General features: G+C 38.9%; 5 protein-coding genes and 1 pseudogene across 5 annotated transcripts; all 6 read right to left on the reverse strand.

Moving 5' to 3' along the window:
* Positions 1–7,692: 7,692 nt before the first annotated feature.
* Positions 7,693–8,637, reverse strand: LOC113838703 (vomeronasal type-1 receptor 4-like). The gene has a single exon (XM_027434265.1). It carries the CDS (start codon positions 8,635–8,637, stop codon positions 7,693–7,695), a length of 945 nt encoding a protein of 314 aa, XP_027290066.1.
* Positions 8,638–18,291: 9,654 nt separating this feature from the next.
* Positions 18,292–19,236, reverse strand: LOC100752586 (vomeronasal type-1 receptor 4-like). Its single transcript, XM_027434264.1, has one exon. It carries the CDS (start codon positions 19,234–19,236, stop codon positions 18,292–18,294), a length of 945 nt encoding a protein of 314 aa, XP_027290065.1.
* A 9,423-nt stretch (positions 19,237–28,659) lies between these two features.
* LOC113838701 (vomeronasal type-1 receptor 4-like) lies at positions 28,660–29,589 on the reverse strand. Its single transcript, XM_027434263.1, has one exon. The coding sequence runs from the start codon at positions 29,587–29,589 to the stop codon at positions 28,660–28,662; it is 930 nt and encodes a 309-aa protein (XP_027290064.1).
* Positions 29,590–35,554: 5,965 nt separating this feature from the next.
* LOC100752288 (vomeronasal type-1 receptor 4-like) lies at positions 35,555–36,571 on the reverse strand. The gene has a single exon (XM_027434262.1). It carries the CDS (start codon positions 36,569–36,571, stop codon positions 35,555–35,557), a length of 1,017 nt encoding a protein of 338 aa, XP_027290063.1.
* Positions 36,572–48,253: 11,682 nt separating this feature from the next.
* On the reverse strand, positions 48,254–49,197 carry LOC113838700 (annotated as a pseudogene).
* Positions 49,198–60,848: 11,651 nt separating this feature from the next.
* LOC113838704 (vomeronasal type-1 receptor 4-like) lies at positions 60,849–61,793 on the reverse strand. The gene has a single exon (XM_027434266.1). The coding sequence runs from the start codon at positions 61,791–61,793 to the stop codon at positions 60,849–60,851; it is 945 nt and encodes a 314-aa protein (XP_027290067.1).
* Between the last annotated feature and the right edge of the window lie 9,772 nt (positions 61,794–71,565).

Consider the following 71,565-nt stretch of genomic DNA (forward strand, 5'->3'; position numbering starts at 1 on the left):
CACTTGCCTTGTTAAGGAGTTGGACCATCTTTCTGGAGTGCAGGGATCAGATATAACACACTTTAATAAGTCAGTGATCAACACAGGACAAATGAAAACCCAGCATCCCTGGAAACTGCTACAAGTTCCACCTACCTAGGATCATTACCTTGTTGAGAGGCCAGGAACATTCTAGGGAAGTCATGCCTCTTCACCTACCCTGCCACATATGTGTGGAAGGTAATTAAATTATTGACGACATGGCTCATTGTAAGAGCTATTGTGGTGCTGGAAACTCCATGGATGATAATGAACAAGAGGAATCTATTCCACTCGCTTGCCAAATATTTGGAAATCCTACTGCATCTGTTGTAGGGAAGTAAGAGCAATGTGAAACAAAGGAAACAGATGGAAGCATCAACTACAGCGTGAAACTACTTTCATGCTTCATCAGTGAGTTCACTAAGAAAAATCTTTTAATGGACATGGACCTTTGTCTTTAGAATTGTAGGATTCTGCACAGAAGGTAGAGTGTGATCACACTGGTTATAGATTCTGCACAGAAGGTAGAGTGTGATCACACTGGTTAGATCCATGGACATCTTGAATTCTCACATGAAAACATTCACTTTCGAAGGTTGTATAAAGTGGTAATTGAATAATGGAAAGCACAATTTTGTGAGTTAAATATAGCTGGTGTAAGTGTATTACACAGCAATGACAATTTATGAGTCACTGCCATGAGCTCTGGTTTTCACCTTCTTCAAACTGGATTTTCTAGGCAATACCAGAATTTCCACGGTAATGGACTAAAGTAAGAATCCCAAGGGCATGGGACTCTATAAATCTAAAAATGGCTTAGAGTCACAGTGAACAGTGCAAAGACTTGTACAAGGAAAGTGTTACAGAACCACAGTCACCTGAATCTGTGCTTACAAAACCATGCTGAGATCTGAAATATTCTGCACCCTTCTTGTAGTTTGTGTTCCTCACTTGATTTTAGTTCATATTTTTGGTAATATATGGTAAGCCTTGTGCTGTAAAATGTTTTCAGGCGGGATGAATAGAGAGGTGGTTCAGCTAAAGAAAAATGTCCTGGTGCTGCAGTGGATCCCTTTTTGCTACCCAGCACCCATTGGGTGACTTACATCTGCCTGTCATTCCAATTTCAGGGGGTTTGTCATCACTATTGGCCTCTGAGGGCTCTGAATTCTCACAGTGCTCATATTTACCTGCAGGGAAAACAGTCATGAATGCAAAATAAAGAAAAATATGTAACAAATATGTTTTCACATATGCATAAAGGATTACCTCTTAGGCAAATGTCAAATTCCAGTCCTTCTGAGAGAATTGTTCTCAGTAATGTCTGACCTGACATAAAACTGTTCTATCTCCAACTTTGGTAGCAGAAGTAGAGAATGGACCTGATATATATGATACCACCAAAAATATGAATTGCTAACATTTCAGGGATAAAGATTATACTAGGTATACAGAAGAAATACTAACACAATTAATCTGAACAACATATAAAGGAAACACTAATATGAAATTAATAGCTAATACTACAAGACATATAGTATGTTGCTAAAACATTTCTGTTAAAATTCAGCATTTATTCACTCTTCTTTATTGTTATGTTACAAAACTGGACATCAGTATCTACCTCCTACTGTCTCAAATCTCACTGTGTAGGTCATGTTGAGCTCAAGTTTACAGAGATCAACCTATTCTTCCAGAAACGTTCTGTGATGAAAGGATTTTAAACACATCTGACATATTTGCTAACTCTTACATTAACAAGTCTATTACAATGAAATGTATAATGAACTTACACCGAGAATAGGATGTAAGATGATGGTGCAATCAGAAGAATGTAAAACCTATAATCTTGTACTGTGTGAGCATTAAATGCTGCCCAGTGTTAGTAGTGTCCATGCTAAGTGTTAAGGCAGGCTTAGCCAAGGGATAGAACCCTGACAGACCATGCACAAGGCTCTGTCTTCCAATATCAATAAAGATATACAGTGAGTGTTGTCAGCTATCAGGTTCTGATAAATATTACAGTATGCTGAAACCAGCTGAATTAACTCCATACATTTGACCCTGGATAAAATAGCCTGACACTCATACTGAAACTTTCCTTCCATTTTCCCTACCCAAGTTCAAGAAGGAGAGGCTTCAAACCAGTCATTGTATCAAATGACACTCTCTAGAGATTCATTTACTGCTTCTATAAACAAAACATAAACGTACTGACACATATGAATACTTTTTACTCCAGAATCATAATCACATCCTGCTCTTCTCTGGAATATGTGCAAATTATACTTTCATTCTACTGTTTTCTATGAAATGAAACCATAGTAAAATAAATCCAAATACTTATTACTGAAGATATAATCTACACAACATGTAAGCTGAAGTGAATTATCACATTGACTTATTATCAACAACTTAAACAGATAATGACTTGGGCTGAATTAACATTCTCTTACTCATAGTCATAAACAGTGTGGAAAATATATGATACTAAGAAACAAAATGGATACAAAGTTAAGAATACTTGGATCTGTCTAGCTCATCTCCTAGCTATACAATTTATTCTTGTGCATTTTGTAAAGTCCATGGATCTGTTTCCACACCAGATCCCATTACAAGACATGAACACTTCCTCAGGCCTTTCTTCTTTGCTAACTCTACCACTCAGACTGAAATACACAGTACTCACCTGGCTTCTTGTCCCCGCAGGTTGGTGGGTTCAATGAGCAGATCCAGAGTCATTAATAAGCATCAGTGTGGGAGAGTTAGAACAAGGGTGATGTAGAGGTCTGTGACTCTGTGACCTCACCTCCCTCCAGAACTGCAATTTTCATTTCACACCAGCGACAAGGACAGCACTAGCTGTGGGAGACTAATCAATAAATAAAGATTTCCAGCTGTTAATTAGCAAAGATATTTTAGAGTTCCTTGTGTATTTACCCAGTGGCATAAGGTGATAGGGAGAGGCATTGAGTTTTCATGATCCCTGAATGATGACTGGGTCTCCTGTGGAAGGTGCTAGAATCTTTCATAGATTCGTGTGATAGTGAGAAAATTCCCTCTGCCCCTTTGGATTCCACACTTCAATTACTTCTTCCAACACAAACCAACATACTTCACATTTAGAAGTTTATTTTCACCTTTATTACTTAAAATATCTGAGTGTTTTATATGTGCATATGTATTTCAATCAATTCTAGAATTGATTATCTGCTCTCATTTCCTTTTTATTGACCCAATCCACATGACATGTGTTCATAAAATCACTTAAATTTTAATTTTCTTTTTTAATTTTAATTTCTTGATTTCATTTTACATTCTAACCACAGTTCTTCCTTTCACCACTGCTCCCAACACTACCTGCCTCTTCCCACCCCTGTCACCTGCCCCAGCCCAGCCCCAGTCCTCTCCCCCTCATTGCTAAGGGCTCCCATGTGGAGACATCCTAGTCTGGAACAATTGTTGGGTCAGGACCAGGCCCTCCCCCTATTGTTGTCTTATTGCTCCAGCTAGAACTCTGAGTACTGTATGGAATAGATAAGCCGAGAGTGGACAGCCTAGACCTGTTCCTGATTTTACTGGAATCAATATGAGTTTTTCTCCATTTAGTTTAGTGTTGGTTGTTGGCTCTGTATATTGGCATTATTATGTTTAGGTTTGATCCCTCCATCCCAGATCTGTCTGAGACCTTTATTATGAAGGTGTATTGGATTATGTTGAAGGCTTCTACAGCATCTAACAAGATAATCGCGTGGTTATTTTTCTTTCATTTTGTTTATATAGTAGATTATATTGACCATTTTCCATACATTGACCCAACCTGGCATCTCTGGGTTTAACCAACTTGGTCAGGGCGAGTGATATTTTTGATGTGTGCTTGGTTTCAACTTTCCAGTATTTTATTAAATATTTTCATTTTCGTGACAAGGATCGTGTAAAGTACATTTTAAATGTTTATTGGTGCCAGGTATTGGTGGCACATGTCTTTAACCCCAGCACTTGTCAGGCAGAGGCTGGCAGCTCTATGTGAGTTCCAGGCCAGCCTGGTCTCCAGAGCGAGTGTCAGAGTCGGCTCCAAAGAAACACAGAGACACCTTGTCTCGAAAAATCAAATAAATATAAAATAAAATAAAAGTTTGTTGGCCATTTGTGTTTCTTGTTTAAAAAAATCATTTCATTAACTCCCTTATATTTGGCAAATTTCTTTCCTTGTTATTTAGTTTCTACAATGCTTAGTAAATACTGACTATCAGCTCTTTATCTGAAGTAAAGCTGAGAAAGTTGTTCTCAAATTTCAGGGGGCTCTCTGAGCACTCCACTGGTAGAGTGCAGTGTTGAGCAGGAACTTTGTAATTTCATGGAGTGTCATCTGTTGATATATGGCATAATTCCTGTTTTGTGTTCTTTCCGGAATATTCTACTCTAATCTAATTCTTAGAGTATATACCCTCTATTACTCTTTAATTGTTTCACTTTCATTTTATTTTACAGCTTTGTTTTATGTATAATTTATTTAGTGTGGATCAGTCTAACTATGTGTGTAATCTTCAACTCCATCAACGGCCTCAGAATAATAATGAATAAACTCAAAACTGACAGAGACATCTCACTGCCTGGACAGTCACCGGAAGTTCCTCTCTAATGCTAGTGCATCCATCTTCAGCCAAAGACCACACTGTGTTTTACAGACTTTCAGGGAAGCAAAAATTGAAAACTGTCTGCCTGTGTTGGCAGAATGTCTGTGATTTTTCTCTGTCCTGCAGATTGTCTGGCAGACACTCCCATAAGCAAGAACTTTTCAGGACTGTCCTATCAAGTTCTGCAGTCACTTTCCTGTGGCTCCTGCAAGTCCAGTTTATATAGCACACTGTCAAACAATCCAGGAAAGAGCAGTTTCTTGCCCAAATGGTTCATCTTGCCAAGTTGAAGGCAAAATTCATAACGAGTTTCTTCCATGCCCACCTTCCTCTCAGAAGTAATTGGTGTTGCCAGGCGTAGTTGTGTCTGTTGTGAAAAACCCTAAAACATTTTAAGTGCCATATTCTGAAGGTCTTTGAAAGGTTTGAAAACTATGCATCTCAAATATATCTCTGTATATCTAGGAAACCTAACTAACCCAACTGGAATATTTGACTATTATAGGTGACTACAATCTATTTAATGATACATTACATTTTTAAAAGCCATATGAAAACCATACCTAAATAAGAGAAGAAATATATATATTTCTCATTTGCCTTTGCTGTACTCAGCAAATTTTACTGGGTAAAACACCACAGCTGGCTAGGAAGCTAGGAAACAAGGAGAACCCTAAGAGAGACACACATGGTCCCCTGGGAAGGGGAAAGGGACAAGACATCCTGAGCAAATTGGAACCATGTGGGAAGGATGATGGATCCAGGAGAATGAGAAGGGGAGAAGAGCAGGGGTGAGGAAGACATGAAGGAGCAGGAAGGTTGAGTTAGGGGAAGAATAGAGGAGAGCAAGTTAAGAGATACCGTGATAGAGGGAGAAACTAAAGTTTAAAGAGAAATCAAGCACTAAGGAAATGTCTGGAGTGCTCCAAGGATGACACCAACTAACAATCTAAGCAACAGAGGAGAGGCTACCTTAAATGCCCTCCCCTGATAATGAGATTGATGACTGACTTATATCCCATCCTAGAGCCATCATCCAGCAGCTGATGGAAGTAGAAGCAGACACCCACAGCTAAACACTGAACTGAACTGGAATCCAGTTGTAGACAAGAAGTGATGAGCAAAGGATTCAAGAAAGGCTGGTTAAATCCAAAGAAAATGTTGACTTGAAAAAGGGGGAGTTCTTGGTCCCCAGACAGATAGCTGGGAAACCAGCATGGGATTGATCCAGGCCCCAGGAATATGGGTGTCAGTGAGGAGGCCTCAGAAATCTATGGGGGCTCTTGTAGTAGCTCAGTACTTATCCATTGCACATTAATGGACTTTGGGAGCCCATTCCACAGAGAGTGATACCCCTGAGAGCAGCCACATGGGGAAGGGCTTAGATGCTATGCAAAAGGATATGACAGACTATGAAAAACCTCCTTATAGAAGGCCTCACCCTCCCTAGAGAGCAGAAATTGTATGGGATGTGTAGGGATTTAGGGGGTTGCATGGGAGACGGGAGGGAGAGGGAACTGGGATTGACATGTAAAATAATTTTGTTCTAATTGAACTAAAAAATGGAGAAAAGAAAAGAAAACTTGGGCAGCTCCAAATTCAGTTTATTTCAATTTAGATCTATATACTTAAGAGAGCTAAGATGCAGCCATGGAGCATTCTTCATGTTTTCATAATGTTTCTACCAATTACATTTTCATGCCCTTATTCACCACAGCATGAAAATAATGGCTGAGTTGAAAATAGAAAAAATAATTTTTTTGATATATCCTTCCATAACTCATGAATTAATTTGCCTACTATTACCTAACATTAATTTTCCTTGTCTCGTTTGGAAACCTGATAGTAAAGTTGCACTCACCTATACACATATGGAGAGTCACAACTTATAGGAAGAGAACATGTGATTTGTTTTCTGAGTTTGTAATACCTGGATTAATCTTATTCATTATAAGACCATCAATTTTTCTACAATTTTGTGATTTAATGTCTAACAATATTTTAATAGTATACCATTTCATATGTAAGCACATTCAATTATAGATTTCTATATTCATGGATATAAATGTGGGCTCAATTTGCATGTAACTAGGGCAGCAATAAACATGGATGGGCAGAAATATCTATGGAAATAAATGGAGGTTTCTGGATATATTCCCTTGTGTGTAAAAGTTAGGAAATATATCAGCTCTATTTATTGTTTTGAGGACTCTTAAAACTGATTTCCATAATGTATATGCCAAATATGTTCCAAACTTTATTAATGAAGTCCACATTACACTGCTCCCAAACAGATAACAACACAAAATTAAAAACAGTAATTTACATTCTAATTTCCATGATGAACAAATACTCAAAATTTCTCAGAAATATTGGCAAAGAAAAATAAAGATGACATTGAAACCACCATTTATTTGCACTCAATTTCTGCATGAGGTAAAAGGTATGGATAATAGTTTTTCAATACGTGGTCTCGGGAGGTGCTCTGTTTGGAGATGGTGAAGACTGCTGGTACCAGCTTCAGAGCAAGCTGATATGATTGTCTCTATAGCATCTGAAAGTGGGGTATGTAGGAAGTTAAGACTGAAGAAATTTTCTGGTACTGCTGAAGACTAGAACAGTTGGAAATAGACAGGGGACTCCTGAAGCACAACTTCCAGGCCAGCCACTGAATTAGTTTTCTTTGCAGATGGATTTTATGACCAATATGATTTCTGTGAAGTAAGCAACACTCAGCATGCCTTGGACAAATGAAAGCGAGAAGAAGGGTAGCTTGATGGAGAACATTTTTGCTAACTCTTTGTACATCATTTGGACAAAGGGAACCCTTGATGCTGAAAGTTGGAGAGTGAAATCTTCCTCATACATTGGGAAAGGCTAATGTGGACAGCTAAGTCAACCAGCTTACAAAACTCTGAGATGTAACATTTGCATTACTAGTAAAAGGACAGGGCACTACCTACTTCACATTCTGTTCTGACTTTGTGAGGGAGATGGGTGACTAGACAAGTGGATAGCACAGAAACTCTACCATTTATTTAAGAATAAGTGAGTTTATATTCCTCATCCAGACCAAACTGAGTCTCGAAACCATGGAGTAATGATTAATAAGAATAAAGGGTCCAAAACAAGGAAAACACAGAGAAGTGACACGATTGATGTTCACCAGCCACCAACTAGGCTTATACAAAAGAGCCACACAGCCTTGTAAGATAGTAGAGACAGTATAAAAAGCCAGAAAGGTAGACACCAGCGCCATAATGTTTTGGGTGGCTTTGGACTCAGGGGAGGTCCTGCTGGAACCATGGGTGCTACGGATGTGCTGAACCCTCTGCTTGTGTCTGTACAGAATGACAATCATAGAGCCGCTAGACCTGGCCATGAGCAAAGACAAGCAGATTTCAGGGCACACCACCAATGCTGCATAGAGTGAGTCACTGATTCCGTCCCGACCTGCAATTGAGCAGTGTCCAAAATCTTGTTTTCCTGTCACATTATTACTATACCTTTTGAAGAGTGGATTCACAAAGAAAATGAAATGTATCAATATGTACAAGACCCAGAGAAGGGAAATGGAGCAGCCAATGTACTTAGCAGCTTTGACTTTTTGATCCTTACAACAGTATTCCTTCTGACTGATGGTGACAGCCTGGAAGACACTCAAGAGGCAGGTGGAGCCAATGGACACACTGCGGCCAATTCTTTCAATGTACAAAAGTAATCTGCATTGAATATCATTTAAAAACTGCTTCAAACCAAAAGCTGCCATCGTGTTGGGCACTCCTCTAGAGAGAATGATCAGGGTGTTGGCTGCCATCAGGTGCACGTGAATCAAATCTACAGTCTTTAATTTGCAGTGTCCATAACAGACCAGATAGTAGTGAAACACAGAGAAATTTCCAAGAATTCCTATTGTAGTTAGTGATAAGAAAATTATTTTGATGATTAGAGTCCAGAAATACATTCTGTTATTAGGCATGATTCTCTTTGATAAGGGGCAAAGACATTTCTCTGGTCAAAATGAATGAAAATGTCAATAACCCAAAATCTAAAGAGAGGCAAAATCGCCAAACCAGACTAGACTACATAACAAAAAATTCTCCAAGTTTATGATATTATCAATTATAACTTACAATGAAATGGACATTAAGAAGGCTAAAGGCCTGATCATGACTATGTGAATGGCTGATTTGCCTTCATCAGATCATAGAGTGTGTCAACTTGTGGGATATTTTATTTGGCCTGTTAGAGGCAATTAGTACTAGAGGCAATACCAGGAAGCATAGTCCAAGACTGTGGTAATAAACCAGCATTTTCTAACCATGCTGTATATGAAGAAAATTTCAATGATTTGTACCAAACTAAAGAATTACCAATTCTTATTGTATATCTCATTTACATTAATATCTGATAAATGAAAAACTTATAATACTGTTCATGGTATTTCTACAGTTACATATGAAAATTTTATAAAAGGCATAAAATGCCTTCAAATGATGGTTTAAGTAACAGCATGTATCTTATGTTAAGATCTATCTTTTATGCAAGTCACATTACAGACAGAAACACAGATATGTACATACTTAGGTTACAACTGTTAGAGCACTGTGGACATTCAATGGGAAGATAGCCCACAGAAATATGTCAGCTGAAATCGTAAGGTTAATGTCACCATCTGAAGAATGATATCTAATGCAGGAATGTTCACGATCTCTGTTGAAACTATGTTTGGGACATTGTGTCACCAATCAGAATTCTAACTTGTAAATGGGAGAAGAAAGTGGCCCTGGATTAGACAGCCCATCAGTCACTCGGAGAAGACTCTCAAGACAGAATATTCTATTCTATTTCCTCAGGAGAATATGTTTAAACCCTCTTAAGAATGGTGAGATTCCACTGAAAATGTAGGGAGAAGCATCTGTGAATTAGTACCAGGCTGAACCAAGAAGCCTCAGGAAGGGTGCGATTGCTCCACTCACTATTCGGCCATGTAAAGACAGTCAGCTTGCATAATTATGCTGGAATATGAAGAATTAAAAACAAACTGATGAACTTGAGAAGTACCAGATAATAGCAGTTTCCCTTATTTTTGCACTGGAGAAACACCCTGGAGAATGGATATATCAGAAAATTGAAAGTATTCTATTATGTGAGGAAATACAAACTGAGAAGGATCACAGTAAACCTTGTGTCATTGTTGTTTCTTAGCTTTTAAATTTTAATGTGGGAGTTAGTGTGTGGCAAGCCCAGAAAACTAGAATGGGACCCATAAGAGGATTAAAACGATCCCCTATGAGAAGATATTTTAAGCAAATATTCATTGTCTTGAGCCACTGGTCTGGTTAAAGCCTCTGGTTTCTGGTAAACCATCATCGCTGGATCCTCACTGGAATTCCGCTGTGGTATTCTGTGGCAGGCCCACAAGTCTTGGAGATACTCTAAGTATTGTTGCAGAGGACAAGTCCCTTCAGAAGCTCAAGCATGAGGTTCTAGATGCCGTAGATGTTGGGTTGGACCAACTCCAGGACTGAATCTGGGTTTGAGTGGTAGCAGGTTATTCTGAGTGAATCTAGCCACCTACCTCAGGTGCGGCAGTATCAACTCCCCTTGTCCCTGCCTTCAAGATTGGTTTATACGTGGCTTGTTAAGGGGTTGGTCCATCTTTCTGGAGTGCAGCGATCAGCTACAACACTTTTTAAGATTGTCAGTGTTCAACAGGAGACAAATGAAAACTCACTGTCTCTGGAAAGTGTTAAAAGTTCCACCTACCTAGGATCATTACCTTGTTGAGAGGCCAGGAACATTCTAGGAAATTCATGCCAGTTCACCTACCCTGACACTTATGTGTAGAAGGAAATTAAATTAATGACAAGATGGTTCATTGTAAGAGCTGTTGTGGTGTTGGAGACTCCTTGAATGACAATGAAGAAGAGGAATTTATTCTACTCCCTTGCCAAATATTTGGGATCCTACTGCATCCGTTGTAGGGAAGTAAGAGCAATGTGAAACAAAGGAAACAGGTAGCAGCATCAACTACAGCCTGAAACTACTTTCATGCTTCATCAGTGAGGTCACTAAGAAAAATCTGATATTGCACATGGACCTTTGTTATTAGAATTGTAGGATTCTGCACAGAAGGTAGAGTGTGATCACACTGGTTACAGGATTCTGCACAGAAGTTAGAGTGTGATCACACTGGTTATAGGATTCTGCACAGAAGGTAGAGTGTGATCACACTGGTTACAGGATTCTGCACAGAAGGTAGAGTGTGATCACACTGGTTATAGGATTCTGCACAGAAGGTAGAGTGTGATCACACTGGTTACAGGATTCTGCACAGAAGGTAGAGTGTGATCACACTGCTAGGATCCATGGACATCTTGCATTCTCACATGAAAATATTCATTTCCTAAAATTCTATAAAGTGGTAAGTGAATAATGGAAAGCACAATTTTGTGATTTAAATATCGCTGGTGTAAGTGTAAAACAGCCATGAAAATTTATGAGTCACTGCCATGAGCTCAGGTTTTCACCTTCTTAAAACTGTAGGGTCTAGTCAATACCAGTATTTTCAGTGTAATGGACTAAAGCAAGAATACAAGGGCATGGGACTCTTTAAAGCAAAATTTGGTTAGAGTCTCAGTGAACAGTGCAAAGAATTGTACAAGGAAAGTGTTACAGAAACACGGTCACCTCAGGCTGTGCTTATAAAACCATGATGGGAGATCTGCAGCATACTACACCCTTCTTTGTAGTTTGTGTTCCTCACTTGATTTCTGCTCATGTTTTTGGTAATCTATTGTATGCCTTGTGCAGTAAAAAGTTTTCTTTTGTGGTGAATAGAGAGGACGCTCAGTTATGAGGAAAAATGTGCTGGTGTTGCAGAGGATCCCATTTTGGTCCCCAGAACCCATAGGGTGCCTTATATCTGCCTGCAATTCCAGTTTCAGGGGCTTTCGTCATCATCTATTGGCCTCTGAAAGCACTGAATTCTCACGGTGCTCATATTTACATGCAGGGAAAACAGACATTAACACAAAGTAAAGAAATATATGAAACAAGTAAGTTTTAACATTTACATGATGGATTATCTCTTAGGTAAATCAAAATACCAGTGCATCTGGATGCATTGTTTTCAGTATGGTCTGACCTGACATAAAAAATATTTCTTCTTTCAGTTTGGTTTCAGAATTACAGAATGGATCTGATATATATATATATAATATATAATATATATGTATGTATGTATATATATATATATATATATAATGCCACCAAAAATATGAATTGCTAACATTTCGGGGATGAAGAATATGCTAGGTACACAGAGGAATTACTAACACCATTAAATCTGTTCAACTTATAAAAGGAAACACTAATATGTGATTAATAGCCAATACCTTGTGATGTATACTAAGTTGCTAAAATATTTCTTTTAAAATTCAGCATTTATGCACTCTTCTTTACTATTTTTCTTTTTTTTTTTTGTTTTTTGAGACAGGATTTTTCCGTGTAGCTATGGAGCCTTTCCTGACAGTCACTCTGGAGACCAGGCTGCACTCAAACTCACAGAGACCTGACTGCCTTTGTCTCCTGATATTATGGTTTCACAAAACTGGACACCAGTATCTAGCTCTGACTGTCAAAATACTCACTATATAGACCATGTTGAATTCAAGTTTACCGAGATATGCCTTCTTTTCCAGGAAAGTTCTGTGATTAAAGGATTTTTAAAACACATCTGTCATATTTGCTAATTCTTACATTAAGAACCACATGGGAATGAAATGTATAATGAATTCAAACAGAAATAGGCATGTAAAATGATATAATGCAATGAGAAGAATGTAAAATCTCAAAACTTGTCCGCTGTGAGCATTAAATGCCGCCCAGTGTTAGTATTGATCATGCTAAGTGTTAAAGCATATTTAGCCAAGGGATAGAACCCTGGTGGACCATGAACAAGGCTCTGCCTTCCAATATCAATAAATGCCATTCACTAGATATTCAGGTACTGCTTCTATACTCCACAATCACAGTCACAGCCTGCTCTTCTCTGGGATGTGTGTGACTTATATTTTCAGTCTACTGTTTTCTATGACATGAAACCATGGTGAAATAAGCTCAAAATAATTATTAATGAAGATATAGTCTACACAATATGAAAGGTATTGTGAATTATCACATTGACTTATTAATAAAAACCTTAAACTGATAGTGATTTGGGCTGAATTATCCTTGTCTTACTCACACTCACAATCCATGGAAAACATATATTATACTAAGAAATAAAATGAATACAAGGTAGGAAAACTTGGATCTGTCTAGCTCATCTCTTAGCTGTGCCATTTATTCTTGTGCATTTTGTCTAGTCCATTGATTTGTTTCTACACAAGAACCCATACAAGACAGTTGCTCAGGCCTCTCTTTTTCCAATTTTACCTCCCAGACTGAAATACACAGTACTCACCTGGCTTCTTGTCTCCGCAGGTTGGTGGGTTCAAGGTGCAGATCCAGAGTCATTAATAAGCCTCAGTGTGGGAGAGTTAGAACAAGGGTGATGTAGAGGTCTGTGACTCTGTGACCTCACCTCCCTCCCGAACTGCAATTTTCATTTCACCTTCAGTGACAAGGACAGCACCAGGTGTGAGAGGCTAGACAATAAATAAAGTTTTTAGTTGTTAATTAGCAAAGATATTTTAGAGTTCCTTGTATCCATTGGCATAAGGTGATAGGGAGAGGCGTTGAGTTTTCATGATCCCTGAATGGTGACTGGGTCTCCTGTGGAAGGTGATAGAATCTTAGAGGTCAGATTCCTCTGAAAGTGAGAGAAGTCCCTCTGCCCTTTTGGATTCCACACTTCACTGACTTCTTCCAACACAAACCAACATTCTTTTTTTATTTTTCGAGACAGTGTTTCTCTTTGTAGATTTGGAGCCTATTCTGGCACTTGTTCTGGAGACCAGTCTGGCCTCGAACTCACAGAGATCAGCCTGCCTCTGCTTCCCGAGTGCTGGGATTAAAGGCATGTGCCACCAATGCCCGGCACAAACCAACATTCTGAATTATAGAATTTTTTTAACATTTATTACTTAAAATATCTGAGTGTTTTATACATGCATATATGTTTTAATCAAGTCAAGAATTGATTATCTGCTCTCATTTCCTTTCTTACTGACCCACTCCTTATGATATGTGTTCATAAAATCACCTAAATTTTAATTTTCTGTTTTTTATTTTTATTTTTTGATTTCAGTTTACATTCCAATCAGAGTTCTCCATCTCAACCCTCCTCTTAACACCACTTTCCTCATCCCACCCCTGTCACCTGTCCCCCAGCCCAGCCCAGTCCACTCCCCCTCATTGCTAAGGGCTCCCATGTGGAGTCAACATAGTCTGGCCAACATATGTTCGGCCAGGACCAGGCCCTCCTCCTACTGTTGTCTTATTGCTCCAGCTAGAACTCTGAGTACTGTGTGGAATAGATAAGCCGAGAGTGGACAGCCTAGACCTGTTCCTGATTTTATTGGAATCAATATGAGTTTTTCTCCATTTAGTTTCATGTTGGTTGTTGGCTCTATATATTGGCTTTATTATGTTTAGGTCTGATCCCTCCATCCCAGATCTGTCTGAGACCTTTATTATGAAGGTGTATTGGATTATGTTTAAGGCTTCTGCAGCATCTAACAAGATAATCGTGTGGTTATTTTTCTTTCATTTTGTTTATATAGTAGATTATATTGACCATTTTCCATACATTGAACCAACCTGGCATCTCTGGGGTTAAACCAGCTTTGTCGGGGCAAGTGATATTTTTGATGTGTGCTTGGTTTCAACTATCCAGTATTTTATTGAATATTTTCATTTTCATGACAAGGATCATGTAAAGTACATTTTAAATGTTTATTGGTGCCAGGGATTGGTGGCACATGCCTTTAACTCCAGCACTTGTCAGACAGAGGCTGGCAGATCTATGTGAGTTCCAGGCCAGCCTGGTCTCCAGAGTGAGTGTCAGAATCGGCTCCAAAGCTACACAGAGACACCTTGTCTCAAAAAATCAAATAAATATAAAATAAAATAAAAATTTGTTGGCTTTTGTATTTCTTGTTTAAAAAATTCATTTCATTAACTCCTTTATATTTGGCAAATATCTTTCCTTTTTATTTAGTTTCTAGAATGCTTAGTAAATACTGACTATCAGCTCTTTATCTGAAGTAAAGCTGAGAAAGTTGTTCTCAAATTTCAGGGGGCTCTCTGAGCACTCTACTGGTAGAATGCTGTCTGAGCAGAAACTACTTTCATGGAGTGTCATCTGTTGATATATAGCATAATTCCTGGTTATGTGTTCTTTCCGGAATGTTCTACTCTAATCTAAATCTTAGAGTATATACCCTCTATTACTCTTTAATAGTTTCAGGTTTCATTTTATTTTGCAGTTTTATTTTATGTATTATTCATTTAGTGAGGATCAGTCTAACTCTGTACATAATCTGCAACTCCATCAAAGGCCTCAGAATAATAATGAATAAACTCAAAACTGACAGAGACATCTCACTGCCTGGAAAGTCACCGGAAGTTCCTCTCTAATGCTAGTGCATCCATCTTCAGGCAGAGGCCATTTGTGTTTTACAGACTTTCAAGGAATCAGGAAATTGAAAACTGTCTGCCTGTATTGGCGGCAGATTGTCTGTGATTTTTCTCTGTACTGCAGATTGTGTGGCAGATGCTCCCATGAAGCAGGAACTGTTCAGGACTGTCCCATCAAGTTCTGCAGTCACTTTTCTGTGGGTCCTGAAGTTCAGTTTATACAGCACACTGTCAAACAATCCAGGCAAGATCAGTTTCTTGCCCAAATGGCTCATCTTGCCATGTTGAAGGCAAAATTCATAACGAGTTTCTTCCATGCCCACTTCTTCTCAGAAGTAATTGGTGTTGCCAAGCGCAGTTGTGTCTGTCGTGAAAAACCCTAAAACATTTTAAGTGCCATATTCTGACGGTCTTTGAAAGGTTTGACAACTATACATCTCAAATATATCTCTGTATATCTAGGAAACCTAACTAACCCAACTATAAGTTTTGACTATTATAGGTAACTACAATCCATTTAATGATACATTACATTTTTACAACCCATATGAACACCATACATAAATAAGAGAAGAAATACATATATATTTCTTATTTGCCTCTGCTTCCTTCAGCAAATTTTACTGGATAAACCACCACAGCTGGCTAGGAAGCTAGGAAACAAGGAGAACCCTAAGAGAGACATACATGATCCCCTGACAAGGGGAAAGGGAAAAGACATCCTGAGCAAATTGAACCATGTGGGAGGGATGATGGATCCAGGAGAATGAGAAGGGGAGAAGAGCAGGGGTGAGGAAGACATGAGGGAGCAGGAAGGTTGAGTTGGATGAAGAATAGAGAAAGAGCAAGATAAGAGATACCATGATAGAGGGAGACACTATAGGTTTAAAGAGAAATCAGGTGCTAGGGAAATGTCTAGAGATCTACAAGGATGCCACCAACTAACAATCTAAGCAACAGAAGAGAGGCAACCTTAAATGCCCTCCCCTGATAATGAGATTCATGACTGACTTATATCATCCGAGAGCCTTCATCCAGCAGCTGATGGAAGTAGAAGCAGACACCCACACCTAAATAATGAACTGAACTGGAATCCAGTTGTAGACAAGAAGTGATGAGCAAAGGGGTCAAGAACAGGCTGGTTAAATCCAAAGAAAATGCTGACTTGAAAAAGGGGAATGAAAAGGGGGGAGTTCTTGGTCCCCAGACTAATAGCTGGGAAACCAGCATGGGATTGATCCAGGCACCATGAATGTGGGTGTCAATGAGGAAGCCTCAGAAATCTATGGGGCATCTTGTAGTAGCTCAGTACTTATCCATTGCACAGGAATGGACTTTGGGAGCCCATTGCACAGAGAGGGATATCCCCGAGACTAGATACAAGGGGGCAGGCTTAGGCACTATGCAAAATGATGTGACAGACTCTGAAGAACCTCCTTATAGAAGGCCTCACCCTCCCTAGTGAGCAGAAAGTGTATGGGATGGGTAGGGATTTAGTGGGTTCCATGGGAGGAGGGAGGGAGAGGGAACTGGGATTGACATATAAAATAATTTTGTTTCTAATTGAACTAAAAAATGGAGAAAGAAAAGAAAACTTGGCCAGCTCCAAATTCAGTTTATTTCAATTTAGTTCTATATACTTCAGAGAGCTAAGATGACGCCATGGAGCATTCTTCATGTTTTCATAATGTTTCTACCTATTACATTTCGTGCCCTTATCTACCACAGGTCGAAAAAATGGATGAGTTAAAAATAGAAACAATAATTATCTTGATATCTTCTTCCATAGATCATGAATTAATTTGCCTACTATTACCTACCATTATTTTTTCTTGTCTCATTTGGAAACCTGATAGTAAAGTTACACTCACCTACACACATATGTAGGTTCACACCATACACGAAGAGAACATGTGATTTGTTTTCTGAGTTTGTAATACCTGGTTTAATCTTATTCATTATAAGACCATCAATTATTCTACAATTTTGTGATTTCATGTCTAACAATATTTTAATAGTATACAATTTCATATGTAAGCACAAATTCGATTATAGATTTCTATATTCATGGATATAAATGTGGGCTCAATTTGTATGTAACTAGAGTAGCAATAAACATGGATGGGCAGAAATATCTATGGAAATAAATGGAGGTTTCTGAATATATTCCCTTGAGTGTAAAAGTTAGGAAATATATAAGCTCTATTTATTGTTTTGAGGACCCTGAAAACTGATTTCCATAATGTATATGCCAAATATGTTCCAAACATTATTAATGAAATCCACATTACACTGCTGCCAAACCAGATAACAACACAAAATTAAAAACAGTAATTTACATTCTAATCTCCATGATGAACATAGATTCAAAATTTCTCAGAAATATTGGCAAAGAAAAATATAGATGACATTGAAACCACCATTTATTTGCACTCAATTTCTGCATGAGGTAAAAGATATGGGTAATAGTTTTTCAATAAGTGTTCTCGCGATGTGCTCTGTTTGGAGATGTTGAAGACTGCTGGTACCAGCTTAGAGCAAGCTAATATGATTGCCTCTATAGCAGCTGAAAGTGGGGTATGTAGGAAGTTAAGATTGAAGAAATTTTCTGGTACTGCTGAAGACTAGAACAGTTGTAAATAAACAGAGGACTCCTGAAGCACAACTTCCTGGCCAGCCACTGTATTAGTTTTCTTTGCAGATGGATTTTATGACCAGTTAGATTTCTGTGAAGTAAGCAACACTCAGCATGCCCTGGACAAATGAAAGCCAGAAAAGTTTATCTTGATTGAGAACATTTTTGCTAACTCTTTTGTACATCTGCTGGACAAAGGGAACCCTTGATGCTGAAAGTTGAAGAGTGAAATCTTCCTCATACATTGGGAAAGGCTAATGTGGACAGCTAACTCAACCAGCTTACAAAACTCTGAGACGTAACATTTGCATTAATAGTAAAAGGACAGGGCACTACCTACTTCACATTCTGTTCTGACTTTGTGAGGGAGATGGGTGACTAAACAAGTGGATACCACAGAAACTATACCATTTATTTAAGAATAAGTGAGTTTATATTCCTCATCCAGACCAAACTGAGTCTTGAAACCATGGAGTAATGATTAATAAGAATAAAGGGTCCAAAACAAGGAAAACACATTGAAGTGATGCGATTGATGTTCACCAGCCACCAACTAGGATTAGACAAAAGAGCCACACAGCCTTGTAAGATAGCAGAGACAGTATAAAAAGCCAGAAAGGTAGACACCAGTGCCAGGATGTTCTGGGTGGCTCTGGACTCAGGGGAGGTTCTGCTGGAACCACGGGTGCTATGGATGTGCTGAACCCTCTGCTTGTGTCTGTACAGAATGACAATCATAGAGCCACTAGACCAGACCATGAGCAATGAAAAGCAGATTTCAGGGCACACCACCAATGCTGCATAGAGTGATTCATTGATTCCATCCCGTCCTGCAATAGAGCAGTGTCCAAAATCTTGTTTTCCTGTCACATTGTTACTAGACCTTTTGATAAGTGAATTCAAAAAGAAAATGAAATGTATCAATATGTACAAGACCCAGAGAAGGGAAATGGAGCAGCCAATGTACTTAGCTTCTTTGAATTTTTGATCCTTACAACAGGATTCCTTCTGACTGATGGTGACAGCCTGGAAGACACTCAAGAGGCAGGTGGAGCCAATGGACACACTGCGGCCAACTCTTTCAATGTACAAAAGTAATCTGCATTGAATATCATTTAAAAAGTGTTTCAAACCAAAATCTACCATCGTGTTGGGCACTCCTTTAGAGAGAATGATCAGGGTGTTGGATGCCATCAGGTGCACATGAATCAAATCTACAGTCTTTAATTTGCAGTCTCCATAGCAGACCAGATAGTAGTGAAACACGGAGATATTTCCAAGAATTCCTACTGTAGTTAGTGATAAGAAAATTATTTTGATGATCAGAGTCCAGAAATACATTCTTTTATTGGGCATGATTCTCTTTAAATAATGGACAAAGATATTTCTCTGGTCAAAATGAATGAAAATGTTAATAACCCAAAGTCTACAGAGAGGCAAAATCGCTAAACCAGTCTAGACTACATAACAAAAATTTCTCCAAGTTTATGATAGTTTCAATTATAACTTACAATGAAATGGACATTAAGAAGGCTAAAGGCCTTATCATGACTATGTAAATGGCTGATATGCCTTCATCAGATCATAGAGTGTGTCAAATTGTGGGATATTTTATTTGGCCTGTTGGAAGCAATTGGTACAAGAGGCAATACCAGGAAGCAAAGTCCAAGGCCGCGATAATAAACTAGCAGTTTCTAACCATGCTGTATATGAAGAAAATTTCAGTGATTTGTACCAAACTAAAAAATTACCAATTCTTATTGTATATCACATTTACATTTTAATCTGATATATGAAAAACTTTTAATATTATTCATGATATTTCTACAGTTACATATGAAAATTGTATAAAAGGCATAAAATGCATTCAAATGATGGTTTAAGTAACAGCATGTATCTTATGTTAAGATCTATCTTTTATGCAGGCCACATTACACAGACAGAAACACAGATATGTACATACTTAGGTTACAGCTGCTAAAGCACTTTGGATATTCAATGGGATGATAGCCCACAGAAATATGTCAGCTGAAATCGTAAGGTTAATGTCACCATCTGAAGAATGATATCTAATGTAGGAATGTTCACTATCTCTGTTGAAACTATGTTTGGGACATTGTGTCACCAATCAGAATTCTAACTTGTAAATGGGAGATGAATATGGCCCTGGATTAGACAGTCCATCAGTGCACTGGGAGAAGACTCTCAAGACACAATATTCTATTCTATTTCCTCAGGAGAATATGTTTAAACCCTCTTAAGAAGGGTGAGATTCCACTGAAAATGTAGGGAGAAGCATCTGTGAATTAGTACCAGGCTGAACCAAGAAGCCTCAGGAAGGGTGCAATTGCTCCACTCATCATTCGGCCATGTAATGACAGTCTGCTTGTGTAATTATGTTGGAATATGAAGAATTTAAAACAAACTGGTGTCCTTGGGAAGTACCAGATAATAGCAGTTTCCCTTATTTGTGCACTGGAGAAACACCCTAGAGAATGGATATATCAGAAAATTGAAAGTATTCTATTCTGTGAGGAAATACAAGCTGAGAAGGCTCACAGTAAAACTTGTGTCGTTGTTGTTTCTTAGCTTTTAAATTTTAATATGGGAGTTAGTGTGTGGCAAGCCCAGAAAACTAGAATTGGACCCATGAGAGGATTAAAAAGATCCTCTATGAGAAGATATTTTAAGCAAATGTTCATTGTCTTGAGCCCCTGGTCTGGTTAAAGCCTCTGGTTTCTGGTAAACCATCATCGCTGGATCCTCATTGGAGTTCCTCTGGGGTATTCTGTGGCAGGCCCACAAGTTTTGGAGATACTCTAAGTATTGTTGCAGAGGACAAGTCCCTTCAGAAGCTCAAGCATGAGGTTCTAGATGCCGTAGATGTTGGGTTGGACCAACTCAAGGACTGAATCTGGGTTTGAGTGGTAGCAGGTTATTCTGAGTGAATCTAGCCACCTACCTCAGGTGTGGCAGTATCAATTCCTTTTGACCCTGCCTTCAAGATTGGTCTACACTTGGCTTGTTAAGGGGTTGGTCCAATTTTCTGGATTGCAGGGATCAGCTACAACACTTTTTAAGATAGTCAGTGTTCAACAGGAGACAAATGATAACCCAGTATCTCTGGAAAAGTTCCACCTACCCTGCATCATTACCTTGCTGAGAGGCCAGGAACATTCTAGGAAATTCATGCCAGTTCACCTACCCTGACACATATGTGTGGAAGGAAATTAAATTAAACAAGATGGTTCATTGGAAGAGCTGTTGTGGTGTTGGAGACTCCTTGAATGACAATGAACAAGAGGAATTTTTCCACTTGCTTGCCAAGTATTTGGGATCCTACTGCATCTGTTGTAGGGAAGTAAGAGCAATGTTAAACAGAAGAACAGTACCAGCATCAACTTCAGCCTGAAACTACTTTCATGCTTCATCAGTGTGGTCACTAAGAAAAATCTGATAATGGACATGGACCTTTGCCTTTACAATTGTAGGATTCTGCACTAAGGTAGAGTGTGATCACACTGGTTGTAGATTCTGCACAGAAGGTAGAGTGTGATCACACTGGTTAGATCCATGGACATCTTGTATTCTCAAATGAAAACATTCACTTTCTAAAATTCTATAAAGTGGTAAGTGAATAATGGAAAGCACAATTTTGTGATTTAAATATGGCTGTTGTAAGTGTAAAACAGCCATGACAATTTATGAGTCACTGCCATGAGCTCAGTTTTTCACCTTCTTAAACCTGTAGGATCTAGACAATACCATTATTTCCAGTGTAATGGACTAAAGTAAGAATCACAAGGGCATGGGACTCTTTAAATCAAAATTTGCTTAGAGTCACAGTGAACAGTGCAAAGACTTGTACAAGGAAAGTGTTACAGAAACACAGTCATCTCAGTCTGTGCTTATAAAACCATGATGGGAGATCTGCAGCATACTACACCCTTCTTTGTAGTTTGTGTTCCTCACTAGATTTCTGCTCATGTTTTTGGTATCCTATTGTATGCCTTGTGCAGTAAAAAGTTTTCTTTTGTGGTGAATAGAGAGGACGCTCAGTGCTGAGGAAAAATGTGCTGGTGCTGCAGGGGATCCCATTTTGTTCCCCAGAACCCATAGGGTGCCTTGCATCTGCCTGCAATTCCAGTTTCACGGGCATTCGTCATCATCTATTGGCCTCTGAAAGCACTGATTTCTCACAGTGCTCATATTTACATGCAGGGAAAACAGACATTAACAAAAAGTAATGATATATATGTAACAAGTAAGTTTTAACATTTACATGATGGATTATCTCTTAGGTAAATTCAAATTCCAGTGCATCTGGAGGCATTGTTTTCAGTATGTTCTGACCTGACATAAAAAATATTTCTTCTTTCAGTTTGGTTTCAGAATTACAGAATGGATCTGATATATTTGATGCCACCAAAAATATGAATTGCTAAGATTTGGGGGATGAAGAATATGCTAGGTACACAGAGGAATTACTAACACCATTAAATCTGTTCAACTTATATAAGGAAACACTAATATGTGATTAATAGCCAATACCATGTGATACTAAGTTGCTAAAATATTTCTTTTAAAAATTCAGCATTTATACACTCTTCTTTACTATTTTTTTCTTTTCTTTTCTTTTCTTTTTTTTGGTTTTTTGAGACAGGATTTCTCCATGTAACTATGGAGCCTATCCTGGCAGTCACTCTGGAGACCAGGCTGTACTCAAACTCCGACTGCCTCTGCCTCCTGATATTATTGTTTTACAAAACTGGACACCAATATCTATCTCTGACTGTCTCAATACTCACTCTATAGACCATGTTGAACTCAAGTTTACAGAGATGTGCCTTCTCTTCCAGAAAAGTTCTGTGATTAAATGATTTTTAAAATACATCTGTCATATTTGCTAATTCTCACATTAAGAACCATATTATAATGAAATGTATAATGAATTCACACAGAAATAGGCATGTAAAATGATATAATGCAATGAGAAGAATGTAAAATCTATAATCTTGTCTAGTGTGAGCATTAAATGCCGCCCAGTGTTAGTATTGATCATGCTAAGTGATAATGCGTATTTAGCCAAGGGATAGATCCCTGGTGGACCATGAACAAGTCTCTGCCTTCCAATGTCAATAAATGCCATTCACTAGATATTCAGGTACTGCTTCTATACTCCACAATCACAGTCACAGCCTGCTCTTCTCTGGGATGTGTGTGACTTATATTTTCAGTCTACGGTGTTCTATGACATGAAACCATAGTGAAATAAGCTCAAAATAATTATTACTGAAGATATAGTCTACACAATATGAAAGGTGTTGTGAATTATCACATTGACTTATTAATAAAAACCTTAAACCGATAGTGATTTTGGGCTGAATTATCCTTGTCTTACTCACACTCATAATCCATGGAAAACATATATTATACTAAGAAATAAAATGGATACAAGGTTAGGAAAACTTGGATCTGTCTAGCTCATCTCTTAGCTGTGCAATTTATTCTTGTGCTTTTTGTCAAGTCCATGGATCTGTTTCTACACCAGATCCCATACAAGACACAAACAGTTTCTCAGGCCTCTCTCTTTTTCTAATATTACCACTCAGACTGAAATACACTGTACTCACCTGGCTTCTTGTCTCCACAGGTTGGTGGGTTCAACGTGCAGATCCAGAGTCATTAATAAGCCTCAGTGTGGGAGAGTTAGAACAAGGGTGATGTAGAGGTCTGTGACTCTGTGACCTCACCTCCCTCCAGAGCTGCAATTTTCATTTCTCCTTCAGTGACAAGGACAGCACTAGGTGTGAGAGACTAGACCATAAACAAATTTTCTAGTTGTTAATTAGCAAAGATATTTTAGAGTTCCCTGTGTATCCAGTGGGATAAGGTGTTAGGGAAAGGCTTGAGTTTTCATGATTCCGGAATGATGACTTGGTCTCCTGTGGAAGGTGCTAGAATCTTAGAGGTCAGATTTCGTGGAAAAATGAGAGAAGTCCCTCTGCCCCTTTGGATTCCACACTTCACTGTCTTCTTCCAACACAAACCAACATTCTTTTCTTTTCTTTTTTTTTTTTTGGTTTTTCGAGACAGGGTTTCTCTGTGTAGCTTTGGAGCCTAACCTGGAACTCACTCTGTAGACCATGCTGGCCTCGAACTCACAGAGATCCGCCTGCCTCTGCCTCCCAAGTGCTGGGATTAAAGTCATGTACCACCATTGCTGGGCACAAACCAACATTCTTAATTATAGAATTTTTTTTAACATTTATTACTTAAAATATGTGAGTGTTTTATACATGCATATGTGTTTTTAATCAAGTCTAGAATTGTTTATCTGCTCTCATTTCCTTTCTTACTGACCCACTCCTTATGACATGTGTTCATAAAATCACCTAAATTTTAATTTTCTGTTTTTTATTTTTTGATTTCATTTTGCATTCCAATCACAGTTCTTACTCTCACTCCTCCTCCCAACACCCCTTGCCACCTCCCACCCCTGTCACCTGTCCCCAAGCACAGCCCAGTCCACTCCTCCTCATTGCTAAGGGCTCCCGTGTGGAGTCAACATAGTCTGGCACTATATGTTTGGCCAGGACCAGGCCCTCCTCCTACTGTTGTCTTATTGCTCCAGCTAGAACTCAGAGTACTGTGTGGAATAGATAAGCCGAGAGTGGACAGCCTAGACCTGTTCCTGATTTTATTGGAATCAATATGAGTTTTTCTCCATTTAGTTTAGTGTTGGTTGTTGGCTCTATATATTGGCTTTATTATGTTTAGGTATGATCCCTCCATCCCAGATCTGTCTGAGACTTTAATTATGAAGGTGTATTGGATTATGTTGAAGGCTTCTACAGCATCTAACAAGATAATCGTGTGGTTATTTTTCTTTCATTTTGTTTATATAGTAGATTATATTGACCATTTTCCATACATTGAACCAACCTGGCATCTCTGGGGTTAAACCAGCTTGGTCGGGGCGAGTGATATTTTTGATGTCTGCTTGGTTTCAACTTTCCAGTATTTTATTAAATATTTTCATTTTCATGACAAGGATCGTGTATAGTACATTTTAAATGTTTATTGGTGCTAGGTATTGGTGGCCGATGCCTTTAACCCCAGCACTTGTCAGGCAGAGGCTGGCAGATCTATGTGAGTTCCAGGCCAGCCTGGTCTCCAGAGCAAGTGCCAGAATAGGCTCCAAACCTTGTCTCGAAAAATCAGATAAAGTAAAATAAGATAAAAGTTTGTTGGCCATTTGTATTTCTTGTTTAAAAAATCATTTATTAACTCATTTATATTTGGCAAATTTCTTTCCTTGTTATTTATTTTCTACAATGCTTAGTAAATACTATTAGCTCTTTATCTGAAGTAAAGTTGAGAAAGTTGTTCTCAAATTTCAGGGGGCTGTCTGAGCACTCTACTGGTAGAGTGCTGTGCTGAGCAGGAACTTTGTAATTTCATGGAGTGTCATCTGTTGATATATGGCATAATTCCCGTTTTTGTGTTCTTTCCGGAATGTTCTACTCTAATCTAATTCTTAGAGTATATACCCTCTATTACTCTTTAATTGTTTCAGTTTTCATTTTATTTTACAGTTTTATTTTATGTATTATTTATTTAGTGAGGATCAGTCTAACTATGTACATAATCTTCAACTCCATCAAAGGCCTCAGAATAATAATGAATAAACTCAAAACTGACAGAGACATCTCACTGCCTGGACAGTCACCTGAAGTTTTTCTCTAATGCTAATGCATCCATCTTCAGCCAAAGACCACACTGTGTTTTACAGACTTTCAGTGAAGATGAAAATTGAAAACTGTCTGCCTGTATTGCCAGATTGTCTGTGATTTTTCTCTGTCCTGCAGATTGTCTGGCAGGCGCTCCCATGAAGCAGGAACTTTTCAGGACTGTCCTATCAAGTTCTGCAATCACTTTCCTGTGGGTCCTGCAAGTCCAGTTTATATAGCACACTGTCAAACAATCCAGGCAAGAGCAGTTTCTTTCCCAAATGGTTCATCTTGCCAAGTTGAAGGCAAAATTCATAATGAGTTTCTTCCATGCCCACCTTCCTCTCAGAAGTAATTGGTGTTGCCAGGCGCAGTTGTGTCTGTTGTGAAAAACCCTAAAACATTTTAAGTGACATAATCTGAAGGTCTTTGAAAGGTATGAAAACTATACATCTCAAATATATCTCTGTATATCTAGGAAACCTAACTAACCCAACTATAAGTTTTGACTATTATAGGTGACTACAATCTATTTAATGATTCATTACATATTTAAAACCCATATGAACACCATACCTAAATAAGAGAAGAAATATATATGTTTCTTATTTGCCTCTGCCTCCCTCAGCTAATTTTACTGGGTAAAACACCACAGCTGGCTAGGAAGCTAGGAAACAAGGAGAACCCTAAGAGAGACATACATGGTCCCCTGAGAAGGGGAAAGAGACAAGATCTCCTGAGCAAATTGGAACCATGTGGGAGGGGTGATGAATCCAGGAGAAAGAGAAGGGGAGAGGAGCAGGGGTGAAGAAGACATGAGGGAGCAGGAAGGTTGAGTTGGGGGAAGAATAGAGAAAGAGCAGGATAAGAGATACCATGATAGAGGGAGAAACTATAGGTTTAAAGAGAAATCAGGCACTAAGGAAATGTCTAGAGATCTACAAGGATGACACCAACTAACAATCTAAGCAACAGAGGAGAGGCTACCTTAAATGCCCTCCCCTATTAATGAGATTGATGACTGACTTATATCCCATCCTAGAGCCATCATCCAGCAGCTGATGGAAGTAGAAGCAGACACCCACAGCTAAACACTGAACTGAACTGGAATCCAGGTGTAGACAAGAAGTGATGAGCAAAGGATTCAAGAAAGGCTGGTTAAATCCAAAGAAAATGTTGACTTGAAAAAGGGGGAGTTCTTGGTCCCCAGACAGATAGCTGGGAAACGAGCATGGGATTGAACCAGGCCCCAGGAATATGGGTGTCAGTGAGGAGGCCTCAGAAATCTATGGGGGCTCTTGTAGTAGCTCAGTACTTATCCATTGCACTTTAATGGACTTTGGGAGCCCATTCCACAGAGAGTGATACCCCTGAGAGTAGCCACATGGGGAAGGGCTTAGATGCTATGCAAAAGGATATGACAGAATATGAAGAACCTCCTTATAGAAGGCCTCACCCTCCCTAGAGAGCAGAAATTGCATGGGATGTGTAGGGATTTAGGGGGTTGCATGGGAGAAGGAAGGGAGAGGGAACTGGGATTGACATGTAAAATAATTTTGTTTCTAATTGAACTAAAAAATGGAGAAAAGAAAAGAAAACTTGGGCAGCTCCAAATTCAGTTTATTTCAATTTAGATCTATATACTTCAGAGAGCTAAGATGACGCCATGGAGCCTTCTTCATGTTTTTATAATGTTTCTACCAATTACATTTTCATTCCCTTATCCACCACAGGATGAAAAAATAGCTGAGTTGAAAATAGAAAAAATAATTTTCTTGATATATCCTTCCATAACTCATGAATTAATTTGCCTACTATTACTTAACATTATTTTTCCTTGTCTCGTTTGGAAACCTGATAGTAAAGTCGCACTCATCTATACACATATGGAGAGTCACAACTTATAGGAAGAGAACATGTGATTTGTTTTCTGAGTTTGTAATACCTGGATTAATCTTATTCATTATAAGGCCATCAATTTTTCTACAATTTTGTGATTTCATGTCTAACAATATTTTAATTGTATACCATTTCATATGTAAGCACATTCGATTATAGATTTATATATTCATGGATATAAATGTGGGCTCAATTTGCATGTAACTAGAACAGCAATAAACATGGATGGGCAGAAATATCTATGGAAATAAATGGAGGTTTCTGGATATATTCCCTTGTATGTAAAAGTTAGGAAATATATCAGCTCTATTCATTGTTTTGAGGACCCTGAAAACTGATTTCCATAATGTATATGCCAAATATGTTCCAAACTTTATTAATGAAGTCCACATTACACTGCTGCCAAACCAGATAACAACACAAAATTAAAAACAGTAATTTACATTCTAATTTCCATGATGAACAAATATTCAAAATTTTCAGAAACATTGGCAAAGAAAAATATAAATGACCTTGAAACCACCATTTATTTGCACTCAATTTCTGCATGAGGTAAAAGGTATGGATAATAGTTTTTCAATACGTGGTCTCGGGAGGTGCTCTGTTTGGAGATGGTGAAGACTGCTGGTACCAGCTTAGAGCAAGCTAATATGATTGCCTCTATAGCAGCTGAAAGTGGGGTATGTAGGAAGTTAAGACTGAAGAAATTTTCTGGTACTGCTGAAGACATGAACAGTTGTAAATAGACAGGGGACTCCTGAAGCACAACTTCCAGGCCAGCCACTGTATTAGTTTTCTTTGCAGATGGATTTTATGACCAATATGATTTCTGTGAAGTAAGCAACACTCAGCATGCCTTGGACAAATGAAAGCCAGAAGAAGGGTAGCTGGATGGAGAACATTTTTGCTAACTCTTTGCACATCATTGTGACAAAGGGAAGCCTTGATGCTGAAAGTTGAAGAGTGAAATCTTCCTCATACAGTGAGAAAGGCTGATGTGGACAGCTAAGTCAACCAGCTGACAAAACTCTGAGTCATATAATTTGCATTAGTAGTAGACAACAGGGTACTACCTACTTAACATTCAGTTCTAACTTTGTGAGGGAGATGGGTGAAAAACAAGTGGATACCACAGAAACTCTATCATTTATTTAAGAATAATTGAGTTTCTATTCCTCATACAGACGAAACTGAGTCTTGAAACCATGGAGTAATGATTAATAAGAAGAAAGGGTCCAAAACAAGGAAAACACAGAGAAGTGACACGATTGGTGTTCACCAGCCACCAACTAGGATTATACAAAAGAGCCACACAGCCTTGTAAGATAGCAGAGACAGTATAAAAAGCCAGAAAGGTAGACACCAGTGCCAGGATGTTCTGGGTGGCTTTGGACTCAGGGGAGGTCCTGCTGGAACCATGGGTGCTGCGGATGTGCTGAACCCTCAGCTTGTGTCTGTACAGAATGACAATCATCGAGCCACTAGACCTGGCCATGAGCAATGAAAAGCAGATTTCAGGGCACACCACCAATGCTGCATAGAGTGAGTCACTGATTCCATCCCGCCCTGCAATAGAGCAGTGTCCAAAATCTTGTTTTCCTGTCACATTGTTACAATAACTTTGGATGAGTGGATTCACAAAGAAAATGAAATGTATCAATATGTACAAGACCCAGAGAAGGGAAAGGGTGCAGCCAATGTACTTAGCAGCTTTGACTTTTTGATTCTTACAACAGGATTCCTTCTGACTGATGGTGACAGCCTGGAAGACACTCAAGAGGCAGGTGGAGCCAATGGACACACTGCGGCCAATTCTTTCAATGTACAAAAGTAATCTGCATTGAATATCATTTAAAAACTGCTTCAAACCAAAAGCTGCCATGGTGTGGGGCACTCCTTTAGAGAGAATGATCAGGGTGTTGGATACCATCAGGTGCACGTGAATCAAATCTACAGTCTTTAATTTGCAGTCTGCATAGCAGACCAGATAGTAGTGAAACACAGAGAAATTTCCAAGAATTCCTATTGTAGTTAGTGATAAGAAAATTATTTTGATGATCAGAGTCCGGAAATACATTCTGTTATTAGGCTTGATTCTCTTTAAATAACGGACAAAGACATTTCTCTGGTTAAAATGAATGAAAAATGTTAATAACCCAAAATCTAAAGAGAGGCAAAATCGCCAAACCAGACTAGACTACATAACAAAAATTTATCCATGTTTATGATATTATCAATTATAACTTACAATAAAATTGACATTAAGAAGCCAGAAGGCCAGATCATGACTATGTCAATGGGTGGTATGCCTTCATCATATCATAGAGTATGTCAACTTGTGGGATATTTTATTTGGCCTGTTAGAAGCAATTGGTACAAGAGGCAATACCAGGAAGCATAGTTCAAGACTGTGGTAACAAACAAGCATTTTCTAACTATGCTGTATATGAAGAAAATTTCAATGATTTGTACCAAACTAAAGAATTACTAATTCTTATTGTATATCTCATTTACATTAAAATCTGATAAATGAAAAACTTATAATACTATTCATGATATTTCTACAGTTACATATGAAAATTGTATAAAAGGCATAAAATGCATTCAAATGATGGTTTAAGTAACAGCATGTATCTTATGTTAAGATCTATCTTTTATGCAAGTCACATTACAGACAGAAACACAGATATGTACATACTTAGGTTACAACTGTTAGAGCACTGTGGACATTCAATGGGATGATAGCCCACAGAAATATGTCAGCTGAAATCGTAAGGTTAATGTCACCATCTGAAGAATGATATCTAATGCAGGAATGTTCACGATCTCTGTTGAAACTATGTTTGGGATAATGTGTCACCAATCAGAATTCTAACTTGTAAATGGGAGAAGAAAGTGGCCCTGAATTAGACAGCCCATCAGTGCACTGGGAGAAGACTCTCAAGACAGAATATTCTATTCTATTCCCTCAGGAGAATGTGTTTAAACCCTCTCAAAAAGTGTGAGATTCCACTGAAAATGTAGGGAGAAGCAGGTGTGAATTAGTACCAGGCTGAACCAAGAAGCCTCAGGAAGGGTGTGATTGCTCCACTCACCATTCGGCCATGTAATGATAGTCAGCTTGTGCAATTATGTTGGAAAATGAAGATTTTAAAACAAACTGATGACCTTGGGAAGTAGCAGATAATAGTAGTTTCCCTTATTTGTGCACTGGAGACACACCCTAGAGAATTCTGCTCATGTTTTTGGTAATCTATTATATGCCTTGTGCAGTAAAAAGTTTTCTTTTGTGGTGAATAGAGAGGACGCTCAGTGGTGAGGAAAAATGTGCTGGTGCTGCAGGGGATCCCATTTTGGGCCCCAGAACCCATAGGGTGCTTTATATCTGCCTGCAATTCCAGTTTCAGGGGCTTTTGTCATCATCTATTGGCCTCTGAAAGCACTGAATTCTCACTGTGCTCTTATTGACATGCAGGGAAAACAGACATTAATGTTTTAAAAGACATTCAAAAGTAATTTAAAAGACATTCAAAAAGTAATGAAATATATGAAACAAGTAAGTTTTAACATTTACATGACGGATTATGTCTTAGGTAAATTCAAATTCCAGTGCATCTGGAGGCATTGTTTTCAGTATGGTCTGACCTGACATAAAAAAAATATGTCTTCCTACAGTTTGGTTTCAGAATTACAGAATGGATCTGATATATTTGATGCCACCAAAAATATGAATTGCTAACATTTCGGGGATGAAGAATATGCTAGGTACACAGAGGAATTACTAACACCATTAAATCTGTTCAACTTATATAAGGAAACACTAATATGTGATTAATAGCCAATACCATGTGATATATACTAAGTTGCTAAAATATTTCTTTTAAAATTCAGCATTTATGCACTCTTCTTTACTGTTTTTTCTTTTTTTTTTCTTTTTCTTTTTGGTTTTTTGAGACAGGATTTCTCCATGTAGCTGTAGAGCCTATCCTGGCAGTCACTCTGGAGACCAGGCTGCACTCAAACTCTGACTGCCTCTGCCTCCTGATATTATTGTTTTACAGAACTGGACACCAGTTTCTATCTCTGACTGTCTTAGTACTCACTATATAGACCATGTTGAACTCAAGTTTACAGAGATGTGCCTTCTCTTCCAGAAAAGTTCTGTGATTAAAGGATTTTTAAAACACATCTGTCATATTTGTAATTCTTACATTAAGAACCATATTATAATGAAATGTATAATGAATTCACACAGAAATAGGCATGTAAATGATATAATGCAATGACAAGAATGTAAAATCTCTAATCTTCTCCGCTGTGAGCATTAAATGCCGCCCAGCGTTAGTATTGAACATGCTAAGTGTTAATTCATATTTAGCCATGAACAAGGCTATGCCTTCCAATATCAATAAATGCCATTCACTAGGTATTCAGGTACTGCTTCTATACTCCACAATCACAGTCACATCCTGCTCTTCTCTGGGATGTGTGTGACTTTTATTTTCAGTCTACTGTTTTCTATGACATGAAACCATATTGAAATAAGCTGAAAAAATTATTACTGAAGTTATAGTCTACACAATATGAAAGGTGTTGTGAATTATCACATTGACTTTTTAATAAAATCCTTAAACCGATAGTGATTTGGGCTGAATTATCCTTGTCTTACTCAAACTCACACTCCATGGAAAACTTAGATTATACTAAGATAAAATGGATACAAGTTTAGGAAAACTTGGATCTGTCTAGCTCATCTCTTAGCTGTGCAACTTATTCTTGTGCATTTTGTCTAGTCCATGGATCTATTTCTACACAAGATCCCATACAAGACATGAGCAGTTGCTCAGGACTCTCTTATTTTCTAATTTTACCACTCAGACTGAAATACACAGTACTCACCAGGCTTCTTGTCTCTGCAGGTTGGTTGGTTCAATGAGCAGATCCAGAGTCATTAATAAGCCTCAGTGTGGGAGAGTTAGAACAAGGGTGATGTAGAGGTCTGTGACTCTGTGACATCACCTCCCTCCAGAACTGCAATTTTCATTTCACCTTCAGTGACAAGGACAGCACTAGGTGTGAGAGACTAGACCATAAACAAAATTTTTAGTTGTTAATTGGCTAAGACATTTTTTGAGTTCATTGTGTATTTACCCGGTGGGATAAGGTGTTAGGGAGAGGCAATGAGTTTTCATGATTCCAGAATGGTTACTGGGTCTCCTGTGGATGGTTATAGAATCTTAGAGGTCAGATTCGTGTAAAAGTGAGAGAAGTCCCTCTGCCCCTTTGGATTCCACACTTCACTGACTTCTTCCAACACAAACCATCATTCTCAATTTTTAGAGGTTTTATTTAACCTTTATTACTTAAGATATCTGAGTGATTTATATATGCATATGTATTTTAATCAAGTCTGGAATTGATTATCTGCTCTCATTTCCTTTCCTATTGACCCACTCCTTATGACATGTGTTCATAAAATAACCTAAATTTTAATTTTTGTTTTTTCTGTTTTTGTTTTTTGATTTTGTTTTACATTCCAACCACAGTTCTTCCTCCCACCGCTATGGAAGGCCTCACTTTCGCTAGGGAGCAGAAAGGGCATGGGATGATTGGGAGTTAGTGGGGAGGCAGGGGAAGAGGGAGGGAGAGAGAAGTGAGATTGACATGTAAAGCAATTGTGTTTCTAATTTCAATAGAAAAGGAGAAAAGAAAAGAACACTTGGCCAGGACCAAATTCATTTTATTTCTATTTAGATCTATATACTTTAGAGAGCTACAATGAAGCCATGGAACATTGGTCATAGTTTTACACTGTTTCTACCAATTACATTTTTATGCCCTTATCCACCACAGGATGAAAAAATGGCATACAAGTGGTTTGAGGAACACATGATGGGGCAGGGAGGTTGAGTTGGGGGAACAACAGAATAGAGCAAGATAAGAAATAATATAACAGAGGGAGATATTATAGGTTTAAAGAGAAATCATGCACTGGGAAAATGTTTGGAGAGCTACAATGATGACACCAACTAACAATCTAAGCAGCAGTGGAGAGGCTGCCTTAAATGCCCTCTCCTGATAATGAGATTGATTTCTAATTCACATGCCATAATATAGCCTTCTTCTAGCTGCTGGTGGGAGTAGAAGCAGAAACCACAGCGAAACACTGAACTGAACTGGAATCCAGTTCCACAGAAGGAGGACTGATGAGCAAAGGAGTCCATACCAGGCTGGTGAAACAGAAACAGATGAGCTGAACAAGGGGAGCTCTTGGTCCCCAGACTGATAGCTGGAAAACCAGCATGGGACTGATCCAGGCCTCATGAATGCGGGTGTCAGTGAGGAGGCCTCAGAAATCTCTGGGGCCTTTTGTAGTAGATCAGTACTTATCCATAGCATAAGAATGGACTTTTGGAGCTCATTCTACAAAGAGGGTTATTCCCTGAGACTAGACACTTGGGGGAGGGCTTAGGTGCTATCAAAAGGATATGGCAGGTTCTGAAGACCACTTTTGGAAGGCTTCACACTCCCTGGGGAGCATAAGGGTATGGGATGAGTAGGGAATTAGTAGTGGCCAGGAGAGGAGGAAAGGTAGAGGGATTGAAGATTGACATGTCAAGCAATTTTGTTTCTAATTTAAATAAATAATCTAGAAAAGAAAAGAACACTTGGCCAAGTCCAAATTCATTTTATTTCAATTCAGATATACATACTTCAGAAAGCTAAGATGAAGCCATGGAGCATTGTTCATGGTTTTACAGTGTTTCTACCAAATATATTTTTATGCCTTTATCCACCACAGGTGTATAAATGGCAGAGTTCACAAGAGAAAATATAATTACCTTGATATCTTCTTCCATAACTCATGAATTAATTTCCTTACCTTTGCCTAACATTATTTTTCCTTGTCTTTTTTCAAAACCTGAAATTAAAGTTACACTCAAGTATACACATATGCAGATCCACACCTTATAGGAAGACAACATGTGACTTTTCTTCTGAGTTTGTAAGACCTGGCTAAATATTATTCATTATAAGTCCTTCAATTTTCCTACAATTTTGTGATTTCATGTTTCACAATAGTTTATGAGTATACCATTTTATGTATAAGCACAAATTTGATTATTGATTTATATATTCATGGATATAAATGTTGGCTCAATTTCCACAAACCTAGAGCAGCTTATACATAGGTTGGCACAAATTTCTATGGAAATAAATGGAGTATTCTTGGCATAGTTCCATGAGGGTAAAAGTTGGGACATATATCAGTTCTATTTATTGTTGTGAAGAACCTCAAAATCGATTTTTATAATGTATGCATGAAATATTTTCCAAACTTTATTGAAGTCCACATTATACTGCTGCCAAACCAGATAAAAACACAATAATAAAACTCAAACTTATATTCTAATCTAGCTGATGAACATAGATTCAAAATTTCTCAAAACTATTGGCCAAAAATAAAGATAACATTGAACCCAACATTTATTTCCACCCAATTTCTGTATGAGGTAAAATATTGAAAATAGTTTTTCACTAAGTGGTCTGGGGGAGATGCTCTGTTTGGAGATGTTGCTGAAGACTGTTGGTACAAGCTTCAGAGCAAGCCCATGTGATTGTCTCTACAGCAGCTGAAAGTAGGGTATGTAGGAGGTTATGGCTGAAGAAGTTTACTGGTACTGCTGAAGACAAGAACAGTGGTAAATAGACAGGGACCCCTGAAACACAACTTCCAGGCCAGCCACTGTATTAGTTTTCCTTGTAGAAGGACTTTATGACCCATGAGATTTCTGTGAATTAACCAACACTTAGCATGCCTTGGACAAATGAAAGCCAGAGAAGGGTAGCTTGATCGAGAACAATTTTGCTAGTTCTTTTATACATCAGCTAGACAAAGGGAAGACATAACGCTGAAAGTTGAAGAGGGAAATCTTCCTCATACAGTGGGCAAGGCTAATGTGGACAGCCAATTCAACCAGCTGACAAAACTCTGACACATGTCATTTACATTAATACTTAAAGGACAGGGCACTACCTACTTAACTTTCTGCACTGACTTTGTGAGGGAGATGGGTGACTAAACAACTGGATACCATAAGAATTATATCATTTACATACTTAAGGATGAGTGTGTTTACATTCCTTATCCAGACCAAGCTGAGACTTGGCATGGAGTAATGATTCATAAGAACAAAGGGTCCAAAACAAGGAAAACACAGAGAAGTGACATGATTGATGTTCACCAGCCACCAACTAGAATTAGACAAAAGAGCCACACAGCCTTGTAATATAGCAGAGAGAGTATAAAAAGCCAGAAATGTAGACACCAGCGCCAGGATGTTCTGGGTGGCTCTGGACTCAGGGGAGGTTCTGCTGGAACCACAAGTGCTTCGGATGTGCTGAACTCTTTGCTTGTGTCTATACAGAATGACAATCATGGAGCCACTAGACCAGGCCATGAGCAACGAAAAGAAGATTTCAGGGCACATAACCAATGCTGCATAGAGTGAGTCATTGATTCCATCCCGCCCTGCAGTAGAGCAGTGTCCAAAATCTCGTTTACTTGTCATATTGATACTATAACTTTTCATGAGTGGATTCACAAAGAAAATGAAATGTATCAAAATGTATGAGACCCAGAGAATGGAAAGGGTGCAGCCAATGTACTTAGCAGCTTTGACTTTTTGATCCTTACAACAGGATTCCTTCTGACTGATGGTGACGGCCTGGAAGACACTCAAGAGGCAGGTGATGCCAATGGACATACTTCGGCCAACTCTTACAATGTACAAAAGTAATCTGCATTGAATATCATTTAAAAATTGCTTCAAACCAAAAGCTGCCATCGTGTGGGGCACTCCTTTAGACAGAATGATCAAGGTGTTGGCTGCCATTAGGTGAATGTGAATCAAATCTACGGTCTTTAATTTGCATTCTCCATAGCAGATTAGATAGTAGTAAAACAGAGAGAAATTTCCCAGAATTCCAGTTGTAGTTAGTGACAAAAAAATTAATTTGATGATCAGAGTCCAGATATACATTTTGCTTTTGGGCATGATTCTCTTTAGATAACGGACAAAGACATTTCTCCAGTCAAAATGAATGAAAAACATTAATAACCCAAAATCTACAGAGAGGGGAAATCACCAAACCAGACTAGGCTACATAACAAAGTTTCTCCAAATTAATGATAGTATCAATTTTTACTTACAATGCAATAGACTTTAAGATGGCTAAAGGCCTCATCATGCTATGTGAATTGGCGATCTGCCTTCATAAGCACAGACTATGTCACATTGTGGGAAATTTAATTTGGCCTGTTAGAAGCCATTGGTATAAGAGGCAATACCAGGAAGCATAGTGAAGACAGTGACAATAAACTTCCATTTTCTAACCATGGTGTTAAAGAAGACAATTTCAGTGACTTGTATCAAACTAAATAAAATACCAATTCTAATAGTATATCTCATTTCAATTAAAATCTGATAGATGAAAAATTAATAATATTATTCTAGTAATTTCTACAGCTACATAAGAACATTTTATTAAACTCATAAAATGTATTCAAATGATGGTTCAATTAACAACTACTATCTTATGTTAAGAGCTACCATTTATGCAAGTCACACCACATAGTGCAACCACAGATATGTACACACTCAGGTTAGGACTCTCAGAGCACTGTAGACATTCAATGGGATGATAGCCCCCCAGAAATAGGTCAGCTGAAATGGTAAGGATGATGTCACCATCTGAAGAATGAAAGCTAATATAGGAATGTTCAATCCCTATTGAAACTATGGGATAATGTGGCCTAATCAGAATTCTGGATTCTAAATGGGAGAAGAAAAGGCACTGGGTCATATAGCCGATCACTTCACAGGGTGAAGACTCTCAGGACAATATATTCTATTCCTTCCAGAGAATGTGTCTGAAGCCCTCTTAATTAGGGTGAGATTCCATTGAATAAGTAGGGAGAAGCAGTTGTGAATTAGTACCAGGATGAACCAAGAAGCCTCAGGAAGGGTGCCATTGATCCACTTGCCACTGATCCATATAAGAATAATCAGTTGGCATAATTATTTCAGAATATGAAGGATATGAAACAAACTGATGACCTTAGGAACTACCAGGTAATAGCAGTTTCCCCTGATTTGTGCACTGGAGAAACACCCTAGAGAATGGATACAGAAGAAAATTGAAAGTATTTTATTATGTGAGGAAATACAAACTGAGAAGGATCACAGTATACATTGTGTTATTGTTGTTTCTTAGCTTTTAAATTTTAATGTGGGTTTTAGTGTTTGGCAAGCCCATAAAATTATAGTGGGACCAATAAGGGGTTTTAAAAGATCCTCAATGAGAAGGTTCTTTTAAGCAAATATTTATTCCAGTGGTCTGGTTAAAGCCTCTAGTTTCTGGTAAACCATTTCCACCAGATCCTTACTGGAATACCTCTAGGGTATTATTCTGTGACATGTCCACAACTCTTGGAGATACCGTAAGTATTGTTCCATAGGACAAGGCCCATCAAAAGCTCAAGTATGAGGTTCTAGATGGGGTAGATGTTGGGTTGGAGCAACTGAAGGACTGAATCTGGGTTTGAGTGGTAGCAGGTTATCCTGAGAGACTCTGGCCATCTACCTCAGGTGGGGCAGTATCAACTCCCCTTGCACCTGCCTTCAAGATTGATTTACACTTGCCTTGTTAAAGGGTTGGACCATCTTTCCGGAGTGCAGGGTTCGGCTATAACACACTTTAATACAGTCAGTGTTCAACACGGGACAAATGAAAACGCAGTATCTCTGGAAACTGTTAAAAGTTCCACGCACTTAGTATCATTACCTTGCTGAGAGGCCAGGAACATTCTAGGAAATTCATGCCAGTTCACCTACCCTGACACATATGTGTGGAAGGAAATTAAATTATTGACAAGATGGTTCATTGTAAGAGCTGTTGTGGTGTTGGAGACTCCTTGAATGACAATGAACAAGAGGAATCTATTCCACTTTCTTGCCAAGTATTTGGGATCCTACTGCATCTGCTGTAGGGAAGTAAGAGCAATGCTAAACAGAAGAGACAGGAACCAGCATCAACTTCAGCCTGAAACTACTTTCATGCTTCATCAGTGAGGTCACTAAGAAAATCTGATAATGCACATGGACCTTTGTCTTCAGAATTGGAGGATTCTGCACAGAAGGTAGAGTGTGATCACACTGGTTAAATCCTTTGACATCTTCCATTCTCACAAGAAAATATTCACTATCTAAAATTCTACCAAGTGGTAAGTGAAAAATGGAAAATACATTTTTTGTTAGTTAAATACAACTGGTGTAATTGTAAAACAGCAATGACAATGTATAAGTCACTGCCATGAGCTCATGTTTTCACCTTCTTTAATGGTTAAAACTGTGGGATCTAGACAATATCAGTATTTCTAAAGTACTGAACTAAGAATCCCAACGGCATGAGACTCTATAAATCCAAAAATTGCTTAGAGTCACAGTGAACAGTGCAAAGACTTGTACTAAGAAATTGTTACAGAAACACAGTCACCTCAGGCTGTTCTTACAAAACCATGATGGGAGATCTGCAGCATACTACACCCTTCTTTGCAGTTTGTGTTCTTCACTTGATTTCTGTTCATGTTTTTGGTAATCCTATTGTATGCCTTGTGCTGTAAAAAGTTTTCATTTGGGGTGAATAGAAAGGTGGCTCAGTCTGAGGAAAAATGTGCAGGTCCTGCAGTGGATCCTATGATGGTATCCAGCACCCACAGGGTGCCATATATCTGCCTACAATTCCAATATCAGGGGCTTCTGTCTTCATCTTTTGGCCTATAAAAGCACTGAATTCTCACAGCGCTCATAGTAACATGCATGGAAAACAGACATTAACACAAAATAAAGAAAAATATTGAACAAATAAGTTTACACATTTACATGAAGTATTATCTGTTATGTAAATGTCAAAGTTTAGAGCTTCAGAGATCATTGTTCTCAGGATGGTCTGACCTGACATAAAACTGTCCCATCTCCCAGTTTGGTTTGACAAGTACAGGATGGACCTGATCTTTATGATGTCACCAATAATATGAATTGCTAACATTTCTGGGATGATGATTATGTTAGGTACACAGAGGAATTACTAACACTATTAATCTGGAAAACATATAAAAGGAATCAATAATATGTGATTAGAAGCTGATACCATGACATGGACACTAAGTTGCTAAAACATTTCTTTTTTTTTAAGTTTCTTTCTTTATTGATGCAATCATAGAATCATCTAAAATTTTACTGACAACTGAAGTAAAAAGAACACAGTGGGAATGCAATGGCAGCAGCAACATTTCTTTGAAAATTCAGCATTTATTCACTCTTCTTTATTATTATTTTACAAAACTGGGAGTCACTTTGTAGCTCCGACTGTCTCAAAACTCACTATGCAAATCACGTTGAGCTCAAGATTACAGAGATGTGCCTTCACTTCCAGAAAAGTTCCAGGATTTAAGGATTTTTAACACACATCTGACATATTTGCTAATTCTTACATTAAGCAGTCTGTTACAATGAAATGTATAATGAATTTACACCGAGAATAAGATGTAAGATGATACAGTGAAATCAGAAAAATGTAAAACCTATAATTTTGTACAGTGTGAGCATTAAATGCTTCCCAGTGCTAACATTGTCCATGCTAAGTGTTAAGGCAGATTTGTCCAACGGATAGAACCCTGGCAGACCATGCACAAAGCTCTGTCTTCCAATATCAATGAAAATATACAGTGAGTGTTGGCAGCTATCAGGTTCTGATTAATATTACAGTATGCTGAAACCAGGTGAAATAACTCCACAAATTTAACCCTAGATAAAATTGCCTGACACTCATACTGAAACTTTCCTTCCATTTTCCCTTCCCAAGTTCAAGAGAAGAGGCTTTAAACAACTCATTGTACCAAATGCCACTCACTAGAGATTCAGTTACTGCTTCTATAAACAAAACATAAATGTACTGTCACAGATGAATACTTTTTACTCATTTTACTCACAATCATGGACACAACCTGCTCTTCTCTGGGATGTGTGCCACTTAAATTTTCAGTCTACTGTTGTCTATGGCATGAAACCACAGTGAAATAAACTCAAAATAATTATTACTGAAGATATGGTCTACACAACATGTAAGCTGAGGTAAATTATCACATTGGCTTATTATTAAACAGGTTATTAATTAGTATAACCTTATTAATATATAATAATAATTAATAATAAAAATAACCTTATTATTAATAAGGTTAATAATTATTAACCTTAAACAGATAGTGATTTGGGCTTAATTATCCTTCTCTTACTCAAGTCACAATTCATGGGAACCATATGTTATACTAAATGAAACAAAATGGTTACAAGGTTAGGAAAACTTGGATCTGTCTAGCTCATCTCTTAGCTATGCAATTTATTCTGTGCATTTTGTGTAGTCCATGGATCTGTTTCTACACAAGATCCCATACAAGACATGAACACTTACTCAGGCCTCTCTCTTTTTCTAATTTTACCACTCAGACTGAAATACACGGTACTCACCTGGCTTCTTGTCTCCACAGGTTGGTGGGTTCAATGAGCAGATCCAGAGTCATTAATAAGCCTCAGTGTGGGAGAGTTAGAACAAGGGTGATGTAGAGGTCTGTGACTCTGTGACCTCACCTCCCTCCAGAGCTGCAATTTTCATTTCACCTTCAGTGACATGGACAGCACCAGGTGTGAGAGACTAGACAATAAATAAAATTTTTAGTTGTTACTTAGCAAAGATATTTTAGAGTTCCTTGGGTATCCATTGGCATAAGGTGATAAGGTGAGGCATTGAATTTTCATGATCCCTGAATGGTGACTGGGTCTCCTGTGGAAGGTGCTAGAATCTTTCACAGATTCGTGGGATAGTGAGAAAATTCCCTCTGCCCCATTGGATTCCACACTTCACTGTCTTCTTCCAACAAAACCAACATTCTTTTTTTTTTTTAATTTTTCCAGACAGGGTTTCTCTGTGTAGTTTTGGACCTATCCTGGAACTCACTCTGTAGACCAGGCTCGCCTCGAACTCACAGAGATCCGCCTGCCTCTGCCTCCCGAATGCTGGGATTAAAGGCGTGTGCCACCAATGCCCGGCACAAACCAACATTCTTAATTATAGAAAATTTTTAACATTTATTACTTAAAATATGTTTGTGTTTTATACATGCATATGTGTTTTAATCAAGTCTAGAATTGTTTATCTGCTCTCATTTCCTTTCTTATTGACCCACTCCTTATGACATGTGTCCATAAAATCACCTAAATTTTAATTTTCTGTTTTTTATTTTCATTTTTTGATTTCATTTTACATTCCAACCACAGTTCTTCCTCTCACCTCTCCCCCCAGACCACTTGTCTCCTCCCTCCCCCGTCACCTGCCCCCAGCCCAGCCTAAGTCCACTCCCCCTCATTGCTAAGGGCTCCCAAGTGGAGTCAACATAGTATGGCACAATATGTTGGGCCAGGACCAGGCCCTCCTCCTACTGTTGTCTTATTGCTCCAGCTAGAACTCTGAGTACTGTATGGAATAGATAAGCCGAGAGTGGACAGCCTAGACCTGCTCCTGATTTTATTGGAATCAATATGAGTTTTTCTCCATTCATTTTAATATTGGTTGTTGGCTCTATATATCGGCTTTATTATGTTTAGGTCTGATCCCTCCATCCCAAATCTTTCTGAGACCTTTATTATGGAGGTTTATTGGATTATGTTGAAGGGTTTTACAGCATCTAACAAGATAATCGTGTGGTTATTTTTCTTTCAGTTTATTTATATAGTAGATTATATTGACCATTTTCCATACATTGAACCAAACTTGCATCTCTGGGGTTAAACCAGCTTGGTCGGGGCGAGTGATATTTTTGATGTGTGCTTGGTTTCAACCTTCTAGCATTTTATTAAATATTTTCAATACAAGGATCGTGTAAAGTACATTTTAAATGTTTATTGGAGCCAGGTATTTGTGGCACATGCCTTTAACCCCAGCACTTGTCAGGCAGAGGCTGGCAGATCTATGTGAGTTCCAGGCCAGCCTGGTCTCCAGAGCGAGTGTCAGAATAGGCTCCAAAGCTACACAGAGAAACCTTGTCTCGAAAAACCAAATAAATATAAAATAAAATAAAAGTTTGTTGGCCATTTGTATTTCTTGTTTAAAAAAATCATTTCATTAACTCATTTATATTTGGTAAATTTCTTTCCTTGTTATTTAGTTTCTACAATGCTTAGTAAATACTTTCTATCAGCTCTTTATCTGAAGTAAAGCTGAGAAAGTTGTTCTCAAATTTCAGGGGGCTCTCTGAGCACTCTACTGGTAGAGTGCTGTGCTGAGCCGGAACTTTGTAATTTCATGGAGTGTCATCCTTTGATATATAGCATAAAGACTGTTTTTGTATTCTTTCCGGAATGTTCTACTCTAATCTAAATCTTAGAGTATATACCCTCTATTACTCTTTAATTGTTTCAGTTTTCATTTTAGTATACAGTTTTATTTTATGTATTATTTATTTAGTGAGGATCAGTCTAACTATGTACATAATCTTCAACTCCATCAAAGGCCTCAGAATAATAATGAATAAACTCAAAACTGACAGAGACATCTCACTGCCTGGACAGTCACCGGAAGTTCCTCTCTAATGCTAGTGCATCCATCCTCAGTCAATGGTCACTTTGTGTTTTACAGACTTTCAGTGAAGCTGGAAATTGAAAACTGTCTGCCTGTATTGGCAGATTGTTTGTGATTTTTCTCTGTGCTGCAGATTCTTTGGCAGATGCTCCCATGAAGAAGGAACTGTTCAGGAATGTACCATTAGTTCTGCAGTCACTTTCCTGTGGGTCCTGCAAGTCCAGTTTATACAGCACACTGTCAAACAATCTAGGCAATAGCAGTTTCTTTTTTTTCTCTCTTTTTATTATTATTAATTCAAGTTAGGGAACAGGCTTGTTTCACATGTACTTCCCCTCTCCCTCTCCCTCCCCTCACCCCCATTCCTTCTCCCCCACCTCCAACCTACCCCCCACCCCATCCACCCACCACTCCCCAGGCAGGGTAGGCCCCCAACCGGGGCTCCACCAAGTCCACCAAATCTTCCTGTGCTGGGCCTGGGTTCTCCCCATGTGTTCAGGGACAGAGTGCATCCCTTCAAGTGGGATGGGCTCTCGAAGTCCCCCACATACACCAGGGCAAAGAGCCAGTCCACCTCCGGAGGCTCCCGGGAGTGCAGGGGCCTCCCCGATGGCATCCATGATCAGGGGGCTGGATTAGTCCCGTACTGGCCTCCCAAAGAGCGTCTGGGGTTGATATGCTTTCCCTTTTTCAGGCCAACTGTTTCTGTGGGTTTCTCCAACCAGGTACAGACCCCTTCGTTCTTCATTCCTCCCTCTCTTCAACTAGGTTCCAGAATTCAGCTTAGTGTATTTCTGTGTATGTCTGTCTCTGCTTCCATCAGCCACTGGATGAGGACTCTAGGATAGCATAGAGAGTAGTCATCACTCTCATTCTAGGGGAGGGGCTTCTAGGCCATCCTCTCCTCCACTGCCCGGTCTGTCAGATCGTGTCATCCTTATAGGTCTCTGGAGATCTTTCTAGTTCCAGATCTCTTCACGGACCTATAGTGGCTCCCTCTGATATGGTATCTCTCATCCTGCTCTCTCTCCTCTATTCTTCCCCCAACTCAATATATCTGCTCCTCCATTTCTTCTCCTCTCCTCTTCTTCTTGTGCTCTTATTGTGGCAGCACCCACTCCCCTACCCTCATGCTCTCAATTAGCTCGGGAGTTTATGCCACTTCCCATTCCTGGGGTCCATTTATCCCTTAGAGTCATTCATGATTTCTAGTTTCTTTGGGGAAGAGGATTATAGGCTGGTGAACCTTTGCTCTATGTCTAAAATTCATATATGAGTGAGTACATACCATGTTTGTCTTTTTGTGATTGGGTTACCTCACTCAGAATGGTTTCTTCTAGTTCCATCCATTTGCCTGCGAATTTCAAGATTCCATTGCATTTTTCTGCTGAGTAGTACTCCATTGTATAAATGTACCACATTTTCTCTTTCCATTCTTCAGTTGAGGGGCATCTAGGTTAGTTCCAGGTTCTGGCTATTACAAACAATGCTGCTATAAACATGGTTGAACATATGCCCCTGTTGTATGAACATGCAGTATTTGGGTATATACCCAAGAGAGGAATGGCTGGATCTTGAGGTAGATTGATTCCCATTTTTCTGAGCAACCGCCATACTGATTTCCAAAGTGGTCTTACAAGTTCACACTCCCACCAGCAATGGAGGAGTGTTCCTTCTTCTCCGCAACCTCTCCAGCATAGGTTGTCATTGGTTTTTTTTGATTTTAACCATTCTGACAGGTGTGAGGTGGTATCTCAGAGTTGTTTTGAGTTGCATTTCTCTGATGGCCAAGGATTTTGAGCACTTTCTTAAGTGTCTTTCAGCCATTTCAGATTCCTCTGTTGAAAAATCTCTGTTTAGTTCTGCACCCCACTTTTTAATTTCATTGTATGGTGTTTTGGTGGCTAGCTTCTTGAGCTCCTTGTATATTTTGGAAATCAGTCCTCTGTCAGATGTGGGGCTGGTGAAGATCTTTTCCCATTCTGTGGGTGGTCGTTTTGTCTTACTGACTGTGTCCTTTGCCTTACAGAAGCTTCTCAGTTTCAGGAGGTCCCATTTATTGATTGCAGACCTCAGTGTCTGTGCTTCTGGCGTGATGTTCAGGAATCGTTCTCCTATGCCAATTTGTTCAAGGGTTGTTCCCACTTTCTCTTCTAGAAGATTCAGTGTGGCTTGATTTATGGAGAGATCTTTGATCCATTTGCACTTAAGTTTCGTGCATGGTGACAGGTATGGATCAATCTGCAATTGGCAAGAGCAGTTTCTTGCCCATATGGTTCATCTTCCCATGTTGAAGGCAAAATTCATAACGAGTTTCTTCCATGCCCACCTTCCTCTCAGAAGTAATTGGTGTTGCCAGGCGCAGTTGTGTCTGCTGTGAAAAACCCTAAAACATTTTAAGTGCAATATTCTGAAAGTCTTTGAAAGGTTTGAAAACTATACATCTCAAATATATCTCTGTATATCTAGGAAACCTAACTAACCCAACTATAAGTTTTGACTATTATAGGTGACTACAATCTATTTAATGATTCATTACATATTTACAACCCATATGAACACCATACCTAAATAAGAGAAGAAAAATATATATTTCTTATTTGCCTCTGCCTCCCTCAGCTAATTTTACTGGGTAAACCACCACAGTTGGCTAGGAAGCTAGGAAACAAGGAGGACCCTAAGAGAGACATACATGGTCCCCTGAGAAGGGGAAAGGGACCAGATCTCCAGAGCAAATTGGAACCATGTGGGAGGGATGATGGATCCAGGAGAAAGAGAAGGGGAGAAGGGCAGGGGTGAAGAAGACATGAGGGAGCAGGAAGGTTGAGTTGGGGGAAGAATAGAGAAAGAGCAAGATAAGAGATACCATGATAGAGGGAGACAATATAGGTTTAAAGAGAAATTAGGTGCTAGGGAAATGTCTAGAGATCTACAAGGATGACACCAACTAACAATCTAAGCAACAGAGGAGAGGCAACCTTAAATGCCCTCCCCTGATAATGAGATTCATGTGTGACTTTTATCATCCTAGAGCCTTCACCCAGCAGCTGATGGAAGTAGAAGCAGACACCCACAGCTAAATAATGAACAGAACTGGAATCCACGTGTAGACAAGAAGTGATGAGCAAAGGGGTCAAGAACAGCCTGGTTAAATCCAAAGAAAGTGCTGACCTGAAAAACGGGGATGAAAAGGGGGGAGTCCTTGGTCCCCAAACTGATAGCTTGGAAACCAGCATGGGATTGATCCAGGCCCCATGAATGTGGGTGTCAGTGAGGAGGCCTCAGAAATCTATGGGGCCTCTTGTAGTAGATCAGTACTTATCCATTGCACAGGAATGGACTTTGGGAGCCCATTTCACAGAGAGTGATAACCACTGAGACTAGATACAAGAGGGCAGGCTTAGGAGCTATGCAAAAGGATATGACAGACTCTGAAGAACCTCCTTATAGAAGGCCTCACCCTCCCTAGTGAGCAGAAAGTGTATGGGATGGGTAGGGATTTAGTGGGTTCCATGGGAGGAGGGAAGGAGCGGGTTCTGGGATTGACATATAAAATAATTTTGTTTCTAATTGAACTAAAAAATGGAGAAAAGAAAAGAAAACTTGGCCAGCTCCAAATTCAGTTTATTTCAATTTAGTTCTATATACTTCAGAGAGCTAAGATGACACCATGGAGCATTCTTCATGTTTTCATAATGTTACTACCAATTACATTTTCATTCCCTTGTCTACCACAGGATGAAAAAATGGTTGAGTTGAAAATAGAAAAAATAATTATCTTGATATCTTCTTCCACAGCTCATGAATTAATTTGCCTACTATTATCTAACATTATTTTTCCTTGTCTACTTTGGAAACTTGATAGTAAAGTTGCACTCACCTATACCCATATGCAGGCTCACACCTTATAGGTAGAGAACATGTGATTTGTTTTCTGAGTTTGTAATACCTGGATTAATCTTATTCATTATAAGGCCATCAATTTTTCTACAATTTTGTGATTTCATGTCTAACAATATTTTAATAGTATACCATTTCATATGTAAGCACAAAATTGATTATAGATTTATATATTCATGGATATAAATGTGGTCTCAATTTGCATGCAACGAGAGCATGGATGGGCAGAAATATCTATGGAAATAAATGGAGGCTTCTGGATATATTCCTTTGAGTGTAAAAGTTAAGAAATTTATCAGCTCTATTTATTGTTTTGAGGACCATGAAAACTGATTTCCATAATGTATATGCCAAATATGTTCCAAACTTTATTAATGAAGTCCACATTACACTGCTCCCAAACAGATAACAACCCAATATTAAAAACAGTAATTTACATTCTAATCTCCATGATGAACATAGATTCAAAATTTCTCAAAAATATTGGTAAAGAAAAATAAAGATGACATTGAAACCACCATTTATTTGCACTCAATTTCTGCATGAGGTAAAAGGTATGGATAATAGTTTTTCAATACGTGGTCTCGAGAGGTGCTCTGTTTGGAGATGGTGAAGACTGTTGGTACCAGCTTCAGAGCAAGCTAATATGATTGCCTCTATAGCATCTGAAAGTAGGGTATGTAGGAATTTAAGATTGAAGAAATTTTCTGGTACTGTTGAAGACTAGAACAGTTGTAAATAAACAGGGGACTCCTGAAGCACAGCTTCATGGCCAGCCACTGTATTAGTTTTCTTTTCTGGTGGATTTTTTGACCAAAAAGATTTCTGTGAAGTAAGCAACACTCAGCATGCCCTGGACAAATGAAAGCCCGAAAAGTTTATCTTGATTGAGAACATTTTTGCTTGCTCTTTTGTACATCTGCTGGACAAAGGGAACCCTTGATGCTGAAAGTTGAAGAGTGAAATCTTCCTCATACATTGGGAAAGGCTAATATGGACAGCTAAGTCAACCAGCTGACAAAACTCTGAGACGTAACATTTGCATTAATAGTAAAAGGACAGGGCACTACCTACTTCACATTCTGTTCTGACTTTGTGAGGGAGATGGGTGACTAAACAAGTGGATACCACAGAAACTATACCATTTATTTAAGAATAAGTGAGTTTATATTCCTCATCCAGACCAAACTGAGTCTTGAAACCATGGAGTAATGATTAATAAGAATAAAGGGTCCAAAACAAGGAAAACACATTGAAGTGATGTGATTGATGTTCACCAGCCACCAACTAGGATTAGACAAAAGAGCCACACAGCCTTGTAAGATAGCAGAGACAGTATAAAATGCCAGAAAGGTAGACACCAGTGCCAGGATGTTCTGGGTGGCTCTGACTCAGGGGAGATTCTGCTGGAACCATGGGTGCTATGGATGTGCTGAACCCTCTGCTTGTGTCTATACAGAATGACAATCATAGAGCCGCTAGACCAGACCATGAGCAATGAAAAGCAGATTTCAGGGCACACCACCAATGCTGCATAGAGTGATTCATTGATTCCATACCGTCCTGGAATAGAGCAGTGTCCAAAATCTTGTTTTCCTGTCACATTGTTACTAGACCTTTTGATAAGTGGATTCACAAGGAAAATGAATTGTATCAATATGTACAAGACCCAGAGAAGGGAAATGGAGCAGCCAATGTACTTAGCATCTTTGAATTTTTGATCCTTACAACAGGTTTCCTTCTGACTGATGGTGACTGCCTGGAAGATACTCAAGAGGCAGGTGGAGCCAATGGACACACTGCGGCCAATTCTTTCAATGTACAAAAGTAATCTGCATTGAATATCATTTAAAAAGTGTTTCAAACCAAAATATACCATAGTGTTGGGCACTCCTTTAGAGAGAATGATCAGGGTGTTGGATGCCATCAGGTGCACATGAATCAAATCTACAGTCTTTAATTTGCAGTGTCCATAGCAGACCAGATAGTAGTGAAACACGGAGAAATTTCCAAGAATTCCTACTGTAGTTAGTGATAAGAAAATTATTTAGATGATCAGAGTCCAGAAATACATTCTGTTATTGGGCATGATTCTCTTTAAATAATGGACAAAGATATTTCTCTGGTCAAAATGAATGAAAATGTTAATAACCCAAGTCTACAGAGAGGCAAAATCGCCAAACCACTCTAGACTACATAACAAAAATTTCTCCAAGTTTATGATAGTTTCAATTATAACTTACAATGAAATGGACATTAAGAAGGCTAAAGGCCTTATCATGACTATGTAAATGGCTGATATGCCTTCATCAGACCATAGAGTGTGTCAAATTTTGGGATATTTTATTTGGCCTTTGGAAGCAATTGGTACAAGAGGCAATACCAGGAAGCATAGTCCAAGACTGCGATGATAAACTAGCAGTTTCTAACCATGCTGTATATGAAGAAAATTTCAGTGATTTGTACCAAACTAAAAAATTACCAATTCTTATTGTATATCTCATTTACATTAAAATCTGATAAATGAAAAACTTATAATACTATTTATGATATTTCTACAGTTACATATGAAAATTGTATAAAAGGCATAAAATGCATTCAAATGATGGTTTAAGTAACAGCATGTATCTTATGTTAAGATCTATCTTTTATGCAAGTCACATTACAGACAGAAACACAGATATGTACATAATTAGGTTACAGCTGTTAAAGCACTTTGGATATTCAATGGGATGATAGCCCACAGAAATATGTCAGCTGAAATCGTAAGGTTAATGTCACCATCTGAAGAATGATATCTAATGCAGGAATGTTCACTTTCTCTGTTGAAACTATGTTTGGGATAATGTGTCACCAATCAGAATTCTAACTTGTAAATGGGTGATGAATGTGGCCCTGGATTAGACAGTCCATCAGTGCACTGGGAGAAGAATCTCAAGACACAATATTCTATTCTATTTCCTCAGGAGAATGTGTTTAAACCCTCTTAAGAAGGGTGAGATTCCACTGAAAATGTAGGGAGAAGCATCTGTGAATTAGTACCAGGCTGAACCAAGAAGCCTCAGGAAGGGTGCGATTGCTCCACTCACTATTTGGCCATGTAATGACAGTCTGCTTGTGTAATTATGTTGGAATATGAAGAATTTAAAACAAACTGGTGACCTTGGGAAGTACCAGATAATAGCAGTTTCCCTTATTTGTGCACTGGAGAAACACCCTAGAGAATGGATATATCAGAAAATTGAAAGTATTCTATTCTGTGAGGAAATACAAGCTGAGAAGGCTCACAGTAAACCTTGTGTCATTGTTGTTTCTTAGCTTTTAAATTTTAATATGGGAGTTAGTGTGTGGCAAGCCCAGAAAACTAGAATGGGACCCATGAGAGGATTAAAAAGATCCTCTATGAGAAGATATTTTAAGCAAATGTTCATTGTCTTGAGCCACTGGTCTGGTTAAAGCCTCTGGTTTCTGGTAAACCATCATCGCTGGAGCCTCACTGGAATTCCGCTGGGGTATTCTGTGGCAGGCCCACAAGTTTGGAGATACTCTAAGTATTCTTCCAGAGGGCAAGTCCCTTCAGAAGCTCAAGCATGAGGTTCTAGATGCCGTAGATGTTGGGTTGGACCAACTCAAGGACTGAATCTGGTTTTGAGTGTTAGCAGGTTATTCTGAGTGAATCTAGCCACATACCTCATGTGTGGCAGTATCAAATCCCTTTGACCCTGCCTTCAAGATTGGTTTACACTTGGCTTGTTAAGGGGTTGGTCCAATTTTCTGGATTGCAGGGATCAGCTACAACACTTTTTAAGATAGTCAGTGTTCAACAGGAGACAAATGAAAACCCAGTATCTCTGGAAAAGTTCCACCTACCCTGCATCATTACCTTGCTGAGAGGCCAGGAACATTCTAGGAAATTCATGCCAGTTCACCTACCCTGACACATATATGTGGAAGGAAATTAAATTAATGACAACATGGTTCATTGTAAGAGCTGTTGTGGTGTTGGAGACTCCTTGAATGACAATGAACAAGAGGAATTTTTCCACTTGCTTGCCAAGTATTTGGGATCCTACTGCATCTGTTGTAGGGAAGTAAGAGCAATGTTAAACAGAAGAACAGTACCAGCATCAACTTCAGCCTGAAACTACTTTCATGCTTCATCAGTGAGGTCACTAAGAAAAATCTGATAATGGACATGGACCTTTGCCTTTACAATTGTAGGATTCTGCACTAAGGTAGAGTGTGATCACACTGGTTATAGATTCTGCACAGAAGGTAGAGTGTGATCACACTGGTTAGATCCATGGACATCTTGCATTCTCAAATGAAAACATTCACTTTAAAATTCTATAAAGTGGTAAGTGAATAATGGAAAGCACAATTTTGTGATTTAAATATGGCTGGTGTAAGTCTAAAACAGCAATGACAATTTATGAGTCACTGCCATGAGCTCAGTTTTTCACCTTCTTAAACCTGTAGGATCTAGACAATACCATTATTTCCAGTGTAATGGACTAAAGTAAGAATCACAAGGGCATGGGACTCTTTAAAGCAAAATTTGCTTAGAGTCACAGTGAACAGTGCAAAGAATTTTACAAGGAAAGTGTTACAGAAACACAGTCATCTCAGTCTGTGCTTATAAAACCATGATGGGAGATCTGCAGCATACTACACCCTTCTTTGTAGTTTGTGTTCCTCACTAGATTTCTGCTCATGTTTTTGGTATCCTATTGTATGCCTTGTGCAGTAAAAAGTTTTCTTTTGTGGTGAATAGAGAGGATGCTCAGTGCTGAGGAAAAATGTGCTGGTGCTGCAGGGGATCCCATTTTGTTCCCCCGAACAGATGCCTTGCATCTGCCTGCAATTCCAGTTTCAGGGGCTTTCGTCATCATCTATTGGCCTCTGAAAGCACTGAATTCTCACAGTGCTCATATTTACATGCAGGGAAAACAGACATTAACAAAATGTAATGATATATATGTAACAAGTAAGTTTTAACATTTACATGATGGATTATCTCTTAGGTAAATTCAAATTCCAGTGCATCTGGAGGCATTGTTTTCAGTATGTTCTGACCTGACATAAAAAATATTTCTTCTTTCAGTTTGGTTTCAGAATTACAGAATGGATCTGATATATTTGATGCCACCAATAATATGAATTGCTAACATTTGGGGGATGAAGAATATGCTAGGTACACAGAGGAATTACTAACACCATTAAATCTGTTCAACTTATATAAGGAAACACTAATATGTGATTAATAGCCAATACCATGTGATACATACTAAGTTGCTAAAATATTTCTTTTAAAAATTCAGCATTTATACACTCTTCTTTACTATTTTTTCTTTTCTTTTCTTTTTTTTGGTTTTTTGAGACAGGATTTCTCCATGTAACTATGGAGCCTATCCTGGCAGTCACTCTGGAGACCAGGCTGTACTCAAACTCCGACTGCCTCTGCCTCCTGATATTATTGTTTTACAAAACTGGACACCAATATCTATCTCTGACTGTCTCAATACTCACTCTATAGACCATGTTGAACTCAAGTTTACAGAGATGTGCCTTCTCTTCCAGAAAAGTTCTGTGATTAGAGGATTTTTAAAACACATCTGTCATATTTGCTAATTCTCACATTAAGAACCATATCATAATGAAATGTATAATGAATTCACACAGAAATAGGCATGTAAAATGATATAATGCAATGAGAAGAATGTAAAATCTATAATCTTGTCCAGTGTGAGCATTAAATGCTGCCCAGTGTTAGTATTGATCATGCTAAGTGTTAATGCGTATTTAGCCAAGGGATAGAACCCTGGTGGACCATGAACAAGGCTCTGCCTTCCAATATCAATAAATGCCATTCACTAGATATTGAGGTACTGCTTCTATACTCCACAATCACAGTCACATCCTGCTCTTCTCTGGGATGTGTGTGACTTTTATTTTCAGTCTACGGTGTTTTATGACATGAAACCATAGTGAAATAAGCTCAAAATAATTATTACTGAAGATATAGTCTCCACAATATGAAAGGTGTTGTGAATTATCACATTGACTTATTAATAAAAACCTTAAACCGATAGTGATTTGGGCTGAATTATCCTTGTCTTATTCACACTCATAATCCATGGAAAACATATATTATACTAAGAAATAAAATGGATACAAGGTTAGGAAAACTTGGATCTGTCTATCTCATCTCTTAGCTGTGCAATTTATTCTTGTGCTTTTTGTCTAGTCCATGGATCTGTTTCTACACCAGATCCCATACAAGACACAAACAGTTGCTCAGGCCTCTCTCTTTTTCTAATTTTACCACTCAGACTGGAATACACTGTACTCACCTGGCTTCTTGTCTCCGCAGGTTGGTGGGTTCAACGTGCAGATCCAGAGTCATTAATAAGCCTCAGTGTGGGAGAGTTAGAACAAGGGTGATGTAGAGGTCTGTGACTCTGTGACCTCACCTCCCTCCAGAGCTGCAATTTTCATTTCACCTTCAGTGACAAGGACAGCACTAGGTGTGAGAGACTAGACCATAAACAAAATTTCTAGTTGTTAATTAGCAAAGATATTTTAGAGTTTCTTGTGTATCCAGTGGGATAAGGTGTTAGGGAGAGGCTTGAGTTTTCATGATTCCGGAATGATGACTTGGTCTCCTGTGGAAGGTGCTAGAATCTTAGAGGTCAGATTTCATGGAAAAGTGAGAGAAGTCCCTCTGTCCCTTTGGATTCCACACTTCACTGTCTTCTTCCAACACAAACCAACATTCTTTTCTTTTCTTTTTTTTTGTTTTGGTTTTTCTAGACAGGGTTTCTCTGTGTAGCTTTGGAGCCTAACCTGGAACTCACTGTATAGACCAGGCTGGCCTCGAACTCACATAGATCCGCCTGCCTCTGCTTCCCAAATGCTGGGATTAAAGGCATGTGCCACCAATGCCCGTAACAAACGAACATTCTTAATTATAGAATTTTTTTTAACATTTATTACTTAAAATATCTGAGTGTTTTATACATGCATATGTGTTTTAATCAAGTCTAGAATTGTTTATCTGCTCTTATTTCCTTTCTTACTGACCCACTCCTTATGACATGTGTTCATAAAATCACCTAAATTTTAATTTTCTGTTTTTAATTTTTTGATTTCATTTTGCATTCCAATCACAGTTCTTACCCTCACTCCTCCTCCCAACACCCCTTGCCACCTACCACCCCTGTCACCTGTCCCCAAGCACAGCCCAGTCCACTCCCCCTCATTGCTAAGGGCTCCCGTGTGGAGTCAACATAGTCTGGCACTATATGTTTGGCCAGGACCAGGCCCTCCTCCTACTGTTGTCTTATTGCTCCAGCTAGAACTCTGAGTACTGTATGGAATAGATAAGCCAAGAGTGGACAGCCTAGACCTGTTCCTGATTTTATTGGAATCAACATGAATTTTTCTCCATTTAGTTTCATGTTGGTTGTTGGCTCTATGTATCGGCTTTATTATGTTTAGGTCTGATCCTTCCATCCCAGATATGTCTGAGACCTTTATTATGAAGGTGTATTGGATTATGTTGAAGGCTTCTACAGCATCTAACAAGATAATCGTGTGGTTATTTTTCTTTCATTTTGTTTATACAGTAGATTATATTGACCATTTTGCATATATTGAACCAACCTGGCATCTCTGGGGTTAAACCAGCATGGTCAGGGCGAGTGATATTTTTGATGTCTGCTTGGTTTCAACTTTCCAGTATTTTATTAAATATTTTCATTTTCATGACAAGGATCATGTAAACTACATTTTAAATGTTTATTGCTGCTTGGTATTTGTGGCACATGCCTTTAACCCCAGCACTTGTCAGGCAGAGGCTGGCAGATCTATGTGAGTTCCAGGCCAGCCTGGTCTCCAGAGCAAGTGCCAGAATAGGCTCCAAACCTTGTCTCGAAAAATCAGATAAAGTAAAATAAGATAAAAGTTTGTTGGCCATTTGTATTTCTTGTTTAAAAAATCATTTATTAACTCATTTATATTTGGCAAATTTCTTTCCTTGTTATTTAGTTTCTACAATGCTTAGTAAGTACTGACTATCAGCTCTTTATCTGAAGTAAAGCTGAGAAAGTTGTTCTCAAATTTCAGGGGGCTCTCAAAGTACTCCACTGGTAGAGTGCAGTGTTGAGCAGGAACTTTGTAATTTCATGGAGTGTCATCTGTTGATATATGGCATAATTCCTGTTTATGTGTTCTTTCTGGAATGTTTTACTCTAATCTAAATATTAGAGTATATACCCTCTATTACTCTTTAATTGTTTCAGTTTTCATTTTATTTTACAGTTTTATTTTATGTATTATTTATTTAGTGAGGATCAGTCTAATTATGTACATAATCTTCAACTCCATCAAAGGCCTCAGAATAATAATGAATAAACTCAAAACAGACAGAGACATCTCACTGCCTGGACAGTCACCGGAAGTTCCTCTCTAATGCTAGTGCATCCGTCTTCAGTCAAAGACCACACTGTGTTTTACAGACTTTCAGGGAAGCAAAAATTGAAAACTGTCTGCCTGTATTGGCAGATTGTCTGTGATTTTTCTCTGTCCTGCAGATTGTCTGGCAGGCGCTCCCATGAAGCAGGAACTTTTCAGGACTGTCCTATCAAGTTCTGCAATCACTTTCCTGTGGGTCCTGCAAGTCCAGTTTATACAGCACACTGTCAAACAATCCAGGAAAGAGCAGTTTCTTGCCCAAATGGTACATCTTGCCATGTTGAAGGCAAAATTCATAACGAGTTTCTTCTATGCCCACCTTCCTATCAGAAGTAATTGGTGTTGTCAGGCGCAGTTGTGTCTGAGATGATAAACCCTAAAACATTTTAAGTGCCATATTCTGAAGGTCTTTGAAAGGTTTGAAAACTATACATCTCAAATATATCTCTGTATATCTAGGAAACCTAACTAACCCAACTGTCCTGTGCTATGTTCTCGCCGGCAAGAACCACACAGGACATTCGGATCCTTCTGCAGGAAAGTTTTAATGCATCTTGAGAGAGGAGAGCATAAGCTTACCAGAGCGGAGACCCCGAGCCAAGAATCCCGTCCCCTAATAAAGGCTGGCAGCCCAGCCTGGGACGTGTCACCCTATGAATGGCTTCAGCTCCTCAGGCCATATGAGCCACGGGATAGGCAGAGATCAAGGAAATGGATAATTACCCAGCACCTGTGAAATAATTTACATTCAGTGCCTGCAGGCACCATCATTGTAATGGAGAATGCAGGGACGGCTCCCTACAGATCCCCCCTTTTTTATTAATTAATGATAAGGCTTTATATTTTTAAAAGCAAATAGGTCACCCATATGTTGAGGGATAGAGGCAGAGGTTGTACCTTCCCAATCAAACATTAAGACTGTGTACAAGAGTCGCCATCAGGCTGTTAGCTTGACCCGAAGCGCTCTCGACCTGTCCTCTGCCGTTTTTCTGGGAAAGGGAGACTAGGGCAGGCAACCCTTATGCAGGACAACATGCCTCCCAGAGAAGCCTGCATACTGGGCAACTCTCTGTGCGATGCCTTGCTCAACATCCCTCATGGGCTGCTCAAACCAGACACTCTACCCTGTGCAATGAGCCTAGGCTCCGGCTGTGCAAGAGCTGTCTGGCCAGTGGCCTATTGCTTAAGCATAGTTAGCCAAATATCAGTGGAAGCCCCTTGTTCCAAAGCTACAAGCGCTTGGGCGATAACCACCTTGTCTCTCTTTAGTTTGGGCCCTGAGCCTACAGACCAGCCAGAGAAGCAGCATCAATCCGCAGCAAACGGCTGCATCAAAAAATCCCATCCCCACCCCTTAAGCGATCTATGATGACAATCTCTCCGTCAAGGACAGGAGTTAATCTGGATAATAATAGCGGCTCTCAACTCCCGGGGAGAGGGTGGCGTTCCGACTTTTGAAGGTCCGAAGGGGCTCTTTGTGTGAGTCTTTCCGGGATCCACAGGGGATTCTCTTCATCCTGTGGGAAAACACATATAGCTCCCCTGGATCTTATGAGAATAGGATCCGAGCCTCTCCAAAGACCAGTTAAGATATCTTTCTATTTTACCATTTCCTTTGGCCTTTTAGGTTCTGAGGTTTGGCGCTTGGCCGCAGTATGGCCCCGAGCATCAATGTTTATTAGGCTTTAAAGCCCCAGGCATTCCAGGCCTCCAAGAAGTGTTGAATAACATGCATGGCCTTTTCCCCTATCAAAGACTGGGAAAGCCATCTGTAATTTCCTCCACTCCTCTAATGGTAAAAAGGAGTTGGTACCAAATAATGGGGGTGTTGATGGAAGTACACCCGCTGGATTAACAGGTCTCTTAAATTTACCGGGGTATGACCGGTTATCCCCTATTTTCTCTCCCTCCTTTTTTGTTTCTTTTTTACCTAGCTGAGCTGTTTCCTCTAAAACTTTATCTCTTGAGCTTTTAGAGTCATCAGAGCTATCAAGATTTAAAGCTTTAAACTTATTTACAGAATCATCTAACAAATTACTCACTCCCTTGTCATTAGACATCCCGGGAGGTCCTTTTTCCTTATATTTTATTGTTGGGCGCACCCCATCTCTCACTACATTCGGTTTCTGACATGTAATTCTGGACTTCTTTAAGATTGCTACAACAGTGAGAAAGGTCAAAATGGCTCCTAGTAAAAGCACAGAAGCCTCTACACTAACCTCCCAAAATAGCAACATTCCCAAGCCAAAGTCCAGAAAAGACATACCTCTCCGAATTTACCACCCTGCAGTTCTGAATCCGCCCCGTTAGAGGGGTCTTCGCAGTGCCAGTGATGTTAACAAGTTCCCGGGTTTCGGCACCAGATGTCCCGCGCTATGTTCTCACCGGCAAGAATCACACAGGACATTCGGATCCTTCTGCAGGAAAGCTTTAATGCATCTTGAGAGAGGAGAGCATAAGCTTACCAGAGCGGAGACCCCGAGCCAAGAATCCCGTCCCCTAATAAAGGCTGGCAGCCCAGCCTGGGACGTGTCACCCTATGAATGGCTTCAGCTCCTCAGGCCATATGAGCCACGGGATAGGCAGAGATCAAGGAAATGGATAATTACCCAGCACCTGCGAAATAATTTACATTCAGTGCCTGCAGGCACCATCATTGTAATGGAGAATGCAGGGACGGCACCCTACACCCAACTATAAGTTTTGACTATTATAGGTGACTACAATCTATTTAATGATTCATTACATATTTAAAACCCATATGAACACCATACCTAAATAAGAGAAGAAATATATATATATATTTCTTATTTGCCTCTGCCTCCCTCAGCAAATTTTACTGGGTAAAACACCACAGCTGGCTAGGAAGCTAGGAAACAAGGAGAACCCTAAGAGAGACATACATGGTCCCCTGAGAAGGGGAAAGAGACAAGATCTCCTGAGCAAATTGGAACCATGTGGGAGGGGTGATGGATCCAGGAGAAAGAGAAGGGGAGAAGAGCAGGGGTGAGGAAGACATGAGGGAGCAGGAAGGTTGAGTTGGGAGAAGAATAGAGAAAGAGCAAGATAAGAGATACCATGATAGAGGGAGACACTATTCGTTTAAAGAGAAATCAGGCGCTAGGGAAATGTCTAGAGATCTACAAGGATGACACCAACTACCAATCTAAGCAACAGAGAAGAGACTACCTTAAATGCCCTCCCCTGATAATGAGATTCATGAGTGACTTATATCCCACCCGAGAGCCTTCACCCAACAGCTGATGGAAGTAGAAGCAGACACCCACAGCTAAACACTGAACTGAACTGGAATCCAGGTGTAGACAAGAAGTGATGAGCAAAGGGGTCAAGAACAGGCTGGGTAAATCCAAAGAAAATGCTGACCTGAAAAAGGGGAATGAAATGGGGGGAGTTCTTGTTCTCCAGACTGATAGCTGGGAAACCAGCATGGGATTGATCCAGGCCCCATGAATGTGGGTGTCAGTGAGGAGACCTCAGATATATGGGGCCTCTTGAAGTAGCTCAGTACTTATCCATTGCACAGGAATGGACTTTGGGAGCCCATTTACAGAGAGGGATATCCCCTGAGACTAGATACAAGGGGGCAGGCTTAGGCGCTATGCAAAAGGACATGACAGGCTCTGAAGAAACTACTTATAGAAGACCTCTCCCTCCCTAGTGAGCAGTAATTGTATGGGATGTGTAGGGATTTAGGGGGTTGCATGGGAGGAGGGAGGGAGAGGGAACTGGGATTGACATGTAAAATAATTTTGTTTCTAATTTAACTAAAAAATGGAGAAAAGAAAAGAAAACTTGGCCAGCTCCAAATTCAGTTTATTTCAATTTAGATCTATATACTTCAGAGAGCTAAGATGACGCCATGCAGCATTCCTCATGTTTTCATAATGTTACTACCAATTACATTTTCATGCCCTTATCCACCACAGGATGAAAAAATGGGGGAGTTGAAAAGAGAAACAATAATTATCTTGATATCTTCTTCCATAGCTCATGAATTAATTTGCCTACTATTACCTAACATTATTTTTCCTTGTCTACTTTGGAAACCTGATAGTAAAGTTGCACTCACCTATACCCATATGCAGGCTCACACTTTATAGGAAGAGAACATGTGATTTGTATTCTGAGTTTGTAATACCTGGATTAATCTTATTCATTATAAGGCCATCAATTTTTCTACAATTTTGTGATTTCATGTCTAACAATATTTTAATAGTATACCATTTCATATGTAAGCACAAATTTGATTATAGATTTATATATTCATGGATATAAATGTGGGCTCTATTTGCATGTAACTAGAGCAGCGATAGACATGGATGGGCAGAAATATCTATGGAAATAAATGGCGGTTTCTGGATATATTCCCTTGAGTGTAAAATTTGGGAAATATATCAGCTCTATTTATTGTTTTGTGGACCCTGAACACTGATTTCCATAATGTATATGTCAAATATGTTCCAAACTTTATTAATGAAGTCCACATTCCACTGTTGCCAAACCAGAAAACAACACAAAAAATAATACAGAAATTTACATTCTAATCTCCAAAATGGACAGAGATTCAAAATTTCTCAAAAATATTGGCGAAGAAAAATAAAGATGACATTGAAACCACCATTTATTTGCACTCAATTTCTGCATGAGGTAAAAGGTATGGATAATAGTTTTTCAATACGTGGTCTCATGAGGTGCTCTGTTTGGAGATGGTGAAGACTGTTGGTACCAGCTTCAGAGCAAGCTAATATGATTGCCTCTATAGCAGCTGAAAGTAGGGTATGTAGGAAGTTAAGATTGAAGAAATTTTTTGGTACTGCTGAAGACTAGAACAGTTGTAAATAGACAGGGGACTCCTGAAGCACAACTACCAGGTCAGCCACTGTATTAGTTTTCTTTGCAGATGGATTTTATGACCAATATGATTTCTGTGAAGTAACCAACACTCAGCATGCCCTGGACTAATGAAAGCCAGAAGAAGGGTAGCTTGGTTGAGAACATTTTTGCTAACTTTTTTGTACATCATTTGGACAAAGGGAATCCTTGACGCTGAAAGTTGAAGAGTGAAATCTTCCTCATACAGGGGGAAAGGCTAATGTGGACAGCTAATTCTACCAGCTGACAGAACTCTGACACATGTCATTTGCATTCATATTTACAAGACAAGGGACTCCCTCTTTAACTTTCTGTTCTGACTTGTGAGGGAGACGGGTGAGTAAGGAAGTGGATACTCTATAACTATACCATTTATTTAAGAATAACTGAGTTTATATTCCTCATCAAGACCAAACTGAGTCTTGAAACCATTGAGTAATGATTAATAAGAACAAAGGGTCCAAAACAAGGAAAACATAGAGAACTTAGGTGAGTGATGTTCACCAGCAACCAACTAGGATTAGACAAAAGAGCCACACAGCCTTGTAAGATAGCAGAGACAGTATAAAAAGCCAGAAAGGTAGACACCAGCACCAAGATGTTCTGGGTGGCTTTGGACTCAGGGTAGGTTCTGCTGGAACCATGGGTGCTGCGGATGTGCTGAACCCTCTGTGTGTGTCTGTACAGAACGACGATCATGGAGCCACTAGACCTGGCCATGAGCAAAGACAAGCAGATTTCAGGGCACACCACCAATGCTGCATAGAGTGAGTCATTGATTCCATCCCGCCTTGCAGTAGAGCAGTATCCAAAATCTTGTTTTCTTGTCACATTGTTACTATACCTTTTGATAAGTGGATTCACAAAGAAAATGAAATGTATCAACATGTATGAGACCCAGAGAAGGGAAAGGGTGCAGCCAATGTACTTAGCAGCTTTGACTTTTTGATCCTTACAACAGGATTCCTTCTGACTGATGGTGATGGCCCGGAAGACACTCAAGAGGCAGGTGGTGCCAATGGACACACTGCGGCCAACTCTTTCAATGTACAAAATTAATCTGCATCCAAAATTATTTAAAAACTGCTTCAAACCAAAAGCTGCCATCGTGTGGGGCACTCCTTTAGAGAGAATGATCAGGCTGTTGGATGCCATCAGGTGCACGTGAATCAAATCTGCAGTCTTTAATTTGCAGTGTCCATAGCAGACCAGATAGTAATGAAACACGGAGAAATTTCCAAGAATTCCTACTGTAGTTAGTGATAAGAAAATTATTTTGATGGTCAGAGTCCAGAAAAACATTCTGTTATTGGGCATGATTCTCTTTAAATAATGGACAAAGACATTTCTCTGGTCAAAATGAATGAAAATGTTAATAACCCTAATTCTACAAAGAGGCAAAATTGCCAAACCAGACCAGACTACATAACAAAAATTTCTCCAAGTTTATGATATTATCAATTATAACTTACAATGAAATCGACATTAAGAAGGCTAAAGGCCTGATCATGACTATGTGAATGGCTGATATGCCCTCATCATATCATAGAGTATGTCAAATTGTGGGATATTTTATTTGGCCTGTTAGAAGCAATTTGTACAAGAGGCAATACCAGGAAGCATAGTCCAAGACTGCGACAATAAACTAGCGTTTTCTAACCATGCTGTATATGAAGAGAGTTTCAATGATTTGTACCAAACTAAAAAATTACCAATTCTGATTGTGTATCACATTTACATTAAAATCTGATAAATGAGAAACTTACAATATTATTCATGATATTTCTACTGTTACATATGAAAATTTTATAAAAGGTATATAATGTATTCAAATGATGGTTTAAGTAACAACACGTATCTTATGTTAAGATCTATCTTTTATGCAAGTCATACCACATTGACAGAAACACAGATATGTACATTCTTAGGTTACAATTGTTAAGAGCACTGTGGACATTCAAAGGGATGATAGCTCACAGAAATATGTCAGTTGAAATCATAAGGTTAATGTCACCATCTGAAGAATGATATCTAATGCAGGAATGTTCACTGTCTTTGTGTAAACTATCTTTGTGACATTGTGTCACCAATCAGAATTCTAGATTTTAATTGGGAGAAGATATTGACCCTGGATTAGACAACCCATCAGTGCACTGGGAGAAGACTCTCAAGACAGAATATTCCATTCTATTCCCTCAGGAGAATGTGTCTAAACCTCTTAAGAAGGGTGAGATTCCACTGAAAAAGGAGGGAGAAGCAGTTGTAAATTAGTACAGTCTGAAGCAAGAAGCCTCAGGAATGGTGCGATTACTCCACTCATCATTCAGCCATGTAAGGACAGTCAGCTTGGGTGATTATATTGATATATGAAGGGTTTAAAACAAACTGATGACCTTAGGAACTACCAGATAATAGCAGTTTCCCTTATTTGTGCACTGGAGAAACACTCTAGAGAATGGATATATCAGAAAATTGAAAGTATTCTATTATGTGAGGAAATATAAACTAGAAGGATCACAGGAAACCTTGTGTCACTGTTAGCTTTTAAATTTTAATGTGGGAGTTAGTGTGTGGCAAACCCAGAAAACTAGAATGGGACAATAAGAGGATTAAAAAGATCCTCTATGAGAAGATATTTTAAGCAAATGTTCACTGCCTTGAGCCACTGGTCTGATTAAAGCCTCTGGTTTCTCATAAACAATCATTGCTGGATCCTCACTGGAATTCCTCTTGGGTATTCTTTGGCAGGCCCACAAGTCTTGGAGATACTCTAAGTATCTTTCCTGGGGACAAGTCCCTTCAGAAGCACAAGCATGTGGTTTAGGTGCGGTAGATGGTGGGTTGGACCAACTCCAGGGCTGAATCTGGGTTTGAGTGGTAGCAGGTTATTCTGAGAGACTCTGGCCACCTAGCTCAGTGGGGCAGTATCAAACCCCCTTGCACTTGCCTTCAAGGGTGGTTTACACTTGCCTTGTTAAGGAGTTGGACCATCTTTCTGGAGTGCAGGGATCAGATATAACACACTTTAATAAGTCAGTGATCAACACAGGACAAATGAAAACCCAGCATCCCTGGAAACTGCTACAAGTTCCACCTACCTAGGATCATTACTTGTTGAGAGGCCAGGAACATTCTAGGGAAGTATTGCCTCTTCACCTACCCTGCCACCTATGTGTGGAAGGTAATTAAATTATTGACGACATGGCTCATTGTAAGAGCTGTTGTGGTGCTGGAAACTCCATGGATGACAATGAACAAGAGGAATCTATTCCACTCGCTTGCCAAATATTTGGAAATCCTACTGCATCTGTTGTAGGGAAGTAAGAGCAATGTGAAACAAAGGAAACAGATGGAAGCATCAACTACAGCGTGAAACTACTTTCATGCTTCATCAGTGAGGTCACTAAGAAAAATCTGTTAATGGACATGGACCTTTGTCATTGGAATTGTAGGATTCTGCACAGAAGGTAGAGTGTGATCACACTGGTTACAGGATTCTGCACAGAAGGTAGAGTGTGATCACACTGGTTATAGATTCTGCACAGAAGGTAGAGTGTGATCACACTGGTTAGATCCATGGACATCTTGAATTCTCACTCAAAAACATTCACTTTCAAAGGTTTTATAAAGCGGTAATTGAATAATGGAAAGCACAATTTTGTGAGTTAAATATAGCTGGTGTAAGTGTAAAACAGCAATGACAATTTATGAGTCACTGGCAAGAGCTCAGGTTTTCACCTTCTTCAAACTGGATTTTCTAGGCAATACCAGAATTTTCACGGTAATGGACTAAAGTAAGAATCCCAAGGGCATGGGACTCTATAAATCTGAAAATGGCTTAGAGTCACAGTGAACAGTGCAAAGACTTGTACAAGGAACGTGTTACAGAAACACAGTCACCTGAATCTGTGCTTACAAAACCATGTTGAGATCTGAAATATTCTGCACCCTTCTTGTAGTTTGTGTTCCTCACTTGATTTTAGTTCATATTTTTGGTAATATATGGTAAGCCTTGTGCTGTAAAATGTTTTCATGCGGGATGAATAGAGAGGTGGTTCAGCTAAAGAAAAATGTCCTGGTGCTGCAGTGGATCCCTTTTTGCTACCCAGCACCCATTGGGTGTCTTACATCTGCCTGTCATTCCAATTTCAGGGAGTTTGTCATCACTATTGGCCTCTGAGGGCTCTGAATTCTCACAGTGCTCATATTTACCAGCAGGGAAAACAGTCATGAATGCAAAATAAAGAAAAATATGTAACAAATATGTTTTCACATATGCATAAAAAATTACCTCTTAGGCAAATGTCAAATTCCAGTCCTTCTGAGAGAATTGTTCTCAGAATGGTCTGACCTGACATAAAACTGTTCTATCTCCAACTCTGGTAGCAGAAGTAGAGAATGGACCTGATATATATGATACCACCAAAAATATGAATTGCTAACATTTCAGGGATAAAGATTATACTAGGTATACAGAGGAATTACTAACACAATTAATCTGAACAACATATAAAGGAAACACTAATATGAAATTAATAGCTAATACTACAAGACATATAGTATGCTGCTAAAACATTTCTGGTAAAATTCAGCATTTATTCACCCTTCTTTTTTGTTATGTTACAAAACTGGACATCAGTATCTACCTCCTACTGTCTCAAATCTCACTGTGTAGGTCATGTTGAGCTCAAGTTTACAGAGATCAACCTATTCTTCCAGAAACGTTCTGTGATGAAAGGATTTTAAACACATCTGACATATTTGCTAACTCTTACATTAACAAGTCTATTACAATGAAATGTATAATGAACTTACACCGAGAATAGGATGTAAGATGATGGTGCAATCGGAAGAATGTAAAACCTATAATCTTGTACAGTGTGAGCATTAAATGCTGCCCCGTGTTAGTAGTGTCCATGCTAAGTGTTAAGGCAGGCTTAGCCAAGGGATAGAACCCTGACAGACCATGCACAAGGCTCTGTCTTCCAATATCAATAAAGATATACAGTGAGTGTTGTCAGCTATCAGGTACTGATAAATATTACAGTATGCTGAAACCAGCTGAATTAACTCCATACATTTGACCCTGGATAAAATAGCCTGACACTCATACTGAAACTTTCCTTCCAATTTCCCTTCCCAAGTTCAAGAAGGAGAGGCTTCAAACCAGTCATTGTACCAAATGACACTCACTAGAGATTCATTTACTGCTTCTATAAACAAAACATAAACGTACTGACACATATGAATACTTTTTACTCCAGAATCATAATCACATCCTGCTCTTCTCTGGAATATGTGCAAATTATACTTTCATTCTACTGTTTTCTATGACATGAAACCATAGTAAAATAAACCCAAATACTTATTACTGAAGATATAGTTTACACAACATGTAAACTGATGTAAATTATCACATTGACTTATTATCAACAACTTTAAACAGATAATGAGTTGGGCTGAATTAACATTCTCTTACTCATAGTCATAAACAGTGTGGAAAATATATGATACTAAGAAACAAAATGGATACAAGGTTAAGAATACTTGGATCTGTCTAGCTCATCTCCTAGCTATACAATTTATTCTTGTGCATTTTGTAAAGTCCATGGATCTGTTTCCATACCAGATCCCATTACAAGACATGAACACTTACTCAGGCCTTTCTTCTTTGCTAATTCTACCACTCAGACTGAAATACACAGTACTCACCTGGCTTCTTTCTCCGCAGGTTGGTGGGTTCAATGAGCAGATCCAGAGTCATTAATAAGCGTCAGTGTGGGAGAGTTAGAACAAGGGTGATGTAGAGGTCTGTGACTCTGTGACCTCACCTCCTTCCAGAGCTGCAATTTTCATTTCACACCAGTGACAAGGACAGCACTAGCTGTGGGAGACTAATCATTAAATAAAGATTTCCAGATGTTAATTAGCAAAGATATTTTAGAGTTCCTTGTGTATTTACCCAGTGGCATAAGGTGATAGGGAGAGGCATTGAGTTTTCATGATCCCTGAATGATGGCTGGGTCTCCTGTGGTAGGTGGTAGAATCTTTCACAGATTCGTGTGATAGTGAGAAAATTCCCTCTGCCCCTTTGGATTCCACACTTCAATTACTTCTTCCAACACAAACCAACATACTTCACATTTAGAAGTTTATTTTAACCTTTATTACTTAAAATATCTGAGTGTTTTATATGTGCATATGTATATCAATCAATTCTAGAATTGATTATCTGCTCTCATTTCCTTTTTATTGACCCAATCCACATGACATGTGTTCATAAAATCTCCTAAATTTTAATTTTCTTTTTTAATTTTAATTTTTTATTTCATTTGACATTCTAACCACAGTTCTTCCTTTCACCACTGCTCCCAACACTACCTGCCTCTTCCCAACCCTGTCACCTGCCCCAGCCCAACCCCAGTCCTCTCCCCCTCATTGCTAAGGGCTCCCATGTGGAGACATCCTAGTATGGAACAATTGTTGGGTCAGGACCAGGCCCTCCCCCTATTGTTGTCTTATTGCTCCAGCTAGAACTCTGAGTACTGTGTGGAATAGATAAGCCGAGAGTGGACAGCCTAGACCTGTTCCTGATTTTACTGGAATCAATATGAGTTTCTCCATTTAGTTTCATGTTGTTTGTTGGCTCTGTATATTGGCTTTATTATGTTTAGGTCTTATCACTCCATCCCAGATCTGTCTGAGACCTTTATTATGAAGGTGTATTGGATTATGTTGAAGGCTTCTACAGCATCTAACAAGATAATCGCGTGGTTATTTTTCTTTCATTTTGTTTATATAGTAGATTATATTGACCATTTTCCATACATTGACCCAACCTGGCATCTCTGGGTTTAACCAGCTTGGTCAGGACAAGTGATATTTTTGATGTGTGCTTGGTTTCAACTTTCCAGTATTTTATTAAATATTTTCATTTTCATGACAAGGATCGTGTAAAGTACATTTTAAATGTTTATTGGTGCCAGGTATTGGTGGCACATGTCTTTAACCCCAGCACTTGTCAGGCAGAGGCTGGCAGATCTATGTGAGTTCCAGGCCAGCCTGGTCTCCAGAGCGAGTGTCAGAATCGGCTCCAAAGCAACACAGAGACACCTTGTCTCGAAAAATCAAATAAATATAAAATAAAATAAAAGTTTGTTGGCCATTTTTGTTTCTTGTTTAAAAAAATCATTTCATTAACTCCCTTTATATTTGGCAAATTTCTTTCCTTGTTATTTAGTTTCTACAATGCTTAGTAAATACTGACTATCAGCTCTTTATCTGAAGTAAAGCTGAGAAAGTTGTTCTCAAATTTCAGGGGGCTCTCAAAGCACTCCACTGGTAGAGTGCAGTGTTGAGCAGAAACTTTCTAATTTCATGGAGTGTCATCTGTTGATATATGGCATAATTCCTGTTTTGTGTTCTTTCCGGAATATTCTACTCTAATCTAAATCTTAGAGTATATACCCTCTATTACTCTTTAATAGTTTCAGTTTTCATTTTATTTTACAGTTTTATTTTATGTATTATTTATTTAGTGAGGATCAGTCTAACTATGTACATAATCTTCAACTCCATCAAAGGCCTCAGAATAATAATGAATAAACTCAAAACAGACAGAGACATCTCACTGCCTGGACAGTCACCTGAAGTTTTTCTCTAATGCTAATGCATCCATCTTCAGCCAAAGGCCACATTGTGTTTTACAGACTTTCAGGGAAGCAAAAATTGAAAACTGTCTGCCTGTATTGGCAGATTGTCTGTGATTTTTCTCTGTCCTGCAGATTGTCTGGCAGACACTCCCATGAAGCAAGAACTTTTCGGGACTGTCCCATCAAGTTCTGCAGTCACTTTCCTGTGGGTCCTGCAAGTCCAGTTTATACAGCGCACTGTCAAACAATCCAGGAAAGAGCAGTTTCTTGCCCAAATGGTTCATCTTGCCAAGTTGAAGGCAAAATTCATAAGGAGTTTCTTCCATGCCCACCTTCCTCTCAGAAGTAATTGGTGTTGCCAGGCGCAGTTGTGTCTGTTGTGAAAAACCCTAAAACATTTTAAGTGCCATATTCTGAAGGTCTTTGAAAGGTTTGAAAACTATGCATCTCAAATATATCTCTACATATCTAGGAAACCTAACTAACCCAAATGGAAATTTTGACTATTATAGGTGACTACAATCTATTTAATGATACATTACATTTTTAAAAGCCATATGAACACCATACCTAAATAAGAGAAGAAATATATATATTTCTCATTTGCCTCTGCCTCCCTCAGCAAATTTTACTGGGTAAACCACCACAGATGGCTAGGAAGCTAGGAAACAAGGAGAACCCTAAGAGAGACACACATGGTCCCCTGGGAAGGGGAAAGGGACAAGACATCCTGAGCAAATTGGAACCATGTGAGAGGGATGATGGATCCAGGAGAATGAGAAGGGGAACAGAGCAGGGGTGAGGAAGACATGAAGGAGCAGGAAGGTTGAGTTAGGGGAAGAATAGAGGAGAGCAAGTTAAGAGATACCATGATAGAGGGAGAAACTAAAGTTTAAAGAGAAATCAGGCACTAAGGAAATGTCTGGAGTGCTCCAAGGATGACACCAACTAACAATCTAAGCAACAAAGGAGAGGCTACCTTAAATGCCCTCCCCTATTAATGAGATTGATGACTGACTTATATCCCATCCTAGATCCATCATCCAGCAGCTGATAGAAGTAGAAGCAGACACCCACAGCTAAACACTGAACTGAACTGGAATCCAGTTGTAGAAAAGAAGTGATGAGCAAAGGATTCAAGAAAGGCTGGTTAAATCCAAAGAAAATGTTGACTTGAAAAAGGGGGAGTTCTTGGTCCCCAGACAGATAGCTGGGAAACCAGCATGGGATTGAACCAGGCCCCAGGAATATGGGTGTCAGTGAGGAGGCCTCAGAAATCTATGGGGCCTCTTGTAGTAGCTCAGTACTTATCCATTGCACATTAATGGACTTTGGGAGCCCATTCCACAGAGAGTGATACCCCTGAGAGTAGCCACATGGGGAAGGGCTTAGATGCTATGCAAAAGGATATGACAGACTATGAAGAACCTCCTTATAGAAGGCCTCATCCTCCCTAGTGAGCAGAAAGTATATGGGATGTGTAGGGATTTAGGGGGTTGCATGGGAGAAGGGAGGGAGAGGAAACTGGGATTGACATGTAAAATAATTTTGTTTCTAATTTAACTAAAAAATGGAGAAAAGAAAAGAAAACTTGGCCAGCTCCAAATTCAGTTTATTACAATTTAGATCTATATACTTCAGAGAGCTAAGATGAAGCCATGGAGCATTCTTCATGTTTTCATAATGTTTCTACCAATTACATTTTCATGCCCTTATCCACCACAGCATGAAAATAATGGCTGAGTTGAAAATAGAAAAAATAATTTTCTTGATATATCCTTCCAAAACTCATGAATTAATTTGCCTAATATTACCTAACATTATTTTTCCTTGTCTCGTTTGGAAACCTGATAGTAAAGTTGCACTCACCTATACACATATGGAGAGTCACAACTTATAGGAAGAGAACATGTGATTTGTTTTCTGAGTTTGTAATACTTGGATTAATCTTATTCATTATAAGGCCATCAATTTTTCTACAATTTTGTGATTTCATGTCTAACAATATTTTAATAGTATACCATTTCATATGTAAGCACATTCGATTATAGATTTATATATTCATGGATATAAATGTGGGCTCTATTTGCATGTAACTAGAGCAGCAATAAACATGGATGGGCAGAAATATCTATGGAATAAATGGAGGTTCCTGGATATATTCCCTTGTATGTAAAGTTAGGAAATATATCAGCTCTATTTATTGTTTTGAGGACCCTGAAAACTGATTTCCATAATGTATATGCCAAATATGTTCCAAACTTTATTAATGAAGTCCACATTACACTGCTGCCAAACCAGATAACAACACAAAATTAAAAACAGTAATTTACATTCTAATCTCCATGATGAACATAGATTCAAAATTTCTCAGAAATATTGGTAAAGAAAAATATAAATGACATTGAAACCACCATTTATTTGCGCTCAATTTCTGCATGAGGTAAAAGGTATGGATAATAGTTTTTCAATACGTGGTCTCGGGAGGTGCTCTGTTTGGAGATGGTGAAGACTGTTGGTACCAGCTTCAGAGCAAGCTAATATGATTGTCTCTATAGCAGCTGAAAGTAGGGTATGTAGGAAGTTAAGATTGAAGAAATTTTCTGGTACTGCTGAAGACTAGAACAGTTGGAAATAGACAGGGGACTCCTGAAGCACAACTTCCAGGCCAGCCACTGTATTAGTTTTCTTTGCAGATGGATTTTATGACCAATATGATTTCTGTGAAGTAACCAACACTCAGCATGCCTTGGACAAATGAAAGCCAGAAGAAGGAAAGCTTGATGGAGAACATTTTTGCTAACTCTTTGTACATCATTTTGACAAAGGGAAGCCTTGATGCTGAAAGTTGAAGAGTGAAATCTTCCTCATACATTGGGAAAGGCTAATGTGGACAGCTAATTCAACCAGCTGACAAAACTCTGAGTCATATAATTTGCATTAGTAGTAGACAACAGGGTACTACCTACTTAACATTCAGTTCTGACTTTGTGAGGGAGATGGGTGAAAAACAAGTGGATACCACAGAAACTCTATCATTTATTTAAGAATAATTGAGTTTCTATTCCTCATCCAGACCAAACTGAGTCTTGAAACCATGGAGTAATGATTAATAAGAACAAAGGGTCCAAAACAAGGAAAACACAGAGAAGTGACACGATTGGTGTTCACCAGCCACCAACTAGGATTATACAAAAGAGCCAAACAGCCTTGTAAGATAGCAGAGACAGTATAAAAAGCCAGAAAGGTAGACACCAGTGCCAGGATGTTCTGGGTGGCTTTGGACTCAGGGGAGGTCCTGCTGGAACCATGGGTGCTGCGGATGTGCTGAACCCTCTGCTTGTGTCTGTACAGAATGACAATCATCGAGCCACTAGACCAGGCCATTAGCAATGAAAAGCAGATTTCAGGGAACACCACCAATGCTGCATAGAGTT

Source organism: Cricetulus griseus, unplaced genomic scaffold (genome assembly GCF_003668045.3).
Source record: "Cricetulus griseus strain 17A/GY unplaced genomic scaffold, alternate assembly CriGri-PICRH-1.0 unplaced_scaffold_11, whole genome shotgun sequence".
Classification (NCBI taxonomy): domain Eukaryota; kingdom Metazoa; phylum Chordata; class Mammalia; order Rodentia; family Cricetidae; genus Cricetulus; species Cricetulus griseus.

Bases quoted from the DNA above. Each gene is read 5' to 3' on its own strand.
- LOC113838701 (XM_027434263.1), bottom strand. From the start codon at position 29,589: ATGTATTTCCGGACTCTGATCATCAAAATAATTTTCTTATCACTAACT.
- LOC100752586 (XM_027434264.1), bottom strand. From the start codon at position 19,236: ATGCCCAATAAAAGAATGTATTTCTGGACTCTGATCATCAAAATAATT.
- LOC113838704 (XM_027434266.1), bottom strand. From the start codon at position 61,793: ATGCCCAATAACAGAATGTTTTTCTGGACTCTGACCATCAAAATAATT.
- LOC100752288 (XM_027434262.1), bottom strand. From the start codon at position 36,571: ATGCCCAAAAGCAAAATGTATATCTGGACTCTGATCATCAAATTAATT.
- LOC113838703 (XM_027434265.1), bottom strand. From the start codon at position 8,637: ATGCCTAATAACAGAATGTATTTCTGGACTCTAATCATCAAAATAATT.